Raw genomic sequence first — 69,747 nt, forward strand, 5'->3', positions numbered from 1 at the left:
AGATCCCAAAGCTATCTTGCCTAGGATGAATATGGGTAAGTGTTAGACCAAGGATTTCTGTGTTCCTATTCCTTGGTTTCTCTGGCATGGGAAAATCATTCCTATGGTATCGGTTTGGGATCAGGCTGGGCTAGACTGGGCTAGGGTCTGGCCAAGGGATGGCCAGGCCTGTCAGGTTAGAAAGAGGGTCCAGTGCTTTTTGAGGCTTACTCCCTGCCTGGGCCCTATTTTCAGGCAAGCCCTGAGTGAAGTGACAGCAGCACTGAGGGAGCGTTTGCACCGATGGCAGCAGATTGAGATCCTCTGTGGTTTCCAAATTGTCAACAATCCTGGTATTCACACGCTGGTGGCCGCACTCAACATTGATCCCAGCTGGATGGGCAGCACCCGCCCCAACCCTTCCCACTTTATCATGACAGATGATGTGGACGACATGGATGAGGAAATCGTATCACCAGTGTCCATTCAGTGTAGGTGGCACTGTGGCGGGTAGGGTTTTCCTAGGGGACATGGCAACCAAAATTCCAAGTAGCCTAATTAGGAGATGCTACTTGGTCTCTATAGGAAGGCCAGGAACTCTTCCTTCCTCTGGCAGCAGGCACAGGGCTGGGGAAACTCTTGCGCTTCACTTAATGCAATCCAGCTCCCAGATCAGGCACCTAGACATGGTACTACTAAGGTAGGCCTAAAAAACCAGGAATCCTGATTGTTAATCTGTGCTTCTGGGAAGTCTCTCCCTTTCCTGTTTTACCAGTTCCAGATTGGATTTCTTTGTTTTATATCTTTTTCTAACTCCTTCTCTAGACTCCTTGTCTGTCTTCATCAAATGACACAGCAGGGATGGAGACAGATTATGTTATAGATGAGAAAACTGAGGTCCAAGAAGATCAAGTAATTTCTCCTCTGATTCACTACAGTAAAAATTAAGATGCATTTTGCAGAACTAGTGGACAGTCAACTCAATATGAATTTATAGACATAGTAGCCAAAAATCCTAACTTAACCTTGGGCTACATGCCGAGTGCCCAGAATGGGGGAATACGTTTTTCTATCATGACCTTGATCAAGCCCCATCAGAAATATGATCTTCAGTTTTGAGTTCCATGTTTTAAGGACCTTAAAAAACTGGAATAACTGGAAGAAGAACCAGGAGAATGATGAGAAGACTGGAGTTCATGCTATATGAAAATCAACAGAAAGTTTGGGGATATGGAACCTGTATAAGAGAAGGCTTAGGGAAGTGTATATATACATATGATCAGCCTGAAGAACTATTACATGAATAAGGGATTAAATTTTGTTCTGCTTTGCTTCAAAGGACAGAACTAGTAGCACTGATTGGAAGTTGTAGAGAGGGAGATTTGGACATAATGTAAAAACACTCAGACCCTCAACTTTTTCATAGTTAGAGCTATGGTCCCAAAGTAGAATAAACTGCCTTCAGAAGTAGTGAGCTCTCCACCACTAGAAGTCTTTTGGCAGAGGCTGGATTGACTTCTTGTTAGGGATGTCAGTCACAGAGGGATACTTTCTCAAGTCCAATTGGTCAGTATTTATAGTCTCTTTCCAATTCTGAGCTTCTCTCATTTATAAAGTGATTTGTTCCTGGTCACACAACTAATTACCAGCTTTTGTTAACTCCATGAAGGAAGGATATAGAGGGATTTGGGTAACTGTTGTATAGCTGAAAACTTTCCCTGCCCCAAGCAAAGCAGGGAATTTGCTGGGGAAGTAACTAAAGGGTTCAGTTCATCCCAGTGTTCCCCAGAAATGGGCACTTTCCATTTGCTGGTGAGAAGGCTTCCAGGCCCCCTTTAAATTGGTTCTCTTCTCCCCTTGGCCCTGTTGGCTCCCCTCAGACGCTGCCTGGCTGATGGGGCGCAGGTTCAGTGATCGCTCTGTGTGCTCGGCGTCTATCAGCTCGGATGATCAGTCCCTCTGGAAATACCCGGGTTTGATGATCTTCCTTTGGGGTTGCTTTTCCTCCCATATTTGGGATTAACTGATTTTCTGCCCCTTCCTGCTTCCAAGGCAGCCAACTGACACACCCCCAGCCCTTCAGCACAGCCCCTCCCTACTAACCTCAGGAAGAGGCTTGGGTGGGTAGAGAAGAATCAGCTCACTCACCCCAGGGACTCCCACTGGGTGCTGGGAAAAGGGGCATGATGAGGGCAGGCTTAATGAGTTTGTAGTGGTTGGGGAAGAAGTGCTCTCCCAGGACCCCAAGTTTAGCCTCTTCTTGTAGACCATGTAGCCCAGGGGACTCTTTTTCATAAGAAAAGGGGAAACTGACTCCTCTTAACAGAAGTGCCCACAATTACCTTTGAGCTGGGATAGGGAGAAGGAGAAATAGCCTTCCCCTTGATTCCCTTTTTATGCCTCCTTTTCTCTCCCCCTTTATGTTTTTCCTTCTTTCTTTGTCTCTTCCCTTCTTTGACCAGTTCTCTCAATTTTTCTGCTTTTCCTATGCTCCATCTCCCCTTTACTTCTCTATCCCTATTTGCTCTCTTCTCCCTGTCTTTTCCTCTTTCTTTTCCTGTCTCCTTCCCTATTCTTTTGTTCTCTCTCTCTCTGTCATTGGAAATCAAGTCTCTGCCACTTATAGCCATATGTCTTTGGTCAAGTCACTTCTCTGAGTCTCACTTTCCTCTTCTGTCAAATAGAGCCAATACTGTCTACCATACCTTCCTCCCACTTGGGTTCTTTGGAAAGCACTTTGTAAATTTTAAAGTGCTATCAAAATATCAGCAACTACTACTCCATCCTTCTTTCTTTCTCTCACTTTTCACTTCTCTGGTATTTCTCTTTCCATTGTCCCCAACTTTCTCTCTTTCCTTTTTCACCTTCAACTGCTCTGTTTTCTTAACTTGCTGTTCCCATCTCTTCCTCCCATGACTCCTACCACTAGGCCTTTAGAACACAGTTCCAGAAGTGCTGTTTCTACTCTAACTGTACTCCCTAACTGATTCCAATGGGGAAAGATGGGACCAGGATAGGAACCCTGCTCTGGTTTGGTACTGTTTCCATTCCACAGGGAGCAGGGAAGTCTGTACTGTCTGGATAGGGAGCAGGCATCAGGCATCAACAGTGTTTTTCTCCCGGGGGTGTGGGCTGTTCTTTGTGCTTGGACTCCTGGGCCACCTTTCTGGGTTCGTCCTAGGCTTAATAGCCACCCCTCTTCTCCAGCACTGTTTGGAAGTCCCAGCTGGTTCTTCTCACCCTTTAGAACCTTGCCTCATTCTCTCACCTGCCCTCTCTGCCCCTCGCCCTCCTAACTGCCTGGATCCTGATTACAGTAACTCTTCACTGAGGTCTCTTTTCCCATCCTTCAGAGCGTCTCTGACGTTGCCCTGGCACCCCTCTCTTGGGAGCACTATTGCTTCATGGGCATCATCTCTTTTACTCACACAGTTCCTGGGGAGGGAAGGGCCCCATTCTCAAGTCTGGGAGAATGAAAGATCAGGGGCAGGGTCACCAAGCAAGGTTTGGGGGGAAAAGGGAATCCCAGGACTAGGACTTATGTGAATGGGCTGCTTGCCTGCCTCATCCAGCTGGGCCTCACTTAGAACCATTCTCTCATTGCAGCTCCCAGCCTGCACAGCAGTGTCCGGCAGCGTCTGGTGGAACCACAGCACGTCCTTGGATCGCAGAGGTTGGTAGAGAGCGAGGGCAGCCATTACGTGCCAGGCCGTGTGTCTCTGCGGCGAATGCGCAGCCTCTCCTCTGGACAATCTTTCAGTTCCGACGTTCACGGGACCAGCCCTCCATCAGCCGTCACCTCCTCCTGCTCCTCCTCCTCCTCTACTGCCTCCACCTCTGCTCCTACTTTCCATGTCCACCCTGTCTATTACCACCACAGCACTGCTTACTTCCTCCAGATGGATCCCTACCCTGACCCGCCCCCTCCCGATGCCCAGTCTGGGATGTCCTATCGATCCGACAGCTTGGGGTATACATCTCCTGCCTCGATCCCTTCCTTTCTCCTTTTGTCTGTGCCTGCCAGCTGCTGTTTGTACCTCATTTCCCTCAAACAAGCCTTGATTTAATTTCACTTTCTTTTGCCATTTTAATCTTCCCAAAGCCCAAGGGAGCCAGGCTGGACCCTCCTTCTGGGCCTCATTTCATGACAGGACAGCAGGAAGGCCCTAGCTAACTCCCTCCCAACTTCCACCTTTCTAATTCTACATTTTGAGTTTGCTGTCTAAGAACCAAAGATAATAACATTATTCCCTTAACTTTACATAGCTGGTGCTTTTAACTTTCTGAAGTGTTTCATATCCATTTTCTCATTGGGTCCTGACAATAGTTTTGGTAGGGCCACAGGGCTAGGTTTGGGATCCTTATTTTACAGAAGAGGAAATTAAGACTCAGAAATGTGAAAGGATTTGCCTAAGGGTCATACATGTTCCATAAAATCCCCACAAGCAAATTGCAAAAGAAATTCAATCTTATTCCCTCCCATCTGTACCTAGCCCAGCCTATCGGCTTCCTCCCTGAGAGGGAGGCAGCTTCTAGGAGGTACTGGCAGGGCCTACAATTTGTCTAGGAAAAAGCCCTGGCCCAAGCAGATCCATAGCTAGCAAAAGTTGAGTACTCCCAGATGGTATCTACAGGAATACTTTTGTTGTTCTGGGTTGTTCTAAGCCAGGCAGAAGAACCCTGAAGGTGGGAGATGGTGGAGAACTATTCAAATTTGACTCTGGAGGTTAAGGTCAAGTCTTCACCCTGGAATCTGATTCCTCCTTGTATGATTCCTTTTAGGAGTTCCGAATGTGATTGGGTCCCCATGTTGTGATGCCTCTCCAAACTTAGTTTCCCTTTTCCCTCCCTGCTCTGGTTCAGGGTTCCCTCACCTATCTCATCCCTCACTGGGGGAATACTGAAAGTAATCAGACCCCCCTCCCAACACTACCCCCCCCCCCACATCTTACACTTGTAAGAAGGCCCTGATCCCCAGCAAAGCTTAGATAGCCTTTGTACAACAATTAGCTTGGCCTTTGCTAGTGGCACTTAGAGCACTAAACTCATCCTTAGTCTTTGTTTTTTAATGTTTGTTATTACCAAAGGGTTACTGAGGTTAAAGGAGATGCATTTCTACTCTATCCCAGCCATCTCTAAGGTCCTTCTATACTAGTTCCTCAGAGGCTTTAAAAGGCCAAACCCCTTGGAGCCTTGGCAGATGGGATAGGGAACAGGCACCATCCACCTACCAGCTAGCTCAAGATCCTTCAGTTGAATATTAGGATTTGGGGAGGATCATTTCCCATAGTTCTACATCCTCATCCTCATTCTCCATGTCAACCCCCTTGCTACCTATGCATAGGGGCTGCCCTGGCATTCCACTGACAGTGACTGACAAAAGAGACAGACCCCGATTCAGACCAGAGAGAGGGATGGCTTTGTGAATATTCTGCTGGATGATCAGCCTTCAGCCTCCCCTTAGGTGGCCTGGGCCCCAGACCTTGCATGCTGGCAGTGGAGGGAGGGGACTTGGGGGACAGAGACAGACAGCCCTTGGCACCAACTCCATTCACCACTTGGTTTTCTTTTGCAACGTGCTTCAGAGGATCATCTTTAAAGACAAACAGGCTCTCTAGTAAGGTTAGTAATGTCACAGGTGGGACTGGGAGGTGGACATATAGCCCTTAAGAACCCCAGGAAATCTCACCTGGGAGCTTCCTTTTCAGTTCAACAATTCAGCTTAGCAATCCTTGAATTGTTGAACTAAAATCAATTTAACTACTCTTGTGTGGACAGAATGGCCCCTATAAATGTTTCCTGGGGGCCCTGTCCTTGACTCCTTTTGCTGGGGGGGAGGGGAAAAGGGGAAGATGGAACCCTATATGGTCCTTGCCTTTAGGGAGACAAGACTCCCAGGCACATAATCATAGACTGCTGCAGCATCATATAGGAATGGCAGTAGAAGAGCTGGAAGAGTCTTAGAACATAGATTGTCAGAGCTGAAAAGGCCCTGAGCTGGGTCTCCTAACTCCTGACCCAGGACTGCTTTCTCTGCACTGGAGTGCCTACTTATGAAATAGCTATGGAAGAGCACAAGAGGCAGCAGACAGAAAGCTGACTTCAGAGTCACTAAGACCTGGGTTTAAGACCTGCTTTTGGTCACATACTGGCTCTGTGACCCTGGCCAAGTCACTTAACCTTCTAGTACCCCCTGCTAACTCTGTAAGACTTTTAAGTTGTACAAGGGTCAAAAGGTATAAGACCCTGTTATAGGTGTCCAGGAAAAACTGGAATAGTCAGAGAAGGCTTCTTAGTGGAGATGGACCTTGACTTTGTACAATAAACACAACCATCCCCCTACCTCTTGGCAGAAGCTCTCCAGTTCAGCCCCATGGGTTGAGGTTTAAGAGCTGCTACTGGGAGACCAACAGAAACCCTGCCTGTCACTACTTGTCTGGTTTTTTTTTTCTTGATTTCTCTCCCAGCCCCAAATAAGCACAAATGGTTCCCTGGGTCACCTCCCTGACAGCAAGCTAATTTCTCAATCAAGCCTCCACCTGCCTAGCTCCAGGCCCAGCCTTTAGGCCAGGGAATAGAGCTGGGGCTTGGCTGGGTATGTGGCCACTCTGAGCAGTGGGCTAACCTGCCGCTTTCTCTTCTTCCTTTAGGGGCCTCGCACCCTCTCTGACCCCTCTGAACTTTCTTCCAGATCAGCTGTATTTGCTTCCAGGTCCCCCTATTGGCCCCCACACTCTGCTCTTCAAATGCTGCCTTCACCCTTACTCCTGACTGGGAGACATAACTGCCCCACCCTCTCTTCATTCTGGGCCCCAGCTCAACCAGTTGCTGGGAGTGGGACTTCAGAGCCCTTCATTTTGCCCTTCTCCTCCTTGAGTGCCCCTACCTTTAGGGGTTGGAAAGAGCCTCTGGGACTGGTGAAGCCTGCCTAGGGCTTACTCGTCCCAGCCCCATGAAGGCTTCTTCCAGCCTTCCATACCTGCTTCCATGGGAAAGGCTGGGGATGAATTTCCCCAGCTTGTGCATGTTGAATGTGATTTGGTGTGGAAACCTATATCCCAACCTTACAAAGCAACCCCTTCCCCTGGCTCATAGATAAGGTTTCTAACCAGTCTTACCACACAATCATTACCTCTTACATTGCCAGAGTATTTTATTCTTTCTGAATCATAAGCCAAACTAATTGAGATAGGAAGGGACTAGGATCCAGGTTTCATAACTTCCCTTTCCTATATTCTTCCACTTAAAGAGTAACAGACTGCAAAGTATTTTCTGTTGTGGCTCACTTTGACAACTGACATCCTTTCCTTATTTAGCCCTTCTTCCCTACATGAGCCCTCCACTATTGATACCCTTCTTAGCTCTGTGGTAGGGGTCAAAGTTTCCACAGAGAGATGCAATATAGGGAATGAAATGGCCCCCAAAGGAGAATGAGGGTCAGAAGATGGCCTGAACTTCTGTGATACCTCCTCAGAGCCCCCTTAGCATTTTATCCATTTGATCCCATCATCATGGAATCTCAGTTGTAAGGGCCATTCAGTCCTACCCATACTGGGTCGTCAATAAACCCCTCTACAACATTCCCAGCAAATGGTCATCTGGGTTTTGTTCAAAGACCTCCAAATAAGAGCAAACAGCTACCCTCAGAGGCAGCTTATTTCATTTTTGAATGATTGCTAGAAAGTTTTTCCTTATTTCAGGCTTAAGTTTACCTCCTTGTAACGTCTGCTCATTACTCCTGGTTCTGCTCTCTAGGGCCAAGCAGAACAAATCTGTCCCCTTTAGACTTCAAATACATGAAAACAGCTATTTTGTCATTCCTCTGACCACCAGCCTGTGAAGATCTTGGGCCAGGGGCAAGGTTGCTCTAACTCTTCCTCCTCTTTCTCTCCCCTCCCACCCTAGCCCTAACTGGGCCTCACTGCATGTGCTGTGATAATTGGGGTTCTGTGGGTGTTCTTAGGACCTGGGAGTGGGTGGGTGGGGTGAGGGACATGATAATCAGAGCTGATAATCAGAACTTAGGACATAGGACACATTTTTTCCTTCTCCTTAGGAAGAGTGTGTGTGTATGTGTGTGTGTGTTGGGACTGAGGGGAGCATTCTGGGATATCAGTGGATTTACATTCCAGGAAGGGAGGGAAGGTTTCCAAATCTGTGAGCCTTTTGGGATAACTTCAGGCCATTGTGAACAGGTGTCAAAAGGTTTTGGGGATTTCCTAGAGGATGCTGGAAGGGAGTGGGGAACAAAAAGCTGTCCTCAGATTGAATACTTCTCCCCCCCCACACACAAGGGGGAGGAGAGGAATGGAACAGTTATATGGCTGACACTACCCTGGGGCCCAGAAATGTAGCAAAGATAGGGCCTGAACAATAAAAAGACCTTTGCCTAGTAATTCTGTGATATTAATATGTCTCCTTGTCCTTGTCTCACTGTTTGTTTCCCTCTTATTGTTTCCCTCTTATTTTTCCCCCTTTCCCCCTCATTCTCCCTTTTGTCTTCTTCCTCTCCCTACTCTTGGACTCCTTTGCCCTACTGTCTTCCCTCCTTTTACCTTTCCATTCTTTCTCCCCCATCTTCTATCCCTCTTTCCTTCCCATTCCCTTACCCTACCCTGATCCCCTCTTGTCTTGAGCAGGGACTTGACCCATTCCGATTCGGAGTCCTCCCTCCACACGAGTGACCGCCCTCGCTTCACCCAGCTGGCTGCCAAGCCCCAACAGCTGACCCGAGCCATGGATGAAGCCCTGTATGCCCCAACCTCCAATGGCAGCCACCGACTGGCAGAGGCAGCCCTGGGGGGAGCTCTAGTGGAGAAGCTGCCTGAGAGTCCTGCCCTGGTCAAGAAAGCTCTACTCCTACAGAATCATGGGCTAGAGAAGACCTATAGTGTTGGGGAGCTGGGTCCTATAGGGCTGGGGGGAGGAGGGCCCCTGCATTCAGATTCCTCACGTTCCCACAGTCCCAGCTCCCCTGAACCAGACACACCATCACCTATGGGGGACAGCCGGGCTCACCATGGCCGCAACACACGTATCCCCCACCTGGCAGGCAAGAAGCATGCTGGTGAGGAGGACAGTGGCTCCACGGGTGAGGAGACAGACTCCGGCCAGGGCAAGAAGAAGTTCCCACTCAAAATCTTCAAGAAGCCCAAGAAGTAGCTGGAGCAGGGCTGGCTGCGGTGGGAAGACACATCTATACTCCCTCTCCTCCAAGGGACCCACCCAGGGCCTGGGAAGGGAAAGGTGGGGGTCCTGAGGACCTGGGGCATTATTAATACCTGCTTCATCCTCTCTGTACCCCTCCCTTCCCCCCTGTGAGAGAGGGGCCTTTCAACATTATTTATTTACTGACCACCATCTGCCCCATTTGGGCCTGTGTAAGCTGTTTCTGCTCCAACCTCTTCATCCCCTGGCTCCATACCTGCTTCACAGTGCATGACTTACCCCTGCACCCACCATTTCGGTCCAGCCCACCCACCTTTGCAAGGGACCCTCAGTTCTGGTCTCCCTGTTTATTGGGCTTTTGTGTCTTTCTTGGTCTCTCCCCCCCATCCAATCCCTGTATTCCCCAGCACCACCAAACCCCCAACAATTAGGGTAAGAAAAAAGGAAGCTTGATCCAAGGCCCAAGCTCACACCAACCTCAGCAATGCTGGACAGAATAGGCAGGACAGGGCAGGGCAGGGCTGAGGCCAGAGCTCTGTGGTTGGGGTGGGGGTGGAAGATTGATATTTTTTCCCTTTGGGAGGGGGGAGAGCCTAGGGCCAACCATGGCTCTAGTCTTGGCCTGACTTTGGGGGTGGGGTGGGGATGGGAGTAGGAGGTAGTTAGGACAGAGATGAGGAAGAGCTAGCCCTAGAGATCAGGCCTTCAGAGTAGCTGAAAGGAGCTAAATTAGGGATGGGCAGCCATGACTCTCCCACCTTCTAGGGCCAGGATTCCAGGCTACACTCCCCACCTAATGACTGCATCCTCTCCTGCCTATTCTGTAGGGTAGGGGAAGGAAGGGTACCCATATTCCTCTCTCCCTTCTCCTTAACCTCAGTTACTTAGCCTACTCCAGGTCCCCAAGTTTGGAGCCCTGAGACTAATTGCCTCAGTGATCCCTCAGCACCCTCCTAGTATGCTTGATCCCCTTTGTGTTGAGGACCTAACCTAGATAGGGGCTGGCAGGGACTCTCACATACAGGTATAGCCTGTAACAGGACTGTAGGGGCAGGGGATGGGGTTGGGAGGACTTTGGGCAAAGATGTTGCTTTTGAACCAAAAAAAATTTTTTTAAAGTTTCCTGAATTTCCAAAGTGCCTGCAGCCCTCCCCTCCTCTCCACTTCTTTTCTAGTGCATGGTCCTTGGGCTCCCGTAGGCTCTGGGCCCAATCCTACTGTGCAGTCCAAAGTCTGCCTCCCATCCTAACCTTAGCCAGGCCTGGGGAAGGAGGCAGTGCATAAGAATAAAGGAAGGGAAGGGAATGGATATACACTGTGCGTGTCCCACTTCCTACCCCAGGCAGCAACACTCCCCCAGCTTTGTGTAGGGGCTGTGAATAATGGCCCCCAGTCTTGCCTGTCCCTCTGGATGAGTCCCCCATCCCAGGGCCAGGGGGCAGGGCAACTGGGTGCTGCAGGTCACAGTGGGCTGGCCCCCCTCCCATCCTTAGCCCTATGGATTTTTCTGTTATTTCATAAGACTAAAGTCTAATAAAGCATGTAGGATATTTTATTTTCTTGGTTTTGGCTCCCATTACTCTGCCTACTTGCTTCCTGGGTCATGGAAATTGTGGCCAGATCTGGAGACAAGAATGAGAAGTCTCCAAGCTTATATTCTATCTTTCCTTCCTGACTTAAGAAAAATGTGAAAACTGACATAAAGGACACCAGGGAAAGCTATCACCACCAACCTCCAAGGCCTGAAAGAAGAGTCCATATGGGGACCCAAAATGGTGTGCATATGAATACATTTAAACTTGATGCTTAAAGAGTTCTAGAAAAGGGTCCATTATGAGAAGGAAGATGTCAATGGAAATAAGAGTGATATTTTAAAAAATCAAAACAAAGTATCCAGGAGCCAACTCCTAAACAGGAATGTTGTCCTTGAGAGAGTGAACAATCTGAAATGTGAGACTTTGGGTAGGGATTTAACAACTAAAAGGTATTTAAAATGTATGAAATAAGACAAACCGCGGAGAGTTGTTTATTAGTAATAACTGCTATCAAACTAAGATTTACAAAGCACTTTCATAATTGTTAGGTAGCTAATAGAAATATGATCATCCACATTTTTTAAGTGAGGAAACTGTCAAGTAATGTTACTTAGCTAGGGCTACACAGTATGTGATGGAGCCTGGGTGTGAAACCAACTACAAAATCAAATGTTCTCTGCACTGGCCCATGCTATGTCCCAAATCCCTACATTTGTCCTGAGTGACCTCAGTATGCCTAGGGACACATAGGAAACTGAGAACCAGAAATAGGAACAATCTTGTAACTGTTCTAGAACTGTTATTACACACCCCCAAAGATGGTCACTTCCAGAGGAGAAAAGTGATGCTGTAGAAAGCAATGACAAATTGAAATGGATGTGAATAGGACATGTTGGCCTGTGTAGGCCCTGTAGCAAATATTTGGAGTTTTCTGTAGCTCTTAATAGTTGTTAGATTCCTGAAAAGATTCCTTTGTCCCTAATTTCCATGGAGAGTCCATAGATAGACTCCAAAGACAAATTAACAAATGCCAATAGCACCTAAGATCTCCATTTTTTTAATGCCTTTTGATAACCTTCATTTTTTAAATGCCACTTTTATTATTTTATTTTTCCCCATTACATATAAAAACAGTTTTTAACATTCATTTTTAAAGTTTTGAGTTCCAAATTCTCCCCCTCCTTCCCTCGTTGAGAAGGCAAGGAATTTGATATGTTATACGTGTGTAGTCATGCAAAACATTTCCGTAAGTCATGTTGTGAAAGAAAACAGACCAAAAAACAAAACAAGCTCAAGAAAAAATAAAGTAAAAAGTGTTTCAATCTGTATTTAGACATCATCAGTTCTTTCTCTGGGGATGGATGGTATTTTTCATCCTAAACCTTTCAGAGTTGTCTTGGATCACTGAATTGCTGAGAACAGCTAAGTCATTCACAGCTGATCAACTGACAATACACTATTATTTTGTACACAGCACATTCCACTTTGCATCAGCTCATGTAAGTCTTTGCAGGTTTTTCTGAGAGCATCCTGCTCATCATTTCTTATAGCACAATAGTATTCCATTATAATCACATACCACAATTTGTTCAGCTGTTCCCCAATTGATGGGCATCCTAAGGTCTCCTTTAAAGATGACTTGAAAGCACCTTCCACTCCCAGACCCTGTCAGTTTCAAGGCACTACACTGGAGAGCAACTATTCAAAACTATAGCTCAGTACCCCTTACTAATATTTTCCCATTCAATTGGAGGATCAAAGCTCTAGTCAGTTTAAAGGCATAATCAAATAAATGACAAGATTCTCCTTACGTACACAGAAAACACTCCCACAGGTTACCATGGGAGAGTGAGCAGAACACTCATGGAGGTAAGGCAAATGGCTAGGGAACATGTGTAGCCAGGAGAACTCAAGTTTTTAAAGCATTTCCACTGGCTCCTGAGCTCTGATATTGTCTGATAAAGTTCTTGAGTTGCACACAAGGGATCCTTTGCTGATTTTTCCAAATCATTGGTCTTTGCTAGAAAATCCTGCTGCCATCTACTGGTATGTTTGCTGAACTGTAATTGCTGCTAAAGCTATTGGGGGTATCAAGTCTTTTTAGCACATTGCCTCTACAACTCTTGGAATTTCAGATCCAGACTAGCTACTCCTACCCACTCACTTAGACTATCTCAGTCTAAGTCAGTTGTTCTTAACCTTTTTGTTGTCATGAACCCCTTTATCAGAATATTTTTAAATGAATAAAATAAAGGATTACAAAGTAAAGCAATTATATTGAAATGCAGTTATGAAAATGTTTTTTTAAATAAATTCATGAATTCCAATATAAGAACTCCTGGCCTAAATGCTTATTTGAGTTTACAATTAAAAAAAAATTCCTTTTAACTCCCATCATAGCTCTGGTTATGCCTGAGGTTTCAGCACATCATCCTGGAAACTCTACTTAGCAAAACGCCAAAGGAATTGGGTAGACCTGTGGTAAGAATATTCCTTTCAAACTCCATCATGCTTCAATCACTAATCTGGATCCATACAAATGACCCCAGAAGCAAGACTAAAGGGGGCTGGGCAGAACTGGCAACCTTTTGTTTTACCCTGACATCCAATCTGGCAAACAAACTTCACACCTGTAAAAGAGAGGCTCCATTGATTATCCTTGTTAGGTAGGAATACATCTTGGGAGAGGTGATCAAGAAAAACCTAATGTGAACAGGGTTTGTACACTCTCTTGAACCAATCAAAGAAGTGTGAGATTTAGTCACATTAAAGAATTAGCACAAAAGGAAGGGTTATCTCAAAAACATGTAGAGATTTTAAGGGTTTGAATCCAAAAGGTTTGCATGACCTAGCACACCTCTGAAGAGCAAAGTAAGATTGAGATAGGGAGATACAAGAGGTTATTAATTCTAGAAGCATGTTGAAACACACAAGACACTGACTGAAGGGAGTCCTGCAAAAAAGATCAGCTCTTTCCTTAACTCCCCTTCCCAGACCCTGTCTACTCACAGAAACGATAATATGTTTTATTTTCAATTAATTGAATTTTGTTTTAACAATAAAAAGGCCAGGGGTTAACTAGAGATAGATATAAATCTAAAAGAAGGCAAGAGAGCCCAACTTCTACCTAAATGATAGGAATTTTCCTAACTGGGGGCTAATTGTGATTAAGAACTTGTTATCTTGACATAAACTACTTCAAATATCATTTTTATTGCTGTTGTCAGTTGTGTCCGACACTTCATGACCCCATTTGAGGTTTTCTTGGCAAAGTTACTGGAGTGGTTTGCCATTTTCTTCTCCAGCTCATTTTACAGATGAGGAACTGAGGCAAACTGGGTTTGACTTGCCCAGGGTCACCATAGGGGCTCATATCATTCTGAACTTTAAACCAAGCTAATTTTTGCAACAGGGTGTTACATATATAAATTTCAATTATTATTAGTCAATGTCAATGTTTAGAATAAAGTGGTGTGGTGGAAAACAAACACTGAATTGGGAGTCAAAGTACATGAATTTGAATCCTAACTCTGCCCTTTTCTAACAGTGTTGATCTTTGACAAGTCAGTCTTTTTTTTCTCTGGCTTTCAGTTTTCCTGTCTACACACACACACACATACAAATGGGGTGGTGTTGCTGAATTAGATTACCTTGAAGAACTTATCTTATAAATTGGAGAATTTGGCAGAATCTTGCCATTTCTTTCTTTGTTCTAAATGTCTATGCAATAAAAAAATCTGAAAGGACCAGACCTTTTTTCTTCTTTTTCATAGTGTAAAAATACAGTTGATCTATCTATCATCTATCTATCTTATCTGTCTGTCTGTCTATCTATCTATCTTTTTTTTGCCTTTTTGGGAGGGCAATTGGGGTTAAGTAACTTGCCCAAGCTTACATGGCTAGTTTTTTTGTGTGGGTGTTAAGAGTCTGAGGCCGGAACCAAACTCAGGACCTCCTGACTCTGGAGCCAGCGCTTTACTCACTGCGCCACCTAGCTGCCCCTCTACATTTTCTTTTTAAAAAATGTTTAAGCAGAAGAGGGGAAAATATCTTGGCGGGGGAGTGAAGGCAATATTAGGGACAAATGGCAGAAAATGTAAACCCAACTCATAACTTTAAATGTGAATGGATTTAACAATCCAATACATTTAAAAAGACTGTCAGATTGGATAAGAAAACAAAATCCTAAAAAACAAAGACATACACAAAACAAAACTGAGGGGAAGGAAAACAAAGTAAAAACAAACCCTCAAAAAATAGAGAGACAAAAAAGTAAACTACATTTGTTGAAAGGAACCGTAGATAAACTAATATCAGTATAAACATATAGGTTCCAAATGCCTTAGCATTTAAATTCATAAAGGAAACAACTGAATGAACTTATTATTAATTTGTGAGGTTATGAAATAGGCAGGAAACCTGGTTCTTTGAGTACTTGCCAGGAAAGACCACAATGGCAGTGGGAAGCAGGGTGACAATCACACTTTAATCTGGCACATATGATGTAGGGGTAAATGGTACAGAAAGTACAGAGGTAAGCAGTGAAAAGGAGTACAGAGGCAGATGGTATAAAGACAGGATGGAGGGGTGAATGATGGCAAGAAATGTGAGGGAGAGGATGAGGAAAGGATGAGTCACTTTTGTAAATGAGGATTGGAATTGTGAGCACTTGAGCAGCATGGAACTTTAGGACATGAAAGCATGTTGAGGGGCGAGGAGTTTGAGTTCTCATCTTTATAGGGTTTTGGGGGGAATGGACTAACTCTTATCTGTGCCACCTTGGGCCTAGTTTATTAACATAACTAAATCATCTCAAAGTTATCAGTAAAAACTTCAAGGTTTCAAACACCATAGATATCTGGAAATTGTCTTAAGATTTACATATTATAGGATCAAAAATCCCTGACAGCAAAGCTTGGCTGGCTTCCCTTGATTCAGCACATATTACCAGGATGTGATTTTTGACTAGTATGTGATACAAAGTGTAAATTATGCTCCTTTGATCTTTGGGACAGTTTGTATATGACTTCTAGACTCCCTTTTTCAATTTTACTGCAAATGCTACTTTATACTAGCTACTTAAAAACTTTCTTACTATACTGACTAGAAAAGGGGGTCAGGGGGACCAGAACAAGATATAATTTTAATACACTGAACAACAAGAAGACATAAACAGTAACACAATAGTCACATAAGATTTCAATATCCCTCTCTGTTTTGGGTGTCTAACAGAAAGATAAACAAAAGGGAAAATGTGGAACCAAAGTTGCTGAAATAACTAGAGTTAAAAGACTTATGGTGTCTTCTAAATGGGACTGCTATAGAATATACATATTTCTAAATGCCACATAGAGCTTTTACAAAATTTTACCATGTATTAGGGCACAGAGATATTGTAAACAAATGTAAAAATACAGAAATAGTCAATAACACATCCTTTATAGATTACAACACAATAAAAACAGACATTGTTTCAGGGACACAAACAAAAGAGGAAGCCCCAAATGGAGACTTAATGAAACCGCAACTAATGAAAGGGTCAAAGAAAGAAATTATAAAAACAGTAATTATGTGAAAGAAAATGATGATGATGAAACAATACAGCAAAAATTCTGGGATGCAGTTAAAGTACTCCTTGGGGTAAGAATCATATCTCTACAAACATATTAACAAAATAGAAAAATTGGATTAATGAACTGAATATGCATTTAAAAAATTAGCAAGCCAACAAATAAACAGACATAAAATAAAAACAGAGGAGATATAAAAAATAGAGAAATAGATAAATTTGAAACAAAAGCAAAACTAAAAGCTGCTTCTTTAAAAATACTAACAAAATTCATAAATCTTTAATCTTGTTAAAAAGAGAGTAGGAAATCAAATCAATAAAATGGCAAATGAGCCAGTTGAAATAACAAAGCCAAAAGAAAGAAAAATGAACAACCAAAACATTTTATACACAGTTATATGCTAAAGAAATTGAGAACTCAAAACAAGTAGAGAAATACTTTCAAAAATATAAACTAGCCAACTATCTGAAGCCCAGATAGAGGTAATGGAAAGCTCAATCTCAGGAAAAGAAATATAATTAAGAAGAAAAAAGAAAAAAAAATAATTCTATCAAACTTTTAAAGAACAACTTATATCCACACTTCACAAGTTATCCTCAAAAATTGAGAAAGAAAGTACCCTACCAGAATCTTTTAATTAAGTCTTAAAACACCAGGGAAAGATAAAACACAGAAAGCATGGTCTAATATCATTCAAAATTGTAAACACATTCTTGCCAGGATACAATGGTTTACCTCTGAAATACTTCATTATGACCAAGTAAGATTTATACTATGGATGCAAAGATGATTCAACATTAAATAATAATTAATCATATAAAAAACCAAACCACCCTAAAATACATGATCATCTCAATAGAAGCAGAAAAAGCCTTTGACAAAGGTACAACACTTTTCTGCAAAAACAGTAACAAAATAAAGTATAGGCATAGAAGGACTTAAAAAAAAAAACCCACATTAAAGCATCTGCTGAAAACCAAAAGCAAGCATTATGTGCAATGGGGATACATTAAAACCTTTTCCAAAAATGTAGGAATGAAGCAAGCAAGGACGCCCAATTTTTGATATAGTTTTTGATATTCCACCATCATTTGATATAGTTCTGGAAATGAAAGCAATAGTAAAAAGACAAGAGAAATAAATTAAAGGCATAAAGATAGGTAAATGGGAGATAAAACTACCCCTATTTGCTGAAGATATGATTTTAAACTTGTAAAATACTAGGGAATCAGCAAAGTTACTAATTGAGGCAATTAATAGCTTCAGCAAAGTGGAAGGTTATAAAATAAACTCTCAAAAGTCAAATGTATTTTTATATAATGATAACAAAATCCAAGGAAAACCCCATTCCAAATAACTTCTTGTTCAGTTGTTTTCAGTGCTGTTGACTCTTCTTAACCCTATTTTGGGGTTTTCTTGGAAAAGACACTAGAGTGGTTCGCTATTTTTTCCTGCTCATTTTACACAGGACGAAACTGAGGCAAACTGAGTTAAGTGACTTTCCCAGGGTCACACAGCTTTAGTGTCTGAAGCTGGATTTGAAATCAGGAAGCTCTGGCCCTCTATCCCCTGTGCCACCTAACTGCCTAATATGTACATACACAAATATATACGTATATATGCAAATATGCACATATGAATGTACACACATAGTCAGTTAAAACTGAAAAAAATTCAGTATACAAGCAAGGTATAAAAAACATTACCAAGGCGGCTAGGAGAGTCTAAGAGCGCTTGCGGGCCGGGACTCTGGCGCCACCTGCCTGGGCAAGGCCAAACTCACCATGGCTGAAAAGGCTTCTGGGAGGAGCTTCAAAGATGGGACTAGGTTTCCCCCTCGGGCAGCGCCGGCTGATGACGTCACGAAGGAAGCCCTTTCAAGCGCATGCTATTCTGTAGTTGGCGGGAGCGGGAAGAGGATTCGGATCCCTTGTCCTGCAGCTTCCTCAGCTGCTTGTGTTGCACGGAGTTTAATTTACAGCAACCCGGGCCCCGGACCTTGGCTCCGACCCCAGCCCCGGCTTTGAAGCCTAGTTGCTGCCAGACCCGGCTCCAGCTCGGCGCTCCGTCCTCGGACTCCACAGCACAAGATTGCCACCCGAGACCGCGACCGCCCGGGCCCCAGCCGCAGCCGCCGTGATGCACGTCATTAAACGAGGTGAGGGTCGGGGATGGGGTGGAGGCCCTGGGGGGCATCCCGGGGCCTGGAGCGAGGAGCCGGAGAGGGGCCTCCAGGGCGCGAGCCCGCTGGCGGGAGCGGCCGTTACCTCCGCCCTGCCCTCCGCATTTCCCGCGCGGAGCCCGAGTCCGGCGGGGGAGGGGAGGAGGCCTCGGCGGCCCCTCTGCCCCTCTTCTCCCCTCCCCCCATTTCCCTTGGCTTTATTGATTAACTCCAGTCTATCTCGTCTGTAGCTTGTCTGTTCGGGGTCGCTAGCTTGTCTTCTCTCTGCCATTAGACTGTGAGCTGTTAGAGGGCAGGCGCTGCCTTTTTGCCTCACTTTGTGTTCCCAGCGCTCAGCCCAGTGCCTGCGCCCAGGAGGCGCTTAAAGAAATAAACGACTTTCATTCGTCCTTGTCTCCAGGCCTTAATCAGTAATCCGTTCAGTTCCACAAACACTTATTAAGAGGCTATGCCCGGCAGGATGTGCTGCCAACTAATTAGCCAACCATTATTTATTTATTTTTGCATTTTGGAGGGGGAAGGCAGGGCAATTGGGGTTAAGTGACTTGCCCAAGGTCACAGGGCTGGTTTTTGTGTTAAGTGTCTGAGGCTGCATTTGAACTCAGGTCCTCCTGACTCCAGCGCCACCTAGCTGCCTCTTTTGTGTTCAGTCTTGGAGGGAGCAAGGTAAACTAAGGCAGAGGTGAGAGGACAGGCATTCCAGGTATGGGGCATAGATGTGGGAAATAGGACATCTCCAAGGAACAAACAAGTGGGCCTGGGTAACTAGAGTGTAGAGTGTGAAGGGGAGAAAGGTTAAAAGGTAGGAAGGGGCCAGGTTGTGAAGAGCATCAAATGCCCAAAAATAGACTATATTTGATCCTGGAGGTAATTGGAAGCTACTAGAGATCACTGATGAGCGGGAATGACATGATCAGACTTGTACTTTAGGGAGTTCACTTTGGCGGCTGCTTGGAGGTTGGGCTAGAGTGGGGAGAGACTTGAGGCAGGGAGAACAATAGTAGGCTGTTGTAACAGTCCAGATAGAGGTGGTATGGACTGTTACCAAGGTGGTAGCTGTGTGAGTGGAGAGAAGGGGATGTGTGGGAGATAGGTTGTAAAGGAAGAAATGACAGGATTTGGTAATGGATGAACTATGGGGTGCTCAAGACGCAAAGATGGTGGTGCCTTGACAGTAATAGGGAAGTTGGAAAGAGGGGGAAAGTTTGGGGGAAAGATAAGTTATGTTTTGTACATTTGAGTTCGAGATGCCTATAGGACATCCATAGTTTGAGATGTCCAAAAGTCATAGGTGATAGAGATGATAATTGAACTCATAAGAGTTGATGGGATCACCAGGTGAGATAGTATAGAAAGAAAAGGGGGGCAGGGGAGAGGATGGCTAGACAGAGTACACATGACATAAATGAAGAACCAGCAAAGGAGACTGAGAAGCAGTGGTCAGACGGATGGGAAAGGAATCAGGAAAGAGCAATGTCAGAAAAACGGATAGAGAACAGGATATCCAAAAGAAGGTGATTGACAGTGTCAGATGCTGCAGAGAGGATCAGGATGATCAGGATGATACAGGCAGAGGGAAGGTGTGAGCAGATATTCCCAGGTAGGAGTGAATATCTCTGTGTGGGAATATTAAGAAGATGGGTATTACTGGAGCAGGGGGTGGTATTCTTTCAGTGACTGGGGCCAGATTAAAGGACCCTGAGAGGTTTAGTTTAGACCAAAGATAACAACCGGTTCTTGAATAACATGAAGGCAATATTTCAATGTTAGTACTATGCTGTGGTTAATATCACTCTCAGTCACTTCTTAATAACTGATTAAGTGGGTAATATACTTTGTTGAGGGGGCTGCTTGGGAACTACCATCAAATGTTTTTAAACAAGAAAAACTAATCCCAGCTGTGTGTAGGATGGTTAGGAGGTTGGAGAGACTTGGAATAGGAAGACTTGTAGTCTAGCCATGGGGTGAGCTGAGTAGGGCTTGGCTCAGAGAATGACAGTCAGGAATCTTATGGCCTTGCCTCTGCTCTCTCTCCTATTTCAGTGACTCCTTCCTACATTGCCGGGTGTAGATTTGGTCATTCCTCTGTTCAGAAATCTTTAGCAGATAGTGCCCTCAGAGTAAAGATCAGTTGGGACCCTCCACAATCTGGCATTATCTTAGCTTTCTAATCACCACATTAAGAATAGTAGTATATATGTTCCACCTTAAACTGGGCTACTTGGTGACTCCTAGACATCACCCTTACATTGTTATTTCTATGCCTTGTTTCTTACTGTTCTTTATACCTGGAAGCTCTTTGAGGGCTGAGACCATGTTTTTGCCTTTCTTCATATTCCCAGTGCTTAGTAAAGTGCCTGGCAAATAGTAAGCTCTTATGGACTGATTGATTTACTGAATGCCTCCTTTTCTTTTTCTGTCTTACATGTTGAATTCCTACCCATCCTTTACAGTTAAGCTTAGTAAGGTTTCCTTTCCTTCCTCTGACCTCATGTAGTACTCTCTTTACCAAGTAAGGGGAGATCAGGGAATCTTTTCTGGAGAAGATAGGATTTTAATGTGTATATTTTATATATCCTCACCCTTACTAGACTATTTGTTGAGAGAACTTATTATTATGTCTTATTCAAACTAGAATCTCTTTTCCCAGGGCCTGTGGTTTATATGTTGGAGGTGCTGAATAAATGGTTGTTGATTTTGGCCTTCTCAGATTGAATAAAGCGATCACAGATTTCTCCATGAAAACAGAATATTAGACCTAAGGAAGCATCCTCTGAAGCTTGAAAGGCAGTTTTAGGACACATAAAAGGAAATGTACTTTTTATTTGAGGTAGTGAACACATAAAACTACCTTCATTGAAAATAGGAGTCCAAGAAGGGTTAAATAAATATGTGCATGATAAATTCATAAAGCTAAGGGAAGCTAGAGATAATCAAAGTATGTCTCCAACCTTGGAATTTGATATTAGAAAAACAACTACAGTCTCCTACAATTTATTTCTTGTTAGCCCTGCCAAGGCAGAATTCTTAGCTGGATTGGACATGATGGTAATCTAAGAACCAGGATCACTGAATCTCATTATTTATTTTGCAAAAGAGCATTTTATGCATTTAATTGTAAAATATTAACACAAATTGTATATTTTAATTCTTTAGATGGCCGCCAGGAGCGGGTCATGTTTGACAAGATTACTTCTAGGATCCAGAAACTTTGCTATGGACTCAACATGGAATTTGTTGATCCTGTAAGTAAATATATTTTCAGTTTCTTCCTGGATTTGAGTCTTTCTTTTATTCTCTTTGATTGTATTTTTCTACTGATTTCTTGAGTATAACGTCCGAGTGTATTGTCTGAAACAAAGGTCCAGGGGATCTTTTGTCTTTGACTCTAGCACTTGCAATGCTTTTTTAAATGTGTACTGATTATTGAACCCAAACTTTAGATGCTGAGTTTCCTTGGTTTCCTAATCTCTAATCCTACTTGGTTCCTTGGGATCAAAAATATACCATTTGTGATCTTCTATCGTTACCATTATTACTAAATGCCTGATTATGGCATCTATTTCCTTCTTATCCTGTATACCATATACTCCAGACCACAATGATTGTTTTCTTTATGGTCAATTTGTTAGGAAAAATAATATATGAATTCAGTAATAATACATCAAGATAAAATCATTTTTTAATGTGTGAATAAAAAATAAACTAGTAATTGACTAGTTGATACTTAAACTTCCTAAACCCTCTAGAAATTCCATTTTCTATAGTGCTGTGATATTTATAGAGTACTTTTCTTACAACAACTCTGTAAAAGTAGGTAGTTGTTGTTCAGTCATTTCAGTCATATCTGACTCTTTGTGACCCCATTTGGGGTTTTCTTGGCGAAGATACTGGAGTCATTTTCCATTTTCTTCTGCAGCTCATTTTATATGAGAAAACAGGCAAACGAGGTTAAGTGACTTGTCAGGGTCGTAGAGCTAGTAAGTGTCTGAGGACATATTTTGAATTCATGAAGATGAGTCTTCCTGTCTCTAGGCCTGGCACTCTAACAACTGTGCCACCTTGCTGCCTGAAGTAAGTAGTACAAATGTTCTTTTGTAATTGTAGAACTGAGGCTCTGAGGGGTCAAATGATTTGTCTGATATAATTAGTATCCATACGATTCAGTATTCTAATCCATGTCTCCCAATTCCAAATCTAGTACTCTTTCTACTAGATGCTAGTTTCCTTATACAATTTTTAGCTACAGTTTTTTGATCCTACCTTGACCTTTCACGATTCTGTTTTGGCCCAAAAAAACCCATTCTTCGGCTTATTTGGGATTTGCCCACATGTGTATGGATGTATGTATGTGTCAAGCATATTTGTCTGGTATATACTCCCAGGCTCACCCCTAGCCAATGAAGAATTCTGATTGCGTGGCAGATTTTTAGTCCTTTCTCCTTCAAGTTTCTATGATTTCATTGTTATAGTTATTCCCTCCACCAATTTAGATCATAACTCTTCTAGGACCTATGGTCTTTAGGAGTTGTGAGATTTCTTTGTGACCAGCCTAGGGATAAAACATCTCAAGAATTCCAATATGCATCCAATCCAATATAATTTTATTAAGCATCTGATATATGCAAGGCACTGTGCTAAGCACCAAGAAAAACAAAGACAAAAAAGCCAGGAGCTTACATTCTACTGAATGGGTAGTGGGAGGGATGCAGTGGTAAACAGATAGCTATGTACATGATAATTTGAGAAGGGAGGGTACCAACAATTACAGAAATCAAGAAAACCCCCCAGGAAAAAGTGATATGTGATTTTCTAAAGGAGCTAGGAAATCTGTGATATAATAGAAGTGAGGAGGAAGTGTATTTCAGACATGGAGGACAAGCCTGTACAGTGGTATAGAGATTAAGATTTCAGCTCTCAACCAGGAAACCAAATGTGGTGCCTTTTCCCAAGTACCAAAGGTAGGTCCTTCCATCACACATATCTTACAGGGTTGTTGTGAGATTCTAGTGAGATGATACTGCCCATCAAATGCTTTGCCAACATAAGATGCTATATAAATGTAACCTACAATTCTGAATAGCTCTCATTTTTATTACTAAAGATAGAGAACCTGTGATTTTGTTTCTCTAGGCCCAAATCACCATGAAAGTTATCCAAGGATTATACAGTGGGGTAACCACAGTGGAATTAGATACCTTGGCTGCTGAAACGGCTGCAACCTTGACCACCAAGCACCCAGACTATGCCATCTTAGCAGCCAGGATTGCTGTTTCTAATTTGCATAAAGAAACAAAGAAAGTGTTCAGTGGTGAGTCTGAGTTGGAAAACTGAGAGAATTTAGCATTCTCTGAAAATGGAAGGGAACTGGTAAGAACTGATTGTAATTTTAAAAAATTACTTTTTGTTTAGAAATATTACGATTTATTATTTTGTTGACACTTCTCAATTCTTGACCTCTTCTTTTCCTCAGAAAGAAAGAAAAAAATCCCCAAACTCAAAGTGTCTTGAGAGTCTGTTAGCACTTAGAAGTTGTGGGGCTGTTAAAAGAAGGTGGAATAGATGGTGATTGGCAACTATACACCAGCTTCCCTTGTTACCTGTCACCTTTAATAAGCATTTCATTCTATCGTGGTCATTTAAAAATACGAAGAAGCTGAAACAAAGGAAAGCTATTTGACCAGTATCATAAGATAAGTTAGATTAAGTGAGTTTAGTGATCCATAGGCCCTGAATCCCTAGAATGTTGAGTCACATTCTCTTCCTTTTCTGTGGACCAGAATTCACATTTTAAGAGTGGCATTGTTGGGTATTACCAGTTTCTGAGAAAATCAGGCCAAGGTTCTGCTAAAAAAAAAAAATAAGCTCCTGTGACTAAGTTTATGAGACCTTGGAAATAAGAAGAGGAAAAAGACTAAGATATAAGGAGTTTTAAAAATTATTCTATGTAAGGCTAAATTCTGATTTCTTGCCTATTTTATTTTTTAGATGTGATGGAAGATCTTTATAACTACATAAATCCTTCTAATGAAAGGCATTCTCCCATGGTGGCAAAATCAACCTTAGATGTTGTCTTAGCCAATAAAGATGTAAGTATCATGCTTCTCATATGAAATTTATTTTACGATGTATGTTGTGTTGTTTATTGACTTGCTCATCTGTTTGTTTACAGAGAATAAATCAAACATTTGCAGTGATTGATGTATAGGACAAAAATTGCTCCCTAAAAAAGGCGATGTGTGTAATGTAATGACAAGGAAAGGCAACTTCCCAAGGTTCAAAATACCAGCATAGGTGCTCTCCATTTTATTCAGTGACCAACCAAGAACAGAGAAGATCAAAACATGACATCATTCCAAATACAGCATTTACTAAATGTGATTAAATAATCTCCAAGGACTACCCCACCCCAGGACCTTCCAAATCATTCAATCAATTACAAAGTCCCGGTTCTAAATACCTCTTCACCCCTAGGCTGTACCTTCATTTAGTCCACCACAAAGCCCCTCTTCTCAAATGGAGATTAGTTTCCAAACATAAGTAAAATACATTCATTTGCTCAACCATAGAACACAAAAAGGTCAAAAGTTCCCCACCCCTGGATCACAATTGAATCTATCCCAGAGTTACATCAAGTTTAAGCTCAGCACTTAATACCCAAATGGAGGTCTTTTCTTCTTCTTGACATGAGGCAAGTTCTCAGCAATCTTAGTTCCTGGGGAGACAAGGCTTAGCAAGGCCACAAGATACATTGCCAGTCTCTTCACTAATTCATCCTCTGTCTGTAGAACAGTCCTAGAACCCCTGAAAACATTAGCAAAACCCTCTCCCAGGATTTCTGTAAACATACAACAAGAAAATCCTTCTTCAGGGCTTCTGAACCAACAGAAAGGTTCCCAGACCCCTACAACAACAGCACTGTCCTTCACCAGTGGACAGTATTCACTCTCTGTCTGCAGGACAGTCTCAGGGTTTCTTAACCAAAAGCCAGGTTCCAGGACTTCTTCAACAGGACAGTCTTTCACCAGTGGACAAATCTGGCAAAACAACATCAAAACAGACAGACAAAGTACCAGCAAAACAGCCATGTCTCCTCAGTCCTTGGCAGCTCAGGGGGCAGGTCTCAAAAGTCCAGGGCAATTCAAAGTGGCCCTCAGCAATACTTCTCAGTCTCTCTCTCTGCCTCCACGTGGGTGCTGCTTCCAAAAAAGTCCTTCTGCCTCTCTCTTGTCTCTCCAAATGTACGTCACCAGCTCCTCCCAGTTCAGGACTTTCTTTTCACATCAACAAGTCCATCCCACAGGTGGGATTAACAAGCTCTGGGTTTTCAATTTGAAAACCAAGCCAATACAGGGGAATCTTTAAATGCCATTACTATCACAATGTGTTAAACAGTAACAGTATTTAAGAGACTGTATGTTTATAAGTGCTATTATTTACCCTGTCCTCCATAGCTAGATGTAAATACAATAGATTATATTATTGATATCATTTGACATGTTTCAAAATATTATATTAGTGATGATGGGGCAGGGAAGGGTCACATTTGTATACTATGTGTGTCATGTGGAAGTAAGGGCCCTGCTTGTCTTTTTAAAAATGATCTTATTCTTTGAGTATCTTTTGTTTTTATATCACTCTCAGATGAAATTTTAAGATCTTCTCCACCATCCTGTCTAGTTGCTTTCCTATGTTCCAGTCTTCTTCCATCAGTAAATTTGAGGCACTAGAGAGAAGATTGTATGGGTCTTGATAGCTCTTCTGAATTATACTTAAATTCAGTTCAACGAACATTTATTAAATGCCTGCTATGTGTAGGGCACAATACTGGATATACTGGGCATATAAAAATGTGAACGGTAAGAGCCCCTGGCCTCAAGGAGCTAAAATTCCGATGGGAAGTTGGGAGACTTGGGGCATATTTACATACATTTATGCATTTTATACATATTTGTACAAAAAGTATTTTATAAAGAAAACTGAGGAGGGAGAGAATAGTAATAATGGATGGGTAAGGTAAGGCTTTGGGGAAGAGGTATCATTTAAGGATTCTGAATGGTGGAGAAGAGAGTGAGTAAATTAAACAAGGGATAGTCTGCAAACAAGCACAAGGACTTAATTACCTAGTCTTCTTATCTGTAAAATGAGCATGTTGGACTAGATTATTTTTCAGGGTCCTTTGAGCTTTAAACCCCTCAAAGATATTGTAATGCCAAGCAAAGGCAACTTCCCAAGGTTCAAAATACCAGCATAGGTGCTCTCCATTTTGTTCAGTGAAAAATTAACAGAGAAGATCAAAATACAGCATTTACTAAGTGATTCAATAGTCTCCAAGTGCTACCCCACCCCTGGACATTACATTCATTTAATCAATCACAAAGTCCCTCTTCTAAATACTACTCCCCCCCTAGACTGTACATTCATTTAGTCCTTCACAAAGCCCCTGTTCTCAAATGGAGATTAGTTTCCAGTCATAAGTAAAGTACATTCATTTGTTCAATCACAGAGCACAAAAAGGTCAAAAGTTCCCCACCCTTGGATCACAATTGAATCTACCCCAGAGTTACAACAAGCTTAAGCACAGCATTTAATACCCAAGTGGAGGTCTTTTCTTCATCTTGACATAAGGCAAGTTCTCAGCAATCTTTGTTCCTGGGGAGACAAAGCTTAGCAAGGACACAAGACACATTGTCAGTGTCTTCATTAATTCATTCTCTGTCTGCAGAACAGTCCTAGGACCCCTGGAAACATTAGCAAAACCCCCTTCCCGGATTTCTGTAAACATACAACAAGAAAATCCTTCTTCAGGGCTTCTGAACAAACAGCAAGGTTCCAACACTTCTGCAACAACAGCACTGTCCTTCACCAGTGGACAGAATTCACTCTGTCTGCAGAACAGTCTCTAGAGCTCTGAACCAACAGCAAGGTTCCAAGCCCTCTGCAACAACAGCACTGTCTTTCACCAGTGGACAAATCTGGCAAAACAACATCAAAACAGACAAAGTACCAGCATAACAGCCATGTCTCCTCAGTCCTTGGCAGCTCTCAAAAGTTGTGGGTAATTCAAAATGGCCCTCAGCAATCCTCTGCATCTCTGTCTGCCTCCAAAGGTGCTACTTCCAAAAAAAAGTTCTTCTGCCTCTCTCTTTTCTTGTGTCTCTCTAAATTTACGTCACCAGCTCCTCCCAGTTCAGCCCTCTTTTTTCACGTCAACAAGTCCATCCCACAAGTGGGATTCACAAACTCTGGGTTTTAACACAATCAAACCAAAAACCAAGCCAATACAGGGGGATCTTTAAGTTCCATTTCTATTACATTCCACTCCTCCAGGATCCTTGGCCTTACAATCTCAATCTAAATGGCTATGGATCCTGGAACAAATAGAGGCACTATGCTTTGTAATCCTTGCCGACTATACCATAATGTAATGCCAAGGCAACTTCCCAAGGTTCAAAATACCAGCATAGGTGCTCTCCATTTTATTCAGTGAAAAATTAAGAACAGAGAAGATCAAAATATGACATCATTCAAAATACAGCATTTACTAAGTGATTCAATAGTCTCCAAGTGCTACCCCACCCCTGGACATTACATTCATTTAATCAATCACAAAGTCCCTCTTTTAAATACTACTCCACCCCTAGAATGTACATTCATTTAGTCCATCACAAAGCCCCTGTTCTCAAATGGAGATTAGTTTCCAGTCATAAGTAAAGTACATTCATTTGTTCAATCACAGAGCACAAAAAGGTCAAAAGTTCCCCACCCTTGGATCACAATTGAATCTATCCCAGAGTTACAACAAGCTTATGCACAGCATTTAATACCCAAGTGGAGATCTTTTCTTCATCTTGACATGAGGCAAGTTCTCAGCAACCTTTGTTCCTGGGGAGACAAAGCTCAGCAAGGCCACAAGATACATTGCCAGTCTCTTCACTAATTCATCCTCTGTCTGTAGAACAGTCCTAGAACCCCTGAAAACATTAGCAAAACCCTCTCCCAGGATTTCTGTAAACATACAACAAGAAAATCCTTCTTCAGGGCTTCTGAACCAACAGAAAGGTTCCCAGACCCCTACAACAACAGCACTGTCCTTCACCAGTGGACAGTATTCACTCTCTGTCTGCAGGACAGTCTCAGGAGCTCTGAACCAACAGCAAGGTTCCAAGCCCTCTGCAACAACAGCACTGTCTTTCACCAGTGGACAAATCTGGCAAAACAACATCAAAACAGATAAAGTACCAGCATAACAGCCATTTCTCCTCATCCTTGGCAGCTCTGGGTGGCAGTTCTCAAAAGTTGTGGGCAATTCAAAATGGCCCTCAGCAATCCTCTGCATCTCTGTCTGCCTCCAAAGGTGCTACTTCCAAAAAAAAGTTCTTGTGTCTCTCTAAATTTACGTCACCAGCTCATCCCAGTTCAGTCCTCTCTTTTCATGTCAACAAGTCCATCCCACAAATGGGATTCACAAGCTCTGTGTTTTAACACAATCCAACCAAAAACCAAGCCAATACAGGGGGATCTTTAAGTTCCATTACTATTACAGATATTACCTGTGTAATGGATATTTAGGTTGATGACTAATTAAAAGTCAATTGTAAAGTTAATTTCAGATACGAGTTATTACTGAGTACATGCTAAGAGTCTCTGTTGTTATTTTTGTCTTAAGGCTAGTTCATTTCCACCAATTTTCCACATGTCCAAAGCTACCTTTTTGATCAAACTAGTGCAAAATTTACAATTGTTCATGATTATTTTGTAGGGTATAGAAAAAACATAAGAAGTTAGGTTCAAATAGTTGATTTGAATTTTGAAAAATTAAGCAATTTTTCAGCATATAAGCTGAAGTAAACTTGTATACAATGCTTTGCCAAATTTTAATCTACCCTTCTGTGTAGATTTGTAGAGAAATCTGTATTTTTAGACAATAATGGAATATACCTGACTATATACATGACACTTGGTTTTTCCGTGTAGTTGGATTAAACAGAATGGCTGGTTTTTTGTTGTTGTTTGTTTTCTTTTTTGGAGGGGGGAAGGTAGGGCAGTTGTGGTTAAGTGATTTGCCCAAGATCACACGGGTAGTTTTGTGTTAAGTGTCTGAGACAGGATTTGAACTCAGGTCCTCCTGACTCCAGGGCCGGTTCTCTATTCACTGCACCACCTAGCCGCCCCCATGAATGGCTGATTTTTCAAAAAAGACTATTGGAAGAAATTTTTAGTGTCCTAAATTTATTCAGTTAATCTAATTCTGAAATTCTTTTCCTTTAGCGACTCAACTCTGCCATTATTTATGATCGAGATTTCTCTTATAATTACTTTGGCTTTAAGGTAAGAAATGCTTTGTATTTATTTTTATTTACTTATCCATTCATTCATTTGTTTATGTAGGAGTGGGAGTGGGAAATTGTTAAAAGGGGCTAAGTAATCTAAGGAATAAGCAGTAGGGAGATGGGGTGCAATTTGAGCTACCTGGGCTTTTCTATCCTTATTTGGATTTTTTTCCCATTTCTCTTTAGCATTTTGGGTGCCTTGAGAATAGTACTGGAGGATTTTTCAAAATTATAGCATACTAGCCATTCATTGACATTTGTACAGAGTGCTATATCCAGCTATTATTAATTATGAAATAATTTTTTTCTAGAATTTTTATTACTTAGTATTTTTTAAACCCAAACTCTTAAAATTTCAACAGTTTAATAATAGAACGGGTTCCAGAATGAAACTAGTCTTTATGCAATACAGTTAGATATTTTTAAAGCAACTGCTATTTGCAATGTGCCACGTTGTGGAATGGAGGCAGCTAGGGGTGAACTGGATAGAGTTCTGCGTCTGGAGTGAGGAAGACTCATCTTCCTAAGTTCAAATCTGTCCTCAGACTCTTACTAGCTATATGACCTGGGAAAGTCACTTAACAGTGTTTGCCTCAGGTTTTCATCTGTAAAATGAACTGGAGAAGGATATGGCAAACCTCTAGTATCTTTGCCAAGAAAATCCAATATGGGATTGGACACAGAGAGTCGGACATAACTGAAACGACTAAACACCAACATGTGGAAAAGTCACTTGTAATTAATTTTCCTTTTAAAAGAGTTGAAGCTTGCCTTAATGTGAATGGCTTTATGTGTGGTACAAGGGAAAGAGTGTTGGACTGGCAGCCAGGAGACCTCAGTTCTAGTCCTGGCTTTGCCACTGACTTTGTTTTGTGACCTTTGGGAGATCACTTTGCAACTCTGGGTCATAGTTAACTCTGTAAGATGAAGATGTTGGTCTAGGACTCTAGATGGTCTCTCCCAGCTACAACAACCTATGATACCTTAGTTGAATTATAATCTGAATGATTTATGGTGTCTGCTTTGGCTTTTCTTCTAGACCTTAGAACGTTCCTATTTGTTGAAGATCAATGGAAAGGGTAAGAATTAAACGTATTCTTGAGTGATTTGTTTTATCTTTGTAGGGTTGCATAATAAACTATGTGCTCTTCAGCTTAAGAGGTCTATCTTCTAACTTTCAAATATTATTTATATACTTTAGGCTATATATTTCAACAGTTATCTTAGCTTTTCCTTTTAAGTTTTTCTAATGACATTTTGCTTTTGTGATTTCACCATCTGTTCCAAACTTATTATGATAAGCTGTCGTATCATAGAAGAATTGCTTCTCTTACCTTTAGTGGCTGAACGACCTCAGCACATGCTAATGAGAGTTTCTGTGGGAATACACAAAGAAGACATTGATGCTGCTATTGAAACCTACAACCTTCTCTCTGAGAGATGGTTTACTCATGCTTCCCCCACCCTCTTTAATGCAGGCACCAACCGTCCCCAGCTTTCTAGGTACGTTATATTCCGTATCCCTTTTGACTTTCCTTAATGCTCTGGAAGTCTTCTGACCTACAGAGATGAACTTTGGCCTAAACAAATTAGAACAGTTCTTCATAGCATTTTTTCAAAATATGAGCAGTTCAGACAATCACAATAAGATTACTTTAGTTCTTAGATTTGTACCTCATATTCTCGATTTGTGACAAGCTATCTGTTTTTATATTGAAGGGAACTCTTAGTTGAGCAATAAATAGCTAGCAGCATTTTTATAGAATATTGGATTGAAGATTCTGCAGGGCCCCAAAAGAATTAGGTCTGAGGAATTGTCTTAGCTACAGAGAAATATATTACTATTCATTTGTTTCTTGTTAGGTATTTTATGCCTTTTCAAGAGATGTGGGTCTGCTGTATCCTGGGTCATGGTCATATTGTCGACTGTTTTAATGCTTTCCTTCAATTACCCTTTGAAAAGGCAGTCCAGTTCTGAGGTATTGCAAACAAGCCAGATTAGTTTGATCTTGCATGTCAGGCATCTAATACAGCCTGTAGACATAAAGGAAGTCTGGGAGGAAGGAGAGAAGAAATTCAAGCTACTTTGCCTTCTTTGGATTTTGTGAATGTTGTGGTGGGGGTTGGGGAAGGAATAGCTGTCATCTAAGTGGCTAGGAGTCAGGAACACCTAAATTCAAATCCTGCCTCTTGACGCTTTTATCTCTGTTTCAGGGAGCTCACTAGACTTGATATACCAGTAAGTTATGACATGTGGAAATTTTTCACACTAACAAAATCAAATCAAGGATCCTTTGAATTAAGTACTTACTGAGTGCTATTTCAATGTCCAGTACCATGCTAGATGTTGTGCAGAAGAGATATTATGAAGGAATGGGCCCCAAACTGGAAGGAAATCAGTTAGGTCTAGGCATATGGGGTCTGCTTCTTTATAAGTGCAGAAGAATAAGTTCCTGCTCTTAAATAGCTTTGTAGTCTAGTTGAGTTAACTACCTAAGACACAAAAAAAGCACAATTAGACTAGATCCTAAATAGGTATCGACACTTTAAGTGCAATGGGAGATAAGAGGTTTTGAAGGGGAGGGCAGGACTTGATGTAGACCTTGAGGTATATGTAAGGCTTTGATGAATGTAGGGAAAGAGGGAAGGACATTTTGTGAAGAGAGGGTGGGGAGGAGAGCATAGAGAGTAGGCAGAAACCCTCAGGTATGAATGATCATGGTATATTCAGGAGAGAATAAGAATCCTGGCCTGACTTGATGCATGTGGGGGGTTAGTTAGAAATAAGTATAGGTAGAGAGTAGGTGGCTAGATTTAATAAGGAGGGTCATGACAACCAGAATAGATCTTAGGAGTGATGCAATAGGTAGTCTTTGCTCCTTGAACAGATAAAAGAGCTTGGTGAAAATTTATTTTAGAAATAATAGTTTAGGGATATCATGTAGAAATTGGTTGGATGTGGAGGCAATATTTTATAATACAAAGGACATTGGACTTAGAACCAGAAACCTGGAATAACCTTGTTTCTTTTTCATTTTCAAAGAGGATCATTGACATCCCGATGTTGGGATAAAATAGTAGATGATGGGTGATGTCTTGGCTTGTGTGTGAATTGGATTTAAGTGAGGCAGAGCTGTACAAAGTTGTCAGCATCACTCTTTCTTCCAGAGTCATTCAAGTCCAGCAGTAGGATAAAAATCAAGACAAATGGCTATGGTCCTGAATAACTGGGTGACTGGGACATTCCTTAGTCTCTTTGACCCTTACTTTCTTTATATGTAAAATGATGATAATACTTGTACTACCTACTCTACTGGATTGCTGTTAGGAAAGTGCTTTTTATTATTTAATGCCTTACAGGTATGAGTTGTTATTAGATTAACAGTTTGGTTGGGTTTTTTGTCAACTAATGAGCAGAATGAATTGGTACCTCAGTTGGAGAGGGAATTGGTAGTATTGAATGGGGAGTAGCAGGATGACAAAACTGTCAGAAGACAATTTCTGGATTTATCTTTCAGGCTTTGTCATGCTAGTAAGTTCAGGGCTTAGGGTAGATAAAACTGGTTTTGAAAATTTAAAATCTTCTTTATAGTTTCTGTTCTCATACTTAATAAACATTATAGTCTTCTGAAAATACAAGTACATTCTGTCATCCTGCTTATCTCAGTATTATTTACTTTTACATATTTGCTTTCTTGTAGTTGCTTCCTTCTGAGTATGAAAGATGATAGTATTGAAGGCATTTATGACACACTAAAGCAGTGTGCACTGATTTCCAAGTCAGCTGGTGGCATTGGAGTTGCTGTGAGTTGTATCAGAGCTACTGGAAGTTACATTGCTGGGGTAAGTGTCCCAAGGTTTGACTTGAAGAAAACTATTATAATTGAGTGAAATTCTGGTGTGTGTGTAGTATAAACCTGAAATACTAGGGCATTTGACCCAGAATCAAGAGGCCTGAGTCTAGTTCCATCTGTACTATTGACTACTTGCATGGCTTTGGGCCATTCCCTTTTCTTTGGGCCTTATTTTCTTTCTTGTAAAATAAGGGAGTTGGAATAAATGATTTGTATGGTTCTTAGAGGCAACTGGTGGCACAGTGGATAGAATTCAGGACTTGGAGTCAGGAAGGCCTGAGTTCAAATCCAGCCTTAGACACTTAGGGAAGTCACTTAACTTCTGTTTGCTCCAGTTTTCTCAACTGTAAATTGTGAATAATAGCTTCACCTACCTTGCAGGGTTATTGTGAGGATCAAATGAGATATTTGTAAAAATACTTAGTATAGAGGGGTGGAGTCAAGATGGCGGAGTAAAAAGAGGACTTCCTCACAGCTCCAGCTCCCACCTCCCCCAATTCATGTAAAAATTGACTCTAGACAGACTTTGGAGCTATAGAAAACACAAAATTACACAGAGAAGTTAACCTGCTGAGGACAGGCTGGCAGCAAGCAGCCAGCGCTCTGGGAGCCGACCCCAGCTCTGCTGGAGCCGGAAGTCTTAGCCCCAGGGTGGCCTGACCAGCTGCCAGCTGGAGGGACTTCAGTTTAGCAGCAGCTGTGGCGGTTTCCAGAATTAACCCATAGATGCCAAGGACAAAGTGAGAGATCAGTGCAGTGTGGACTTTGGGACCTGGGAATTTGGAGTGCAATCTGGCACTCCGAATCATCTGAGGAGAATCATTCCTTCAGAATTAGATTGGAACAAATGGAAGCTAGTGACTTTATGAGAAATCAAGATACTATTAAATCCAAACAAATGAAAAAATAGAAAGCATTGTGAAATATCTCATTGGAAAAACCACTGACCTGGAAAATAGATCCAGGAGAGATAATTTAAAATTATTGGACTACCTGAAAGCCATGATCAAAAAAAGGACCTAGAAATCATCCTTCAAGAACTTCTCAAGGAAAATTGCCCTGATGTTTTAGAACCAGAGGGCAAAATAGAAGTTGAAAGAGTCCACCGATTACCTCCTGAAAAAGATCCCAAAAAGAAAAGATAGGAATATTATAGCCAGGTTCCGGGGTTCCCAGATGAAGGAGAAAATATTACAAGCAGCCAGGAAGAAACAATTTGAATATTGTGGAAACACAATCAGGATAACTCAGGATCTGGCAGCTTCTACATTGAGGGATTGAAAGACTTGGAATATGATATTCTGGAGGTCAAAGGAGCTGGGATTAAAACCAAGAATCACCTGCCCAGCAAAACTGAGCATCATGTTCCAGGGGAAAATATGGTCATTCAGTGGAATAGAGGACTTTCAAGCATTCTTGATGAAAAAACCAGAGTTGAATAGAAAATTTGACATTCATATACAAGAAGCAAGAGAAGCATGAGAAGGTAAACAGGGAAAAGAAACCATAAGGAACTTATCAAAGTTGAACTACTTTTATTCCTACATGGAAAAATAATAATTGTAACTTATGAAACTTTTTTCAGTATGAGAATAGTTGAAGGGAATAGAAATGTATATATGTGTGTATATTTATGTATATGTATACATACATATATGTGTTTATAGGAGGGTACATGGATGTATGAATACATATGTGAGTGTGTGTATATATGTCTATAGGTATACATAGACAGAGGGCACAGGACCAATTGAATAGGAAGGGATGATACTTAAAAGGTGAAATTAAGAGGTGAGAGAGGAATATAATGAGAGTAGATGGGGAGAGACAGAATGGGGTAAATTATCTCATAGAAGAGGCAAGGGAAAATTGTTACAATGGAGGGGAAGAACAGGAAGGCAAAAGGGAATGAATCAACCTTATTCTCATTGAATTTGGCTTAGGGAGGGAATGACATACACACTAAATAGGGTATCTCACCCTATAGAAGAGTAGAGGAGAAGGGGAAGAAAGAGGGGATAATGGAAGGGAGGGCAGGCTGGGGAGGAGGGAAGTTGGAAGCACCCACTTTTGAAAAGGAAAAGGATCAAAGTAGAGAATAGAACAAGTGGGGGGTGGGATAGGATAGAGGGAAATATAGTCAGTCTTCCACAATATATTGTTATAGGAATATAAATTTAAAGATCTTCCCTGCTCCTAGGTTAAGTGTACCTGGAGCCTATGGTGGGAGGCTTGTTTTTCAGGAAAGCCCACACCTTGGTGCTTTGTGATTGGGCAGTGGGTCAAGAGGGTTGTTACATTCTCTGAGCCAGGAGAAGGCTATATAATCCCTGATGGGAGACTTTGCTTTGGGGCTCACTTTGAGAAGTGTTGTGTGATTTGACCAGATGAGACTCTGGGCAGCCGTTGTTGAGAGCCCCCCTGGCTTTGAAAACCCAGATGTTAATGCTTCCCTCTCTGGTAACTGGGATAAGGTATGGATGTATGTAATAGCTGGCAGTTTGGAAGCCTGTCTGCTGAAATGTTCTTGTAACTTATACTTGTAACCTCTGTATACTCTGTAGTTTGGGGTGCTGACCTTTTTTCTCCTGAACTAGGTAAATGATGTATGTTTGATTGATTAAAGTAAGCTTGTTAACCCATTTTGAGTTGCTTTCCTTTAGAAAAGCAGATCTAAGGACCTGTGTTGGCAGCTACCCTGGGGACGCTGGGGTGCTTGCTGCTACAAAATGGCGACGAGGATGGGATCTGCAGAGTAAAAGGAAAGTATCGGGGCTGGGATAATTGTTTGTTTCCCAGTTGTGGTAGCTGTGACTCTGTGGAGTCATGGCCCAGGAGAGAAGAATGGCCTGCATGTAGACTTCACTGAGCTGAAAGCAGGAATGGTGAGCTGCCTGCATGGGGACCTGGGAAGAACCTAGGAGCTGCTGTCGCCTACCCAGGAGTTTGGAATGGACAAGATAAGCACTGTGCTGCAAGGCAGGAACACTGAATGTGTTTCCTTGCTGCATCCCACAGTTTGGGACCCGGGGGGAGGATGGACTTGTGTCTATGGTGGGTGGGGTGAAGGGCCATGGACCCCCAAGGACCCCACCCTATTGGTTTTGTTGCCCCAATGCCCTTCAGAACTTGGGAGTAGGGGCTAGAGCTGTGTGAGGGGAAGGACACCCTCCTCTGCCCAAAAGAACTTTATTTGGACTCTTGTTTTGAATTGAGGTGATAAGGCAATGTACTTTGTGTTTGTTTAAGGCCCTGTGGCCACTTTGGTAACTTTAGTTATATATCTTGAAAATGTGACCTAAGAGATGTTTAGTTCTAATTCAAATGTAAATTGTCTATGCTATGGTCATAAAAGATCTTGGGGCTGAATGTTATAGGAATGTAAATTTAAAGATCTTCCCTGCCCCTAGGTTAAGTGTACCTGGAACCCATGGTGGGAGGCTTGTTTTTCAGGAAAGCCCACACCTTGGTGCTTTGTGATTGGGCAGTGGGTCAAGAGGGTTGTTACATTCTCTGAGCCCAGAGAAGGCTATATAATCCCTGATGGGAGACTTTGCTTTGGGGCTCACTTTGAGAAGTGTTGTGTGATTTGACCAAATGAGACTCTGGGCAGCCGATGTTGAGAGCCCCCCTGGCTTTGAAAACCCAGATGTTAATGCTTCCCTCTCTGGTAACTGGGATAAGGTATTGATGTATGTAATAGCTGGACAGTTTGGAAGCCTGTCTGCTGAAATGTTCTTGTAACTTATACGTGTAACCTCTGTATACTCTGTAGTTTGGGGTGCTGACCTTTTTTCTCTTGAACTAGGTAAACGATATATGTTTGATTGATTAAAGTAAATTTGTTAACCCATTTTGAGTTGCTTTCCTTTAGAAAAGCACATCTAAGAACCTGTGTTGAAAGCCACCCTGGGGACATTGGGTGCTTGCTGCTACATATATCCACTATGGAAATGTTTTGCATAGCTATTCTTGTACAACCTATATTATTGAATTGCTTATCTTCCCAGTGAAGGTGGGTGACAAGGGAGGAAGGGAAAGGATCTGGAATCCAAAGTTTTAAAATCAAAGTTTAAAAATATATACACATATTATTATTATTTTACATGTAATTGGGAAATGAGATATACAGAAACTGGGGCATAGAGATCCACTGTGCCCTACTGGAAAGTTGAAGGGAGAATGGGGGAAGATACAGGAGAGAGGAGATTGGGGGAGGGGATATTGAGTGAGAACACTGTTTTGGGGTGATGGATAGGGAAAATTGGGGAGAAAATTTGTAACTCAAAATCTTGTGGAAATGAATGATGTAAACTAAAAAATAAGAAAAGAGAAAAAAAATACTTAGTATAGTACCTGGCACATAGTAGACACTTTGTAAATGTTTATTTTCTTCCCCTTCCCTCCCTTTCTAGCTTTGACATCCTATAATATATTTTATAATGAAATTTGGATAAAGTGATATGCATCATTATATTGGTTCTCTGCAAAATTGAGAGACATTCTTCATGAAATTTTCTGCATGTTCAGTACTAGTGTTTCATCAACAGTTTTTGTTAAATGCCACCTTAATTGAAACTGATGCCAACTTCAAACCTTAGTTCTGCTCTGAATTGTGAGAAAGAATGTTTCTTTTTTATTATCAGTCAATTCTTCATTTTCTGGTGGCACAGTGGGTGGAGTACTAGGCCTCAAGTTAGAAAGACCTGAGTTCAAATGTGGCTTTGGATGCTTACTAGTTATGCAACCCGGATGAGTCACTTCATTGTTGTTTGCCTCAGTTTTCTCATCTGTAAAATGGGGGAGATAACAGTACCTATCTCCTAGGGTCAATGTGAGAGTCAAATGAGATAGTATTTGTTTTTGTTTTTTTAAAAGCACCTATCACAGAACCTGGCAAATTGTAGGCATTATAAATTCTTGTTACTTTCTTCCCCCTTTAACTTCCCCCACTGGAAAAGAGAAGGGCTCAGTACCAGGTTTTAGACATGGATAGATTGCTGTAAATGACAGCAATGGCGTGAGAAATACTTTTCTTAACCACCTTTAGAGTCAGTGATTATTTTGGAGAAACCATTGTGCTATTCTTTGAAAATATGACATGATAATTTTACACTCTGTGAGAGTTGAGTTGTTTATATACTTATCTTTTTTAGCTCTTTTCATCATTACCTTGTGACAGAGTGACCAGGTTAATCTGTGAGGCTCCCTCTAATCCTCAGATTCAACCAAAGTATGCTTAAATTACTCTGATTTGTCTTTTTCTGTTAGAACCAGTTCATTCATTAAATTTTGGAGCTAGAAGAGAGAGAGATTTTTAGGAGTGATCTGTTTTAACTCTCTAGTTTTACAAATGAGAACATTGAAGTCCATAGAGAGGAAGTGACTTGCCCAAGGCAATAGCTTATGAGTAGCAGAACCTATGATTTGCTTATCCGGTTATTTTTGAGCTCTCAAAGGTATCTTTATATTTTGAATAAGAAAATGCCACCCCACCCCCACAATTGTTTCTTTAGCATGCTACTTTTCCTACCATAGCCAAGATTCTCATTTAAAAGCAATTTTATGTCAAGAGTTGTATATGTAAAATTAAAATTAGCCTTATTTGGTAAACCAAATAAGAACCCTAAAGGGGTTCTTTTGATGTAAAGTTGGAATTTTGCACTATGAAAAAAGGTGTCAGTGGAGTTATATTCTGCCTTTCCTTGCTTTCCTTATGCTGAACAACTTGTTTCCAAGGAAATATTAAGAGACAGAAGAAAGTTGAAACTTGATGAGTTAACATCCAAGAACTGGGACCTTATTTGGAGTCATTTGTTTTGTTTGGCCATCTTGATCTTTCCTCTGCCCCACTGACAATTGAGCTGAGCATTTTTGTTTGTTTCTTTCAGACAAATGGCAATTCTAATGGCCTTGTTCCTATGCTTAGAGTGTACAACAATACAGCTCGCTATGTGGATCAAGGGGGTAACAAGGTATTCTACTTTCTTCAGAATGTGAGAATCAGAATTAAAGGTCAACATCTGCTTGCAGGGAGGTGACTCACTTGTGTGCAGTTTCTTATTGTTAAGTCCTTTATGTTTCAGTTTATTTTTGCAAAGAACTTTGTTTAAAAAATAGTTGATAATCTTTATGTCTTTTTAAATGTTGGCACTTTTTATAAAGTTTAAAAAATCATTGTCATTTTGTGGGAGGGGGAGACTGAAGTATAGAGAAGTTGAGGGAGCAAGTCAATATAAAGTCAATACTTGTGTGTATGTTCTGATTTGGTCTCCTGACCCACACTGTCCCTTATGGGTATTTTATATAACAATCACTTTTTCTATATTATCTAGTAATGAGTTAACTCCCTTTTGATTTGCTATTTTTACTTCATAAAGAACTTGGCATCATAGGTTTTCCTTTTGTCCCCCCTTTTTCTAAAGGGAACAGCTTTTATAGTTAAAGAAATAAATCCCTTCTCTGAATTTTACATATTCTTTTGGTGCCATTGAAAGGGGAGGAAAACTGGTCTAGAAGTTATCTAGCTCTTATGGCCAGCTTCATCTCTAAGGATTAGAATTGTATCTTGCTCTCTGTGAAGTCTATTCTTTTATCTGTCTAGGTATAAATTCAAAGCATTTAGCTTATTAATTACATGCCTAGTGTGATGTTATTAAAATTTGGCTATTTCATGGGAGAGCAAGATATTTGACCACCCTGCTTAGTTTCCTCATCTGTCAAATGGGAACAGTCCCTACTTTACCTATCTCATCGTAGTGAGGAACATATGAGATGCAATGGATGTGAAAATGCTTTGGAAAGTAAAAATTCCTCTACAATTTGAAGGGATTATTGCCTTCAGATTTTATTATACTAGTTCTTAAAACAGCACTGATTTACCTTTTAGCGGCCAGGGGCATTTGCCATCTACTTGGAACCATGGCACTTGGACATCTTTGAATTCCTTGACCTGAAGAAGAATACTGGAAAGGAAGAGCAGCGAGCCAGGGATCTTTTTTTTGCCCTCTGGATTCCAGATCTCTTTATGAAACGTGTGGAGAACAATCAGGTGAGTACTTGATACCAGATGTGGAAGTCAAATAAGTGAATGACCTGATTTATCAAATTTTTCTTTTCTGTTGTTGTATCTAGTGCTTATTAAGTGCTTACCTCCATATGGATCCATGTAGGATACTGGACAAAGCAAGTTAGAAGATGTTGTGTCAGCCTTTTAGAGGTTTATTATCTAAAATAGATGATATTTGACAAAAGTAAAAAGGACTTTAAAGAAGAAATGGTATGGAAGAGACTGAATCACTTATAAAAAATTATTGCCACAGTCCATTTGTAGGACAAAGAATGAAAGGAATTCTTATCCCATACATTAGGACTTGAGATGAAGTAGGTAACTAACATTTCCTTATAGAAGTTTGTTTTTGTCTCGTGTAGGATTGGTCTCTGATGTGTCCTAATGAGTGTCCTGGTCTGGATGATGTTTGGGGAGAAGAGTTCGAGAAGTTATATGAAAGGTATGATAAAAGGAAAAAATAAAATATTAACTATCTTCTTCCCTAGCACAGTGTCTTTCTTATTTATTTATTTATTTATTTTTAAAGGCAATTGGGGTTAAGTAACTTGCTCAAGGTTACACAGCCAGCAGTTATTTCTGGGTGTGGTGCTAAGTATCTGAGCCTGGATTTGATCCCCAGGTCATCCCGACACTGGGGCCGGTGCTCTTACTCCCTGAGCCACCTGATTGCTCCTACAGTGTCTTATTTATATAGTAGGGTCATAATAAATGCTATGATATAAATGATAACCTTGACCTGGAATAGCCAAATTTCTGTAACATGTCAGGGAAGGCATGTAATTAATTACTCAGTTACTAAGCACCTTGAATATTTTTTCTTAGACATGATAAAATAGTGCTTTATTTTGTTTTTCTCTAATGTAATTGACATAAAACTGTATTTTCTTGCTATGTTTTTATCTTATCCTCTTCTAGACTGTAAGGACTTTAACAGTAGAGACTATTTGTTGAATAGGTTTGTTACACAGGCCAAGATATAAATGTACCTTTGTCATTGGGTACCCCCATTTCATTCTTTGTGTCTTTAAAACTTCTGTTAAATGTTTTATTTTTATTTTTAAAGACTAGGTTTTTATTACCAATGGAGAGTGCTTAGAGGTCAAGCCTCCTTTTGAAAGGTTGATTAACTGTAGGAGTAAATTTATATTAACTGTATTAGACAATTTGAATACATTGAACTCTGTATGCTGCCTGCTGTGCTCTGTTAGTGTTCACATGTCAAGAATGGGGTCACATTAAAGGGATACTGACTAAGTAGGTAGTGCAGTGGATAGAGTACTGGGCCTGGAATCAAGAAGGTTACTCTTCCTGAGTTCAGATCTGGCCTCAGACACTTACTAACTGTATGACCCTCGGTAGGAGAAGGAAATAGCAAACCACTCCAGTATCTTTGCCAAGAAAACTCCAAATGGGGTCCTGAAGAATCAAACGTGACTGAAACAATGGAACAACAAGACCAGTACTAAACAGATCTGTTGAAAGGAAGAGAACCTGATGTTTTTTTTTTCCCCTGGGATTTTCTTGTGATTCTACTTTATACTTGACCTCCACAGTTGGTACCTCACACTATAGGGTGATGACACCTTCTGTCTTGCCTAGTTGTCACTGTCTGTATTTTACCAAATTTCCCTTAGTTATTTTTAGAAGCTCAATGCTGTTTTGAGTGTACTAAGGGAAGGGAAGAATCTTGGGTTAGTATGGTTAGATGGTAACTCTGGGAGTCAAGAACACTTGGGTTCTTCTTCTGCCTCTGATATATACTAGCTATGTGGTATTGGGCAAGTCACTTAATTTTTCATTGTGCCAGACAACTCTCAAAAGACTTTAAGTTATAGATTACTAATTTGCATTGGCAGAGGGAGTTTTTACAACAGAAATTCCTTGTATCAATGAATTCACAGATCTAGAACACAGAAAGGGAGGGGGGACACGGAGATATCCCTGCTGAGCCTAGGATGAGCTGGGGCAATTAGTAAAGAGAGATTAAGGAATTGGCAAGTAAAGGTCACATAATAAAGTAGATACCTGGAAACCCTATGTGTTTGAGAGCTTTGAGAACTAGTTCTTTCCATCCTTGTAGTTTGTCTTCACAGTTCTTAAAGTAGACATCTAGTCTTTCTAACTTGGTTGAAGTTATCTTTAATAAAATTTTTGAACACTCAGGCTGGCACCTTGGCTTTGTCTTTCAGTTATGAGAAGCAAGGTCGTGTCCGTAAAGTTGTAAAAGCCCAGCAGCTCTGGTATGCCATCATTGAGTCTCAGACGGAGACAGGGACCCCTTACATGCTCTACAAAGACAGCTGTAATCGGAAAAGCAATCAGCAGAACCTGGGAACCATCAAATGCAGCAATTTGTGCACAGAGATAGTAGAGTACACTAGTAAAGATGAGGTGAGTGCAAGAGCATAGCCCTCTTCAGTATACAGTGAAAGATAATCTCTTGCTAGCTTTGGTCTTCTCCTGAAGGACGCGAAGAGTGTTCAGCATTTTCTCATAAGTGGCAGAGCACTATTTTAGGCACAGAAAAGTAAAAAAAAAAAAACCATAGGAGTCATGGTCCATACCATAACTTAGTGATCTTTAAATTTTTCTGTGTAGAATTCCTATAAGATTGGTGGTATGACACATTGATGTCTTCAGTTCACACATGTAAATTGTCAAGTCTAGTGAGGGACAATAATTTATGTAACAGAAGTCTTCATGGCAGAAGGGGGGCAAGAGCAGGATTGTAGGTTGAAGCACTGAGCTGGATTGAACATAATGAACTAGGCAAAGTAAAGCATTGTGACCTTGGGAAGGGATCACATTTATGGGCTTCAGTTTTTCTCTGTAAAATGAGGCATTTTAGTGGATTATTTTATTTCTAGCACTGTTTAGTAGAGGGAAAAAAGCTCATGAAGCTTCAGAATTGGAGTGGGGTGAGTTGTGAGCTGGGGGATACTAAATCAGCTTGCTTGGTGAAACCTCAACTGAGGAGAGAGAAGGGGAATGAATAAAATGGGGCCTGATGAGATGAGGAAGGGGATGAAGCCCGTAACTTAGCATTTAGGAATGCCACGTTTGAGTGACATCAAACTGAAATGGTATGGAAGCTGGTCTTGTTGAAGAATGTTAACTTGGAGGGAGGAGAGATTGGAGATAGGAGCTGCTGCAAATGTCCACTTTTAAAATATTTGTTTATTTTTTGTTTTTATCTCATCTTAATTTCCAAATATGTCCTTGTTTCTTCCCTGGCCCAGTAAAGCCATTCCTTTATAACAGAGAATCAGAAAGAAAAGAGGAAAAAATGGTAACCAGAAGGAAGATAAATGCATTTCTTAGCTCTTTTCTAGGCCCAAATTTAGCCATTATAACTGCATCACATTAATGTGTGTGTTTGTCTGTGTACGTGCACCATACATTTACATAGTTTATTGTTTTCCTCGTTCTGGTGGTTCCACTCTACATCGTTACATATGTCTTTCCATGCTGTTCTTGAATTCTTCATGGTCATCTTTCCTTATGGTGCAGTTGTACTCTGTTGCTTTTATGTACCATTAAACCATGCTGCTATGAATATTTTCTTGAATATGGGGCACTTTTTTCTCTTTGAGCACCTGGGGTGTGTGCTTTGCAGTGGAATCCCTGGGTCAAAGAAGATGGACATTTTAGTTACTTTGTTAGTGTAATTCCAAATTGCTTTCCAGAATGGTTGAAATAGTACTTTGCCACCAGCAGTATATTAGTGTTTGTTTTTTTCTAACCCTTCCAACATTGACTTCCCATATTTTTTTTATTTTTCCAGCAATTACCTACTTGTGAAATACCTAGATATTATACTTGGTGAGAAATAGAGAAGAGGGCACATCCTAAATTTCTAGAAACTAGAAAGATGATAGAAGAAAATTGGCATGAATAAGAGAAGTGGGATCTGCTATAGTGGTAAAAAGAAAGATGTTAAAGCTAAGGTTATAATCGTGAGATTTGAGCAATACTGTTCATTGACAGTTCTGAAGAATTTGAAGCTGGGTATTTAACCCCAGTGTTATCTAACTTGTAATCATTTTGTATTCTAGGTTGCAGTCTGTAACTTAGCTTCTTTGGCCCTGAATATGTTTGTCACATTGGAGCACACATATGACTTCCAGAAACTGGCTGAGGTTACCAAAGTCATTGTTCGCAACTTAAATAAGATTATTGACATCAATTATTACCCGGTCCCAGAGGTATGATTAGTTAGTGTTTTTTTTTAATTTAACATTAGTAAATGCTAGAGTCCAGAGCCAAAGAAATTTTTGTTTCCATGAGCAAATAGTTATTAGAGCCCTTGCAACTTGTTGGAATTACATTTGATAAACTGAACTTTATAATATGGGATGCTCCAAAAAATTGGTGTAAGAATTCTCTTGGCTGTTATTTTGGTATACTGTTGCAATTGGGAGTATTTATATCCAATGCTGTTTTGAGAAAACAATATTCTTTGACTTTGTAAAGTTTTTTTGTTCTTTATTTCACTGTTACTAAATTGTGAAATAAACTTCATGCTTTATTGAAAAAGCAACTGATCGTATAGATTGTTGCTAGTAACTATTTGAAAGAAATTATTTTTTTAGTGTGCATTGCTTGGGAAAGGTTATTTGTTGACATTGATCTTTTCAGTTTCTGATGAGAAAGGGCAATATTGTATGAATGATGAAGAGTAGAAATAGCTAACTCATCAGCCTTGTTAAGGCGTCTGTTCATCTATTATGTGAAGAAAGCTTATTAAACACATTTGGATTTCTGAAAGATTTTGATATATAGGGGCACACATTGCCAGGCAGCATGCACTTACTTGTAAAGCATTGGACTGGGAGTTAGGAGATGGCTCTGATACTTTCTGACTGTGGGCAAATTGTTTAACCTCTTAGAGCCTTAGTTTCTTCTTTTATAAGACAGGCAGGGGATGGCAATTTTTGTACTAAATACTACTTCACAAGGTTGTTATGAGGAAAGGACTCGGTAAGCTATAAAGCACCATGGAAATGTGAGTTATTTGAATAGTCTTGTTTTTCCTTTTCTTTTCTATGAACTGACGCTAAGGCAAGTTTATCAAATAAACGTCATCGTCCCATTGGCATTGGAGTGCAAGGTCTAGCTGATGCTTTTATCCTGATGAGATACCCTTTTGAGAGTCCAGAGGCCCAGTTACTGAATAAACAGATCTTCGAAACCATTTATTATGGAGCCTTAGAAGCCAGCTGTGACTTGGCCAAGGAGTATGGTCCATATGAAACATATGAAGGCTCCCCAGTCAGCAAAGGAGTAAGTAAATGGAGGAAACATTTATTGATATGCACTTGTGCCCTCTAGACTTGAAAGAATTTGTCTAAACTCTCTATTTGTACTTAGAATGGGATAGTCATTTCTGCAACAGTAAAAATTATTGCCTTAAGTGACTATTGCTGCTCCCCCTGTTATCAGAAATGTAGTTCCTTCCCGCATAAATAACTGCAGTATAGTTCAGTTTCCTAGATTTTTTGACTTGGAAGGAAACTTAAAGGTCATATAGTCAAACCTTTACCTAAAATGTAAATCTCTTTTGCAACATTCTGAATAAGTGGTGATTCAACCTTTACTTGAAATCTTCTAGTACTGGAGAATTTTATGTCTTTCTGGGCAATCCATTCTACTCTAACAACTCTAAATGCCTTTTTCCCCATATTGATCGTCATCTGCCTTTTAAAGGAACTTCAACCTGGTTGTTACAGGTCCTGGTTCTGCTTTCTAGAGCTAATCAAAATAAGTATAATACTTGGGGCGGCTAGGTGGCTCAGTGAATAGAGCACTGGCCCTGGAGTCAGGAGGACCTGAGTTCAAATGTGGCCTCAGACACTTAACACAAAAACTAGCCATGTGACCTTGGGCAAGTCACTTAACCCCAGTTGCCCTGCAAAAACAACAACAAAAAAAAACCAATTATAATACTTGCCAGCCCTTGAGGTACTCTAAAACATTGATCCTTCCTGGATAAATGTTCCTATTTCTTCAGCCAATCCTTGTATTACATGTTTAAATAGTGATCTGTTGCCCCCTGTAAGTGCAAGCAAGATGGGATTTTTGTTTCCTTTTTGGAGTTAAGTTTCCCAGGCTTAGGCTAAATTGTAACTATCTGAAGGATTAATCTCCTTTGAACCCTGATAATTCACAGCTGTTCTGAGTCAAGTAGGTTTCATGCCTTCTGGCTCTGAGCCAATCAGGGGCCTAGTTTTTGTTACTTATTGTGGGAGGTTAATGTTTTGCTTTGGGGGTTCGATCATGAGAAGGATCTTTGATCTCCTGGTCAAGACCCTGAGTAAACTGTATTTTCAGAGCCCCCCAAATGCTTAGATGTCTGTGCTCCCTTGATCCAGTGATATATGGAAAGTATATAGCCATATTGCTATGTTTAGACAGCTGGAGATCTGTCTATTGATCTTTGTGCTAATTTCTCTGCATATATTTTCTATAATCACTTCTTTCTCTGTAATTAAAGTAGAACTGTTAACCTCTTTAAAGCTGTCTTTCCTTTATAAAGCAGATCAAACTGTGCTAGCAGGACATCCTAGGTGTGCTAGAGTGCTTGCTAATACACCCCCTCTCTTCATTACTCCAGGATAAATGTTCTTATTTCTTAAACCAGTCCTTGTATCACATGATTTTGAGATTCTTTGACTTTTAAAATACATTCCTAGCTCTGTGATTCTATAATATTCAAGTGTGACTTCCTATATCTGGAATCTTTTTTTTTTTTTTAAAGATTTGTTGGGTATGTATACCTTTACTTTAAAAAATAATTATTGCAGACTTGCTGTGTGTCTTAATAACTCCTTTGGTAAAAATGTTCTCAGGCTACAAAATTATCACTGGTCCTTGTTGTCTGTCTTGGATATGTTTGAACTTGTCATTCCATTTGAAGTGTGGTTCTTAGAACTCAACACTGCTACAGAGGATATCTTACCAGAGTGGAGTACAGTAGGTTTATGAGCTCCTTTACTCTGCATATTATGCTTCTGTTGTTTCAGCCTAAGGTTGCATTGGATTTTTTGAGTAACATTGCTTATTCATAATAAGTCTGTCTCTCTAAACTGCTAGGTCTTTTTCATGTGACCTATTTAACATATTAATATGTACCAATATGTTGATACATTACATAACATATTATATATTACATAGTTATATATAATATATATGCACATATATTTAAAATAATCTATTTTTTAACTGGAAACAGGATATCCTAATTGTAAATGGATTACATTAAGCAAACCTGAAAGAGGATTAAGTTAGCGCTATTGGGTTTTTAATACATTCTAAACAAGCATATTTATATTAGGGGTCTTTTCAGAGCAGTACCTAGATGATCACATTCCTGGCCATTTAGGAATTTATACATTTCATAAATACATGACTTTTTAACAAGAGGCTTTGAATACCAAATATAGATCATTTTCAAGATAGCTAGCTTTGACTTGGGGTTTTGAATTTGGTCATTATTTTGACTTAGGGTTTTTTTTTTTTCTTGTTTTGTCGATTTAAATTGATTTTGTGTGGAGAAGGATCAATAAGGGTGAGGGTGGAGTAGAGTCTTCCAACATTCATGGTTTGGATCTGTTTAATATTTGGCATTGAGGAAGACTTGTTAGGACAATTAGAGAATTCTTTTCCTGTGCAGATCTCTGATGGAACGTTTTTGTTTGCTTTAACTTAGTTTTGAACTAGTTTTAGGTGGTTTGTAATACATTTGGGTTGTTTTCTCTTCAGATTCTTCAGTATGATATGTGGAATGTCACTCCTACAGACCTGTGGGACTGGAAGGTTCTTAAGGAGAAGATTGCAAAGTGAGTAAATGTGTTAGCAGATCTTCATTTTTCAAGGATACAGCTTCTGAGATTAGTCCCAAAGTAGTTACTTTTAGTTACTCATTCATATCACCAAGTGCTAAGTTTTCCCTTCACTAAAATGATTTGTAACTTAGCCATGTTGAGAATATAGGTGAATTTTGCTTGAATGCATTGTCACAGAAATAAGTTAGAAATTTCTAAGGAAAATTTTGGTGGGCAGTCTTTGGTAAATTTTGACTGGGGGAAAAAATCTCCACAAGTTAGGGGTGTAATGGATAACCGAGAGAATAAGACAGCAAAATCGCTAATGCTTTGATAGGAGTGTTTATTAACCGGCTGGTGACTGCCTCTCAGAGGGAAAGACAGTCCCAAGACATAATTTTATAGACAATGTGATTGCTAGCAACAGAATATGTTTCTAAGGGGGTGCAGTGCCTTTAGCATTGTTTCTATTGAAGTGAAGCTTTCTCAGTATTCTTATTGAAGCAAAACATTCTCAGTATTATTCCTATTGAAGCAAAATAGACCTGAATCCCTGGGAATCTGTGGCATGTTTCTAGCAACACAGGTGAAACATTTCTTCACTATTGGGGCCTATTAGGTGGTTTCCAAGGAACCTAGTAGGGGTCCCCTCTAGCAGGTTTAAGGGGACTTTGGTGTATAATTTATGCTGGGCACTTCAGGGGTTTGTAGATTTTGCAGATGAAGAGTCTTTTAAGGCTTATGGGCAGGATGATTTCCTGACTAAGGTTTAGATTTTTTTTGTTTTCTTTTAAAAGTACTTTACACCATGAGGACTGTTAACATTAACATGAAGACAAATATCTTAGTATTGCCTAGAGACTATATCTGAAATCCTTAAAATATACAATAGGAAGTAGTTGGATGATGTTTATTTTATTAATACTAACGTAAAAGCAGTGTCATTTCTTAACTAGAGTTCTGAATTTGGAGTCATATTTTTGTTCATATCCATCTTTGACACTGTGTGACCTGAGGCAAGTTGAATGTTTATGTGTCCTGGGACTAAACTACTCAGTCATAGACAGATTATTATATGCCTTAGTGGAGAGAGTTGCCTACCACTGACAAAACCACAAATCCTTTGTATTTTCATGTAAAATTAGTGGAAACAGTATAGTTCTTAGTAAACTCCTTTTCTGGATATATATGACTGGAAAAGGATTTGGGCTGATACTGCAGGAATAGACTGCTGCAGTGGCATACACAAAATATTTTGAAAAGCCTCTAGAACATTGTTTACATCCTCTGTAGAAGAACTTATAGAAAATCATAGCCAAGAATTGCATAGAATGAGAGGTCATGGTGGTGGTGTGATCAGTGCTACTGGAGCCACCATTTCCTTATGATCAGGAATGCATGGAAATATATACATTACCTTTTCAAAGCCCTTTTTATGTCTGTTTATCTCACTTGGTCCTTAGAAAAGTTCTCAAATGAATTAATGCATGTAAAGTGCTTTCAAAACTTAAAGTATATGTAAATGATAGCTATTATTCTTAAAAACCTTATGAGATAATTATTGTTAGTATCTGACACTTACTTGTTATGATTTTGAAAGCCTTTTATTTAGCTCATTTAACCTTTACAAAAAGACTAAGGTAAGAGCTGTGGATATTTTCCTTGTTTTCTATATGAAGTAACAGAGGCTGAGGGAGATGAACTTGCCTGGGCCATATGACTAATATGCTTGTGAAGCAGAATCTGAACCTGTGTTCTTGACTCCAAGTCCAAACTTGTGTCTTTTCTATCAGGCTGTCTGATACATGGTGTCTCCATTATACAGATTAATAGCCTGAGGTGGGAGAATAAGAAACAAGTTTTACTTGAGGCTGCAGAGTGCTGGGTGAAAAACCTCTGTGTGTTATAATTAGACATGAATCAGGATTATCAGAGTGCAGAGTAGTATGGTAAATGCTATGGAAATCCATAGGTACAAAATGTGGGGAGATGGTATGCTCCTTTTCCTTAAGGAACTTGGAAGCTAAATGGGGAAAGATACAGTTTTCAAAGTAGTTTCACATCTATTGTCACATTTGGTTTTCACCTGTGAGTTAACTGTCAGAGTAGGTAGTATCTCCCCTTTACTGGTGAGGTCATGACTTGTCATATAGTCAGTTTTCCATTAAGGGTGTCATACTACTTGGCTGTTAAAGCACACGTGATTTCATGATATGTATACCGTGTTTCCCTGATAATAAGACCTATCCCGAAAATAAGCCCTCCCCTTACTGTGTAAGATTCCTCTAAAATAAGCCCTCCCCCGGAAATAAGCCCTATTGAGATTGCTACTGTAGTGAAGGTGATCCCCTGCGCTACACGCTACATTACGGTACCCTCTGTATGCACCGTCCCCCCCTCCCCCCGTGAAATGCATGCCGCGCTCCGAGCTGCAGCAGTGAGCGCATCATCCTGTTCTTCCCCAGTGATTTCCTTATTGAATAAAGGTACATTTTTTTTGTTCACATTTACCTGTTTATTAAAATTGCTGTCAATGTTCATTAAAATAAGCCCTCCCCTGAAAATAAGCCCTCTGGTGTTTTTCTGTCCAAAAAATTAGTAAGACAGTGTCTTATTATCGGGGAAACACGGTAAGCATAGAGGCATTGTCCTCTGAGTCCCAAAATGTGAGTGACATAGGCCAGGGTATATTGAGTACAGGCCAGGGAATGTTGGGTACTGCCGACACAGAGACACCAGCAGTGTAATTATTATAGTTATTCCCTTGTTTAGGAGTGAAGCCTCTGTTGTCTCTTGTAGCAGCAAGCACCCCGGAGTCCCTAGGGTGGCTGCTCACACAGGTTCTTAGATCTGCTTTGTTAAAGGAAAGCAACTCAAAATGGGTTAACAAGCTTATTTTAATCAGTCAAACATATATCGTTTACCTCGTTCAGGGGAAAAAAGGTCAGCACCCCGAACTTCAAAGTATACAGACAGAATTATCAAGACAGAAACAGATCAAGTAGACAGATTTCCAAACTGTCCAACCACTACATCCATACCAAACAACATCTGGGTTTCAAAGCTGCGGGGCCCTGGACAACGGCTTCCCAGAGTTTCATCTGATCAAATCACAGAACATTTCTCAAAGTGAGCCCCAAAACAAAGCTACACATCAGGGCTTATATAGCCTTCTCCTGGCTCAGAGAATGTAACAACCTTATTGACTCACTGTCCAATCAAGAAGTATCTACTGAAAAAATGAGCCTCCCACCCCAGGCTCCAGGTGCACTTTAGCCTAGGGGCAGAGAAGATCTTTAAAATTTACATTCCCATTACATCTCTATAATGAATTAAGCCACTCACATGTTTACTAGACTTGCATTACATTCTATTAGCTTACATTCTAGTAGTTTTGGCAGATTTTAGCTCTGAGGCCAATACCACATTATTTTGCTTTTTTTTTTTTTTTACCTAGGTATGGCATCAGGAACAGTTTGCTGCTTGCCCCAATGCCAACTGCCTCCACTGCTCAGATTTTAGGGAATAATGAGTCCATCGAACCTTACACCAGCAACATTTATACTCGGAGAGTCCTGTCGGGAGAATTTCAGGTAAGGAGATTATAGACTTGGAAAATATCTTTGAAGCACTGGGACAGCTAACCTGCTTTACTGCTCAGTTAATTTTAAATATGTACTTATTTCTACATTGACTTCTTAAGGCTATGATGATAACACCTAAATGGAATAAAAGATGTAGGCTGGAGAACAAACTAATTGCTTTGTAAGTTCTTATAGTTCTCATGGTATTATGTACGTTGGCCTTAGCTAATTTTTGGTTCTTTGTGGTTTTTTTGTTTTTTTTTTAAAGCAATTGAGGTTAAGTAACTTGCTCAAGGTTACATGGCCAGGTGTTTCTGGGTGGGTGCTAAGTGTCTGAGCCCGGATTCAATCCCAGGTCATCCCGACTCTGGGGCCGGTGCTCTTACTTGCTGTGCTCCCTGGCCACCCCAATTTTTGGTTCTTTGTAACCATCAATCAACAATTGTTTATTAAGTTTGCTATTTGCAAGGTGCTGGAGATATAAATTAAAAGAATAAAACCAGTTGCAAGGACCTTATGTTCTAACCACATAGGTTAAGAATCTGTGAAGCATTGTTGGTGGGACCTTGAACAAGTTACTTCTTTTTGGGTCTTAGTTTCTTCATCATTAAAATGAAGGGGTTAGGGTGGCTAAGTGGCGCAGTAAATAGAGCCCCAGACCTGGAGTCAGGAAGACCTGAGTTCAAATCCGGACTCCGATACCTAACACTTACTACTAGCTGTGTGACCTTAGGCAAGTCACTTAACCCCAGTTGCCCTGCCTTCCACTCTGCCGGGAAAAAAAAATGAAGGGGTTAAATAAGATGACTTGAAAGACCTTTCCATTTCTTGCATATTATGATTTTTATGATATTTGAATGTGAAATCCCATGTTTGGAATTTGATTTCTTTATTGAAATTTTGGAGGATTTACTTCAATTTTTTTCTTAATTATCTATTGTACTCTTGCTATGTGTCTTTTTTTTAATGACTCCATTAGTAGAAATATACCCAGACCACAACATGATCACTGGCCCTTCACATTGCTAAATGCTAAGACTCTGCAGCTGTATATACAGTTCAAGTGTTATAGATGGGAGCTTTGGACTTTATTTAAATTTTTATTTGCTTCACAGCCTGCTTTTAAACAGTTGTATAATAACCTCATTTCTTTGGGCTCTGAGCATGTAAATTTGTATTCCTGTGTTTGTTTTTATGGTTGCCTTGTTATTTCTCTCTTTTTTCTCTTATTTAAAAAAAAATTGTATTGATATCTTGTGTTTTGCCATCCTTAGAATTTCTCCCAGTATTCTTCCTTTTGTTCCCTCTTAAAGAACGAGCTCATATCATAAATAATACATATATATTTTTGCTTTTTTGGGGGGGCCGTTGGGGTTCCCTCTTAAAGAATGAGCTCATATCATAAATAATACATATATATTTTTGCTTTGGGGGGGGCAGTTGGTGTTAAGTGACTTGCCCAAGGTCACACGGCTATTTTTGTGTGTGTTAAGCATCTGAGGCTGGATCCGAATCCAGGTCCTCCTGACTCCAGGACTGGTGCTCTATTCACTGCACCTCCTAGCCACCCCAATAAATAGTATTTTTTAAAGAAAAAAGAGTAAGAGTAGGAAAAATTGGCAAATTCAGTCAATACTTTGTAAAAGCACGAAACTATATGCAATGTTCTGCATCCAAGCACCTCATATCTCTACAAAAGAATAAGGTACAAATATCTTCTTATTCCTTTTTTGTGGTTTGTTTGTTCTTTGTAATTTTGCAGCAGTCATTTTTGAGGATTCATTTTTTTCTCTATTTTATATCTTATTTACCATTCTATTCAGATTGTGAATCCACACTTGCTGAAAGATTTGACAGAACGAGGCCTATGGAATGAAGAGATGAAAAACCAGATCATTGCATGTAATGGCTCTATCCAGGTACAAAATAAGACTGAAGTGTGAGATACTAATCTTGCTGCCCCTCTGCCCCCTGCTCAGAGCACCATATTTCTCCTAGAGAATAATACTGGGTAGAGTTGGTTATAGAGCACATTTCTATGCAGGTCTCTGTCATTTCCTAGTATTCAGTCACAGACAGCATTATGCATGGGCCAAACAGTCCTTACCTTTCGGTTTTTGTCATGGACCCCTTTGGCAATCTGATGAAGCCTGTGGATCCCTTTTCAGATTATTTGTTTAAAATTTGTAATGAAAGGAAATAGGGCTGATGAGTACTTAAAGGCCCTCTGAGGTAAGTGGTACAAGAATGAGTAAATATGAATTCCCTAGCATCATTTCTGCCCTTCCAAAGCTTGACCCCATAGTTATCAATTATAACAACTCACTGCCCTCTTCCTGCTGCCCCTACTCTGCTCATTCTGATCTTGAGTTCCTCCTGCTCTTTTCATTCCTATTCGTGAGCCTCTGTGGACAGCTCCTGGGTCCTTTCTGTTGCCTATTACCTGGCCTCAGGCAGCACCTCCTGCTATGTGGTCCTTTGTTTTTGAATCCCCTACTACAGCTGTTCTGTACTGTGTCCTTTAGCTCCCAATTCTATAATCTCTCTCTCAATATTTATCCTTGTCACTTACTTTATCTTAAACCAGCTCATCCTTGCTGGACTTCAACTCCCTTAGAACTTTCTTGTTTTCCCTCATTTTGTCTTCCTTTCAATCTAAGAGGATTCTCTTCTTCCTTGGCTAGGATGTAACTTGTATCCTTGATCCCTCCTCTCCCTTTTCCATTGGGGAGTCTGCTGAATTGGTCATTCTCTCATATTGATTTTCCTCTCCTTCTGTGCTTTTCCCTTTTCCTCTGTAAATCCCCCTTTCCCTCTGCCTCTCTCCCATTTCCTCCTCTCTCTTTCCTCCCTCTCTCCTAACCTCAAATCTTGTTTCTTCAAATTGTTAGTCCTGTATCCTTACTTCTCTTTACTGCTAAACTCCTAAAAAAGAGTAGTTCACATTCAACCCTTCTCCTTATTACCTAATCATTTCCCAATTCCTTGCAGCTTGTCTTCTGTTCTAAACACTCTGTTAAAACTTTTCTTCAAAGTCTTTAGTGACCACTTAATTAAAGCAGCATGGCATAGTGGGAAAGAATTCAGTACTGGAAAATCAGGAGAAATCTGGGCATGAATTTAATCTCAGATACTTCCTGGTTGTATTGACTATGAGTGATGGTGGCAGGGATTTATGAGAATAGGAAACAAAAATATTTTTTAAAAATCTCCCCCATTTATCAAACAGTAATTTTTTCTTAACTATTCCCCCTAGCCTCCCAGAAAAAGAAACTGTTGTAACAAATAATAATAGTCAAGCAAAACAAATTCTCATATTGGCCATGTCTGTCTCTGTATAACAACCCATTAATTCTCTGTTAGAATATAGATATGTTCTTCATCATCAGTTCTCTAGAATCATAATCGATCATTGTATTGATCAGAGTTCTTTAGTCTTTTAAAATTATTCCCTTTTACAATGTTGATTTTTAGTATAAATTGTTCTAGTTTTGCTCATTTCAGTCTGCATCAGTCTATACAAGTTTTCCCAATTTTCTTTGAAACAATTTCTTTATTTCTTATAGTACTATAAATTCCATTACATTCTGGTACCATAATTTGTTCAGCCATTCCCTAATTGATTGGCATCCCTTGAGTTTTCAGTTCTTTGTCATTACAGAAAGAACTGCTATAAATATTTTTGTACATATTGGATCTTTTCCTCTTTCTTTAGTCTCTTTGGCCAAGATAAGTTGTTGAGTCGGGGAATGCACATTTTAATGACTTTTGTGGCATAGTTCTGAATTGCTTTCCAAAAGGACTAGAAACTGAGAGAGAGCATCCCAATAGAGGAGATAACTGGCTCAGAGTAGCTACAGAATGATTGAGTTTTAGTATTTAAGAGAGCATTAGCAAACTTTTGAGAGATAAGTTTCAGTTGAAATGTGGGGTTACAAACTGAGTAGGTGATGAGGAAATGGAGGCAGTAAGTATAAATGATTTTCTGGGAGTTTATCAGTGAAAAGCAGGAAAGAAATGGTAATTTGAGTATTTTTGAATGGCTTGGGGAAGGAGCCATAAATAGGGAGAGATGAAGATCAGAAAAAGAGTTGGGGAATGATCTTTTGAACAAACTTGTGGAGAAAATGGATCAAAGGTACAAGTAAGGATTAGCTTTGGCAAAAAGGGACTTCTCTAGAGATCACAGAGGAGTGAAGTGAATATTTGGTTCCATGCCTCTGTATGATTGTTGCTTGCTTTAAGCCATCAGCAAGTCTAGGACACACCTTGTTTCCCTAGAGAAGTCTGTCTTTCTTGGGCTTTTATTTGAAATCCACAATATTCCTATGATGTATTTGACAGGTATTAGGTGGCTTACTCATTTACAAGCAGTAGAATTAATAAGTTTCATATCAGGCAAGGCATTCATCCCAGGAGTTAATTTTCTGACCAGTATTCTTTGCTTATGGTGTTTTTCCTTCCATTTCTGCACCCTCCCTTTCCCAACCCTTCATCCTTAAAAAAAGCTTGATATAAATGTCATTTATTTATAAATATTAAAAAAGCTTTTTATAAAAGTCATTTTAAATTCCCACTGACTTCTTGCTGACTGTTGTCCCCCCTCCTCCTTAAATCTCTCTTGTGACAAATAAATATAGTAAGCAAAACAAATTTACACATTGACCTTGTGTATGCTTTATTCTGTTAAGAGATAGAATGTAAACTTCATCATCAGTCCTCTGAAGCCACCATTGATAACCACATTGGTCAGAGTTCTGAAGTCTTTTGGAGTTTATTTTCCTTTATATCATTGTGTTTTGTGCTTTCTTCTTCAGGGTTGGGAGAAAATAAACTTGTTCTTTTCCTTTTTTCAGAGTATCCCTGAAATTCCTGAAGATCTGAAGCAGCTCTATAAGACTGTATGGGAAATCTCACAGAAAACTGTTCTCAAGATGGCAGCTGATAGAGGGGCGTTTATTGATCAGAGTCAGTCTTTGAACATTCACATTGCTGAGCCTAACTATGGCAAACTCACCAGCATGCACTTCTATGGTTGGAAGCAGGTTAGTGAAGGGCTATAAAGAAGATTTATCAAGTTATTGCAGTTTTAGACCTTAAGGCGGGGTTCAGTGTCAACAAAATTATCTTAACATGGAGTTCTTTACTTTACCTTTATTTGTTTCGCCACTTTGTGATTGTTAGGCAACTGGCATTTTACATATAACTGTCATTATATGCAGCAGTCTTTCAATAGTAGCTATTTCATTGTAAAAATACTGTTTTCTGTGTCTGATAATGTGCTTATGAGGAATGATCACAGGGTGGCTAATAAGGGATTATTTATAAAAGTAGGTACACGTAGAAGTTTACAGAACTATTTTGGGGGGCATTTAGTCTTTATGTATTAAATATTTGCAAAATATTAAATAGAATATAGTAGAACAGTCAGTGCTTCAATTTCTTCACCATCCATTCTAACTCCTACTCTGGCTTTCATTTCTCATTACTCTATTGAAATTGTTCACTTCAGTGACACCAAATAATAAAATTGTGAAATTTCAGAACTTAAAGGTAGTCTAAAGATTCTATAGTTCAAATTCCCTAATTTTATAGATAATTACATTTAAGGCTTAGAAAAATGGACTTTCCCAGTGGTCATTGTCCTTAGCTTGTCTGTAGCATTTGACATTGTCTACTTACTCCCCTAAACTGTCTTCTTCCTCTCTTTGCTCCCTTAACAGTACTTTGTCCTGGTTTTCCTTCTTTTATTCTGGTCACTTCTTTCTTTGGCTGGCTGTCTCACCTTGCTGGAAAGAAGCCACAAGGCTCATTCATTAGCTTTTAGTTCTTTTCCTTCTCTGTTTTTTCTTTCTGCTCATCTACCCCCACAGCTTTAGCTGTCATCACTTCTATGTATGTTACTTCAGAATTCTCATCCTTGACTGCAGGCCAGGCAGTACAGAGCATAGAGCACTGGGCCTGGACTCAAGAATACTTGCATTCAAATCTGGCTCTGTTTCAGCTGTGTGACCCTGCATTTAACGTGTCTCAGTTTCCTCAACTGTAAAATGGAGTTAACGCCTCCCGGGGTTGTGTGGATCAGTTTAGGCAGTTTTTGTATAGTGCTCAGTGCAGTTCCTGGCACACAGTAGGTGGTTAATGAATGCTTGTTTCTTCCCTCTAACACATCCAGCCAGGTACCATTCCTTGTTTCTTTTTGTGGTAAGTTTTTTTCCCCTCATTTACATTCACATAGCTGATTCGAATTTGCCCCTAAGCCCTTATCACCTTACGTCTTGGCTATTGTAATGTACACTTACTGGTACCACTTGTCACACTAACTCCAGACTAACCATTATAAATTACTGCTTTGTACTGGTACTTCCCTGCTTCAAAAACTTTTGATAGTTAACTTGTACAGGATAAAGTCCAGACACTTTAGGTTGTTATTCAAAACCCTCCATGTTCTGGGCCCTTCTGTTTTCTCTTCACTTTTGTTTTTGTTCTCTTTCACTTTGTCTCAGTGAAACTTGTGTACTGGTGGTCCTGAAAGAAATGTCTTCTATTTCCTACCTTTTTGTTCATGCTTATCCCTTTACCTTTAAGGTCCTTCCACTCATTTTGTCTGTGAATTCTTTTTTTTTTTTTCATACCTTTCTAGAAGTACTTTCCCACTGGTTGTGGGAAAATATTTTTTTTATAAATTTGTTTTTATTCTTTTTGCTTTTTGGGAGGGCAATTGGAGTTAAGTGACTTGCCTAAGCTTACATGGCTAATTTTTTGTGTGTGTGTGTTAAGTGTCTGAGGCCGGATTTGAACTCAGGTCCTCCTGACTCCAGGGCCAGTGGTCTATTCACAGTGCCATCTAGCCGCCCCTTGTCTGTGAATTCTTAACCATCCTTAAAACGATAGATATACATCATTCTCCAAGAAACTTTTCCTGGTTTCTCCATACTAACACCTTTTCCTTTAGTCATCATATACTACTTTTTTGCTTCCCTTTCTGACACTTATCATTGGTTTGATGGGTAGAGTGCTGGGTTGTGGGGTCGGAAAAATTTGGATTCAAATCCCACTTCAGATACTTAATAACTGCATGACCCAAGGACAGACTCTATGACCTGAGCTTCAACTTCCTTGTCTTTAAATAGGGCATAATAATACCTGTAGCACCTCCTTCACAGTGTAGTTATGAGGCTCAAATGAGATGTATGCAATTTTCAAAATGTATAGGTGTCAGTCATTGTCATCAGAATTATTATAATGTGTTATAGTTATCTGTGTATATGTCTTATACTACCCTGCTTGACTAGTGCGTTTTGGAGATGTAAAGCACATTTACCAATTGTGGAAGTTTAAGGACACCTTTCTTATGCCATCAGTACAAGTAGATTGAAGTGGGATTTTGAGAGCCAAGTATGTGAGGCTGTCACATTAGATTTGGTCTTGTAAATATTCTGATGAGCAGACTCTTACTAATAGCTATTGTTCTCCCTATAGGGCCTGAAGACTGGCATGTATTATTTGAGGACAAGACCAGCAGCTAATCCCATTCAGTTCACTCTGAATAAGGAAAAACTGAAAGAGAAGGAGAAGGTGTTGAAGGATGAGGAAAAGGAGAGGAACACAGCAGCCATGGTTTGCTCTTTAGAAAATAGAGATGAGTGCCTGATGTGTGGATCCTGAGAAGGAAGAATCAGAAGAGGAGGCCAGCACTTCTTTGGAAGCCACACTTTCTCTTTGGGCATAGATAGATGTAGTGAATTTGCTTGAAGAGGTGAGGCTTTGCTGTACTTTAGGGCAAGGAAATGATCAATGCATATCAAATACTATTTCAGTGCAGGATGAAAATATTTTTCTGCTGGTGTCTTGGGAGTGAAAAAGTCATCTGGGACTCAGTCACTTCTCTGGGCCCAACACTGACTAAGTATCCTCCACAGATTGTCATTTCACTAGTCTGAGGTCTCTTTTTAGGCTAGCATGTTACCACTAGAGGTAAAGTATATTGCTGGTTCATGAGAATTGCTGGCACACCTACCCCCACCGGGCAGCTTGGGTTTCTCTGCCTTATCAGTATTTAGCACTAAGCCACCCAGAAATGGCTCTTCCTAAGATGTTTTGGATTTTATCCCTCTTCTGATTTGTTCCGGGATCCTCATGTGGCAATGGGGCTGACCTGTAGGTCAGTCCGAAATAAAGATGCACACTTTCCTCTTAAAGATAAATGATTGTGTCTTGACTAATTTTGTTCGTGGTTTTCATCTCAAATGACTTCTCACATCTGGTCATCACACTGTCACAGCTTTCCCTTGTACTGCAGAAAGAACCTAGGTGCCCAGTATAAAAGACATGTCTATTCCTGACTCCACCCATCACTATATGATTGTAATTTTCCCTTCTTTCAGTTTTTTTATCTGTAAAAAGAGGAGTGGGATAGGGATTAGATGATCTCTAAGATCTTTTCCAGCCCTTCTGTGAAAACTTACAAAATACTCAAAAACTGTGAGGACAAAACTTGTAAAAATAACAGCATTTATGTTTCTTGTGAACACATACAGTGTCATTTTTCTTGTGCCAGGAGTAGGACAAAATTTGGCTTTGTTGACGTAAGCTAGAGGTCACTCAACGCATGGAACTGGACGAATGTAGCAACTGCTGAAAAAGGATTTCTACCATTGACTCCTAAGAAACCCTAGTACCTAAATTTCGCATTTTCCCATGATTGACAATGTTTTCTCACTCATATTTTCCTCAAGCATGTTGTCTAGATTCTTCATTTGCCTCCTATTAGACTTTATCCATATCGGGTTGTGGAACGGGATCTGTGCTAACATGTTTACTAATGACTTAGATAAAGATGCTCATCAAATTGGTAGATGACAAAAAGCTGGGGGGTACAGATAGCTGACAGACTAGAGATGAGTATTTCAAAGAATCTTTACAGTCAAGCATTCTTTTGAATCTGAAAGGATGAAATTCAGTAAGTATCAGTGTAAAGTCTTACATTTGTGTACAAAAAAATCAACTTTACAAGTACAAGATGGAGAAGGAATAGCTAGATAGTACTTGTTCTGAAAAATATCTGGGGGTTGTGGACTACTGGGGGGAAATAGGAACCATTATTTTGCAACATCTTAGTGAACCAATAGCATAGAAATCCCTCCAATCACTTGATGGCCTAATAATTAGAAAAATCTCCAGATTTCCTATGCAAGGACATGGTACAACCGATGGTCTCATCTACTGTGGTAAAAACTACTCCCTTTTCTAGGGTAAGAGATCATGACATTTTGTCTTTAAAAGTACTTCTTTCACAGTTGTGTATTTGGTCTCTTCCTCTTGTCTCCTGACCACGAACGGGAAATGTTTTCTTATTTCTTATCCTGCCACCTGAATTCCAAATACTTCCCATTTCTCCTTGGTCTGATCTCCCTTTTCCTCTACCCTGTCTCCTGTGAAATGCTTTACTTTTCTAGCCCAAGTTTCTCAGAAGGCCATTAATTTTCTGTGTACTCCAAGTGGGCTTTAATTGTAATAAAAACCAAATCTGTACCCTTGAAAATAAATCTACCATCAGTGAGAGCAGGTTCCTTAGTATGCTAATAAATCTCTTTGCATTCAGTTTGGCATCCTATCCTTGACCTGCAGTTCCCCACTGATAGAAATGCCTCTCCTAAGATTTTGAGAGAATTAATGGACATTATAAGCTCAGTATGTCAGTTGTGTGATGTGGCAGTCAAAAAAATTAATGTGATCATGGGCTCCATTAAGAGTGTCATACCTTTTAGGACTAAGGAGATGATAGTCCTGTTGTACTCTGCACACATCAGACCTTATCTGTAGTTCTTTGTTCATTCACAGCTCCATAATTTTAGAAGGACATTCATAATCTGGAAAAGGGCAAACATGATGGTGAAGGGTCATGTATCCATATAATGAGGACTGATTGAAGCAAGTGGAGTTGTTTTCATCCTTAAAAAGCCTTTCATTGTTCCTGCCATTTCTTCAAGCTATTCTATACCTCTCCTCTCTTTCATTACCAAAGCCCAGAAAAAGCCATTTACACTAATTGTTTTCTGTGCATGTGTACACACACTTAAAACTTTTTTCAATTGGAATCAGTTTTTCCACCTTCCCCCATTGGAAAAAAAAAAACGAAACAAAACCTTTGTAACAAAGATTTGTAGTCAAAACATTCTTGAGTTGGCCATGCCTAAAAAATTTTTGTCTCAATCTGCACTCTTGAGGTCATCACCTCTCATCAGGAAGTTCATTGTGTTGATCAGAGTTCTTAAATCTTACAAAGTTTATTTTCTTGAAATACCATATAAATTGTTCTAGTTCTGCTCTGTGTCACTGTGTATTAGTCCATATAGGCCTTTCTAGGTTTCTTTGAAACCATCTCCTTCATCATTTCTTGTAGCACAACAGTATACTATGACATGCATATTCTATTACTTGTCCAGCCATTCCCCTATTAATAGGCATCCCCTTAGTTTCCAGTTCTTTGCTATCACAAAAAGAGCTGTTACACATATTTTTGTATATAATTGTTCTTTTTTCTCTGGGTATGCACAGTTTAGTGGCTTAGGTATAGTTCCAAATTGCTTTCCAGAATGATTGGACTGATTCACAGCTCTGCTAAAAGGCATCAGTGTGCCTGTTTTTGAGCAGTCCTTACAACATGTCATTTTTCTTTTTTTGTCAATTTTGCCAAATTGATGAGTGTGATGTGTAACCTCAGAGTTGCTTTAATTTTCATTTCTTAGTGATTTATGGCATTTTTATCTGGATGTTGATACTTTGGATTTCTTCCTTTGAAAACTACCTGTTTCTAATCTTTGAACAATGTACCTTTTGGGAAGTGATTCATGAATTTGAATCAGTACTGTACATAGCTTGGAAAGGAGACCCTTATCAGATAAATTGGTTGTGATGATTTTTTCCCCACATGTTCCCTTCTAATTTACACTGCATTTGTTTTGTTTGTGCAAAAATTCAACTCCCTAACTTCTTGCAGTCTGGATTTCAGCCTCTAGAATGAAAAATGTCCTATTTAAGGTTACCATTGATTTCTTAATTGCTAAATCCAGTGGGCTTTGCTCAGCTCTCATCATTGATTTCTGTAGCATCGGCTGACACTTGTCTACCCCTTTCCTTGGATGGACATTGCTCTCTTCCTGTATCATTATCCATATTCTCTATGCACAGGTATAGGCTAGGATTTTATCCTGGGCCCTCTTTTCTTCTATGCTCCAGTGATCTCATCAGTCCCATAGATTCAATTATTTTTATGCAAATAATTCCCAAATCTTCATATCTGGCTTTCTTGCTACTAAACTTCAGTCCCATATTAACTACCTATTGGATTTCTACAATTGGGTGTCACATAGATATCTTAAATTTAACATACCCAAAATAGAATTCATCATTCCTTAGAAACCTCTTCTAAACTTCCTTGTTTTTAGTAAAGGCATTACTATTCCCTGAGTCATACAGACTTAAAACCTTGGAATCAACTTTGACTTCATTTTTTTTTTTTTAAGCAATCAGGGTTAAGTAACTTGCTCAAGGTTACACGGCCAGTTATTTCTGGGTGTGGTGCTGAGTGTCTGAGCCCGGGATTCGATCTCCAGGTCGTCCGAACACTGGAGCCGGTACTCTTAGCTGAGCCACCTGGCCGCCCCTAAGCAATTGGGGTTAAGTAACTTGCTCAAGGTTACACGGCCAGGTGTTTCTGGGTGGGTGCTAAGTGTCTGAGCCCGGGATTCGATCTCCAGGTCTTCTCAACACTGGAGCCGGTGCTCTTACTTGCTGTGCTACCTGGCTGCCCCTTGACTTCATTTTTCTTCCCCTTTATATTTAATTAGCTGTCAAATCTTTGCAATCCTAATATCTAAGATTGTTGGAATTCTTTTCTCTTTAATTCACTCTAATTCAGGCCCTCATCACCTCTGGACTGTTAAAATAGCCTCCAAATTATCTTGCTACAAGTCTTTCCATTCTTTTCTTGACACAACTGCCAATATCTATACCCCTAGGCTCAGGTCTGAACATGTCATTCCCCTGCATCAGAAGTTTCAATAATTTCCTAATGCCTCCAGGAAAGAATACAAACTTTTTGGGGGCATTTAAAAAGCTCCATATATTTCTATCTTTCTAGATAACTGTTTTTACATGATTTGTGTTCATGAACTTTACATTCTAGTCAAACTGACCTCCTTGCTGTTCCATGCATACCATCTGATGTCTCCTGCTTCTGTGCTTTTCCAAAAACTGTCCCCCATACTTGGAATGGACCCCTTCCTCACCCTGCATCTTAGACTCCCTAGGACTTGTGATGGCTCAGCTGAAATTCTGTCTCCTACAGGATGCTTTTCTCCATTCCCTACTTTTAGTGTATTTTGTATTCAGTATATCCCACCCTGTTCCCATTATTGTTGAGTCATTTCAGTTGTCTGACTCTGTGACCCCATTTGGAGTTTTCTTGGCAGAGATACTGTAGTAGTTTGCCATTTCTTTCTCCAATTCATTTTACAAATGAAGAACTGAGTATTTTGCATTAACTTTTCTGTGTATCTGGTGTTTTTCTCAATATAACATAAGTTCCCAGAGGGTAGGGCAGGTTTTCATTTTTATCTTTGTACCTAGAACAGCGCCTGGCACATGGATATTAAATTTTGAGTTGAACCTGATGTCAGTGGATTACCTTCAAATGCCCCTGTTCTAAATCACTCCTGTGCAAAAGCTGGAAACCTCATTTCTCCACGAGATCAACTGCACTCACCTCTTTCCTCTGCCCACTCCTCTGTGACACTGAGCTCCACAGAGCTTCCTCCAAGTTTTGTGCATCAGCCTTGGGACTCATCTGTTTACAAGTGAAGGAGCATGACGAAAGAACACTGGAATCAGAAGACCTAGGTTCAAATCCTGTGTGATCATGGATAAATCACTCAACCTCTTGATCTGTTTCCTCAGCAATAAAATGAGGGAGTTGAATTAGATGGTCTTAAAGGTACCTTTTGCCTCTAACTCAGATCCTAAGACCCCCGAACCTTGGTTTCTTCATCTTTAGAATGAGGATAATACCTGCTCTACTCACCTCACAGGGTTGTTGTCAGGATAAAAGAGATGTTGGTTGGAAAGCATTTTGTAAGTTATAAAGCATTGTATAAATTCCCACTCTTATTAGCAAGTGGAGAAATTTTAAATGACAGCAGAGCCTAAGGAGTGGAGACACGCTTTGTGAGAAGCAAACCTTTTGGAAGGGAGACTCTTAGGCTGGTTGTTCTCTGGAGCTATAATACCAGCTAACATTTATATAGCACTTACAGTATGTTAGGCCTTATGCTATGTGCTTTACAATTATTTTCTCATTTGATACTTAGGAGATGAGTGCTATGATTATCCTTATTTTACAGATGAAGAAACACAGACAAAAAGGTTAAGTAACTTGTTCAGAGTCACGCAGCTATTACATATCTGAGGCCAGATTTGAACTTGGGTCTGACTCCAGGCCTGGTGATCTATCCAATGCAGCACCTAGCTTTCCCCATAAACAACAGCCAGGGTGCCCAGAATAAGCTCTTTCAGTATCTGCGTTGGTCTGTGGGGAAGCAATTGGTGCTGCGGTTAGGGAGCCCCTAAGAGAAAGTATGGGCCACAATTGGGTTTTAGATAAGATGGAGTGAAGGAAGTGTAGCCTATATTTGAAGGAATATAGTGTGCCTGTGTATGTGTGTATGAGGAAGATGTCTAGGTGTAAAGTTTGCCATTAAGGGGGGAGGAATGTATTTCTGAGAGTTCATCAGCCCCAGTGGATCACAACTCATGCTGGTTGTATAGTCTGCGAAATTCATGCCAGGCTATCCTGATACCAGCTGATGAGCATGTGTAGTGGACATATGTGCCTCCTCCCTTAGAAATACTTGGCCCATTAAGTAGTTTAGAGGAATACTATAAGTTTTTATGTTTACCCAATTGGTAAATGCCTTCTACCTATGAAGTATTGTAGGTTTTAGACATAATGCTGAAATAGATATGTTGTAGCCTGATTGCTGTATCCAAAGACTTCACAGTCTAAGGTGGGACACAAATAAACCACAAGTCAAAATACAGTAAAAATAAAATATGGTAAATAGAATGTTGTAAAAAGTGCCCAAGAAAAATACAGTGTTATCTAAGTTTTCACAGAATCCCTTCTATCACTGATGATAGGCCTGCCATTCAACCTTTGCTTGAAGGTCTACAGTTAAGCAGATCTTACTATGGTAGTTAAGACCATTTCTGTTTGAATTGGAGATCAGGGAAAGCTTCCTGGAAAAGGGAGCATTTGAGTTGGAGTCAGGTAAGAGTTCAGTCCCTAGGGATGGAAAGGATCATATGAGATACAGGATGATATAAACAAAGAAAGCAAGAACATTGAGGCCTGTGTATGGTGAATCAGCTAACAGTTGTATGTTATGTTTAATTATATAACCATAATACAATTTTTGGTTATGTATAGCTTGCAATCATGCCTTTTGCCAGGAGAGGCCCCTCCTGGATAGATTAGGTATGTTCCAAAGACAGCAGTTACATGTCTTTCAATATATTGGGGGAATGTGGGAAACTGAAAAGCAGATCAGCTGTGTAGAAATGATCCACAAATGGATAGATGAGTGGCATCTGAAGCAGCAGATTGTGTAGGTAATCCTGCATCATCTGATGGAGTTGGGAAAGAGATCTCAGAGACTGGCCTAGTCCAACTCCTGTATTTTACAGGTGGGGCTGAGAGAAGGGAAGCAGGGAGTAGCTTCCTCAAGTGTCCACAGGGAATGAGTGAGTGGCAGAGCTGAAACTTGCCTGGTTCACTTGAATTTCATGAGTCTTAGGTCACATCTCTCCTCTTATACTGTAAACTTTGTGAGAGTAATGATCACGTCCTAGAAAAAGAGAATCAGAGACTTGAGAACTGAAAGACATCTTTGAGACGGTCTGCTTCACATCCCCCTCAGTTATCTAGCAGAGGTATGTAGTAGACACTCAATATATACTTCATGAATTGGTCTGGGCACTGCTGAAGAGGCATAATCTCAACTTGTTAGCCTGCCTTTAAAGGCTGTCAGCAATCTGAGATGAACCTACCTTTTCAGCCATTATCCTCCATTTAATTTTCCTCATCTATCTGATACTCTGGCCAAATGTTCCAGACTATTAAAAATAATATCTAGCATTTATATATAGCACCTTACAAATATCTCATTTGTTCCTCATAACAACCCTAGGAGGTAGGTGCTATTATTAGCCCCACTTTGCAGTTGAGGAAACTGAGGCAGACAGTGATTTCCTTAGTGTCATATCACTAATGTCTGAGGACAAATTGGCACTCAGGCCTTCCTGACTCCAGATCCAAAGCTTTTTCCACTGTGCTACCTATCTTCCCCTATTCCTTAAACACTTAGGACTTTGGTTCATGTTAGATATTCAGAGCCTCCCTCTCCAGTCCCTGCTTGTTCAGCCTAATTTAATAAGCACTATCAAGCTCCTGTGTCACCTGTGTGGCTTTGGCCAAATCCTTTAACTTTTCTGGGCCTCTGTTTCCTCATCTATAAAAAGATTAGGTTGGACCAGATGGTCTCCAAGTTCCCTACCAGTTCTAAATCTTGTGACCTCATGATCCTATTTTGCATAGGACCTTGTGCTTAGTGCTGGGGATATAATAGTAGAGACAAAAGCTACACCTGTCAAAGAGTTGAGTGGGGGAAAAGACAGCAATAGCTATTAAATGAGAGCAGTGCAAAGGAGAGGTTCAGTCAAAGTTCTATAGGAAATTTAAAGTGAGGTCAACCTAGGGGTCAAGGGAAGCTTTGTGGAGATTGCCCCTGAGTTGGTCCTTGAAGGAAGAAAAAGGACTTCAATAAATGAAGGTGGAGGTGAAGGAGGGAGGTCCATTTCAGCAATGGTGGACATCCAATCCAATCCAATATGCATTTATTGAGCTCCCACAAAGTGCCAACCATGAGCAAAGACACAACATTGGGAGAGAACAAAATGAGAAGAAACAAATAATTCAGTTTGTTTGGAATATGAGTATTGGAGCTTCGTGAGATAAGGCAGGAAAAGTAGGTTGGGGCTAAGCTATGGATGCAATGTCAGGAATTTATATTTTGTTCAGTGGGCCCTGGAAGGCCAGAGGGTTTTTTTTTTTTAGTTGGTCACCATGATATATTAGGCAGGTTACTTAAGCAGTTATATGAAAAGTGGATTGGAGAAGGGGAGGAAGACAAGCCAGGAAGCTATTATGATCATCTAGCCAAAAGGAGATGGTCTGAATTAGGGTGGTTGGCAGGGGAGTGGAGAGGAGGCCATAGGTGTGAAAGACACTGCTGAGGTAGCATCAACAGGCCCTAGAAACTGATGGGATGTGGGAAGAGAGGGAGAAGAATCAATGATGACTTTTTCTCTCAGGTTTTGAGCCTGGGGCATGGGTGGAATCAATGAAAAGATGGTGATGCCATCAACAGAAACAGGCAGGCTGAGAGTCAGGTTTGGGGAGAAGGTGATGAATTCAGTTTTGGATATATTAAATTTAGTAATTTAATTGGATTATCTAGGGAAAGGTAAAGAGGATATGTCTAAGGCTGTGGACAGTGGTGGTGGGAAGGAAAGAACAGATTCCAGAGAGTACAAAGGAAAAAGCAGCAGCAGTAGAGGGCTGCATGGTGCTATATCTGGAGTCAGTGTCGAATCCCATTTTTAATAGGCTACTAAGCCTTTCTGACCTTGAAAAAAATCACTTAATTTCTATGGGGTTCCATTTTCTTATCTGTACAATTAGGATGTTGGACTAGATGGCCTGTGAATCTCAACTATAAATCCATGATCCTAGAAGTCTATGAAGACAGATAGTATACATCTGTAGTGGGTTTAGTGAGCATGATTTCATGTTTTCCCCAATGACTGGAGAGTAGGATAGAGCAGAAATGAGGGATAGACATTGGCAGGGCAGGTTAGTCTACTGTTTCCAGAGGGCAAAGGGCAGGACAGTAGAACACTTGAAAGGAAATGAGTCACTTATGTTCCCAAGGGTTACCCTGGATGGGGGAGTGAGCCCAAAAGAAGAATTATTCAGAAACCCAAACCTGGTCTGTGTGAGCTTAGAGATGAGTTTCTGAGGCATAGGTTACATTTATGTGGCTTGTCCCACCTACCTTCTAGATCATAAGGTCCTTCAAGGTATAGACTGCGTGTTATTTATCTTTGTTTTTTTACCTCCATCAAGTACAGTATCCTGCATGTAGTAAGCACTTAACAAATGACAATGTAAGAAATCACACTGGGCATGCTGCTGGCCACCAAGTTCAGGGTAAGAGAATGGGCCTACCAGCTTAGCCCTTCAGTGTTAGGTGGGATGGGGTGCTGACTGATATCTCTACCAAATATCCTTGAAAGTCTAACACTTTGTATGAGTGCTATTGCCTTTTGGGGAGCATTTGACTATTTAGAGCTATCCAGGAGAGGGAAGGATTTGATAATCCCACTATGTCTAGGCCACAGCTGGAACAGTGTTCACTTATGGAAGTTATAGATTAGGAAGGAAGTTGACAATGAACACATCCAGAGGAGGGTGACCAACAGTGTGTGTGTGTGTGTGTGTGTGTGTGTGTGTGTGTGTGTGTGTGTG

General features: G+C 40.4%; 2 protein-coding genes across 7 annotated transcripts in view; both read left to right on the forward strand.

The window, feature by feature from the left end:
- Positions 1 to 10,702, forward strand: part of STIM1 (stromal interaction molecule 1) — a 252,570-nt gene extending 241,868 nt beyond the window's left edge. For 2 of the 6 annotated variants that reach the window (XM_069064734.1, XM_069064738.1), the window contains 5 exons: positions 235 to 470; positions 1,860 to 1,952; positions 3,586 to 3,652; positions 3,740 to 3,949; positions 8,619 to 10,702. In XM_069064734.1, the coding sequence (XP_068920835.1) occupies positions 235 to 470; positions 1,860 to 1,952; positions 3,586 to 3,652; positions 3,740 to 3,949; positions 8,619 to 9,141 (1,129 nt within the window). In that variant the 3' untranslated portion in view covers positions 9,142 to 10,702. Of the gene's footprint in view, positions 1 to 234; positions 471 to 1,859; positions 1,953 to 3,585; positions 3,950 to 8,618 lie in introns of all 6 variants that reach the window. The other 4 variants (XM_069064739.1, XM_069064737.1, XM_069064736.1 and 1 more) reach the window with 4 other exon arrangements.
- A 7,384-nt stretch (positions 10,703 to 18,086) lies between these two features.
- Positions 18,087 to 60,307, forward strand: RRM1 (ribonucleotide reductase catalytic subunit M1). The gene is made up of 19 exons (XM_069064741.1): positions 18,087 to 18,410; positions 21,591 to 21,679; positions 23,568 to 23,745; positions 24,423 to 24,523; positions 29,706 to 29,765; positions 30,807 to 30,846; positions 31,108 to 31,270; positions 33,469 to 33,610; positions 39,513 to 39,596; positions 40,511 to 40,672; positions 41,053 to 41,132; positions 42,883 to 43,084; positions 44,749 to 44,898; positions 45,755 to 45,976; positions 48,455 to 48,531; positions 51,974 to 52,109; positions 53,924 to 54,019; positions 56,957 to 57,145; positions 59,583 to 60,307. Exons 1-19 carry the CDS (start codon positions 18,392 to 18,394, stop codon positions 59,766 to 59,768), a joined length of 2,376 nt encoding a protein of 791 aa, XP_068920842.1. The 5' UTR covers positions 18,087 to 18,391; the 3' UTR covers positions 59,769 to 60,307.
- Positions 60,308 to 69,747: the final 9,440 nt, after the last annotated feature.

The sequence above is a fragment of the Petaurus breviceps genome, unplaced genomic scaffold (genome assembly GCF_028583685.1).
Source record: "Petaurus breviceps papuanus isolate PSGF00001 unplaced genomic scaffold, PetGlider_PUasm1.0 90639, whole genome shotgun sequence".
Taxonomy (NCBI): domain Eukaryota; kingdom Metazoa; phylum Chordata; class Mammalia; order Diprotodontia; family Petauridae; genus Petaurus; species Petaurus breviceps.

Coding starts and splice junctions, on each gene's coding strand:
- RRM1 (XM_069064741.1), top strand. Junction 33,611..39,512: donor CTGGAAGTTACATTGCTGGG/GTAAGTGTCCCA, acceptor TGTTTCTTTCAG/ACAAATGGCAATTCTAATGG. Junction 52,110..53,923: donor TCCTGTCGGGAGAATTTCAG/GTAAGGAGATTA, acceptor CATTCTATTCAG/ATTGTGAATCCACACTTGCT.